The 72,089-nt window shown below is 32.8% G+C and overlaps 1 pseudogene; it reads right to left on the reverse strand.

The window, feature by feature from the left end:
* Positions 1 to 26,222: 26,222 nt before the first annotated feature.
* Positions 26,223 to 57,026, reverse strand: LOC101958620 (actin-related protein 2/3 complex subunit 1A pseudogene; annotated as a pseudogene).
* Between the last annotated feature and the right edge of the window lie 15,063 nt (positions 57,027 to 72,089).

Genomic DNA, 72,089 nt, shown 5'->3' on the forward strand with positions numbered 1-72,089 from the left:
TGATAAACCTTGGAAGGTAAAGAAAAAATGGAGAGGAGTGAAAGGGATGGACACTTCCACATGCTGCATTAAGGAGAAACCAAAAATAACCTGAAGCCTCAAATGCTAACCTACAGTGGAGTTTTTTTGAAGTTGTTCTCATTTCTAATTCTCCATGAGAGAACCAGAAACATACTATTAACTTCATGCCGAATGACATCATATACAATATACCATTGAGATTGTGTAGAGGAAATGCTGACATATTCCCACACAAAACCAAAAGATTTAACTGGGTAAAGTAGCAAATCAAGCTTTATTATCATCCATTTTTATTTAAGATCAAATGCATGTCTCCTCTTTAGTGGAAGGTTATTGTTACAAGACAAAACAACTGTTCTTCTATTCGCATTCCTATTTCACTTATGTAAGATTTATTACCATAATGGTTGACTGACTTTGGATAATAGGTTAGCAGTCGAAGTTTTTCTACTGTGCATTAGCAAACATGATCATGAGAAAGAGAGAGAGAGAGAAGAAGAAAGGAAAGAGGTAGGAGAGGAGGAGGATGGGGAGTAAGAGAAAAAGAGGCAGAGTGAGTGTGAGTTGAGAATCCACAAAGTACATGAGAAAAATAAATAAATGTATAGCATAAATAGCATCACTTAAGTCACTCTAAGCAAACATTTTACTTAAAAAATAATTGTTGAAAATCTTACCATGAAAATGATAGAATATGAAAAGTAAAAGTAAATTTTCTGCTTCTTCCCCAAGGCCTGGTTCATCCTCATCTCCCAGCATATAGATTACAGACTTGAAAAATAACGTAATAGTTAATTTAGGCTTGTGTGGTGGATGAGGATACAGAGTCAAAATAATTTTCTAGGAGGATCCAAGATGGTGGGCCAGAGGGAGGCAGTGTCCTGGTGTCACTCCATGACCCAGGTGTCAAATAATGTGAATACTGCTTCTCTCAGAGAACCCCTCCACAGGTGCTCCTGCACAGGAATCATGGCCGCTGTGCCAAGCAGGGCCCCAGCCTCAGCATTAGAACAGGACTCCCAGCTCCTGACTACTCACCCACGCAAATCTCACAGGTGTCTTAGTGGGACCACAGCATCAGTATCAACACAGAATTCCCAGATGCCACTGCCATGCAGGACACTCAGCAGCTACCCACGCTCAGGAACTCCAGCAACCACTCCTGTATGGACCAACATGGGGATACTCCAGTGGCTTCAATCTTGGGACTCAGGAGCTACTGCCACAGTCCCCACTGGTGGGGTAGCCTGCGAGCACCTGGGGACATCACACAGGAATTGAAGACAACCAACAGCCACAACACTGCATGACACAGAGCTCATCTGTGAAACACATTGCACAACCCCATGGCATGGCTCCCCCCACCTTACCCAATACCCCATCACTAAAAGCAGCCCTCCATCTTGGGTCACCTCTATCACCATCTTTGGTTGGGACAACAACCAGTTTGCAACCCTGGATAGCCAGGAAGGTACTGGAACCCAGCAAGGGCCCTATAAGTCTATAGGGTAAAATGGTAATGCCTTTGATCTGTGGTGCTAGAATGGAAGACACAGGATCAACATGAAAAGACAAGGGAAGAAAGTAACCAAAACAAATCAAGATATTACATTATTAAAATTGATGGCCATAACACCAAAAGAAATGACAGAGAAAGAGTTCAAGATATACAAAATTAAAATATTCTGTGAATTAAAGGATGACATAAGAGAGCAAATACAGGCAGCAAAATATTATTTTGATAAAGAGCTACATAAGCAAATACAGGAAGCAAAAGATTGCTTCAATAGGAAGATAGAGGTCCTAAAAAAATAAACCAAACGGAAATCTATGAAATGAAAGAATCAATAAACCAAATTAAAAGTTCAATTGAAAATATCACCAACAGATTAGATCACTTGGAAGACAGGACTTCAGACAATGAAGAAAAAATATATTATCTTGAAAAGAATGTAGATCACACAGTGAAGATGGTAAGGAACCATGAGCAGAACATTCAAGAATAAGGTTAGCATAAAAATACCAAATCTAAGAGTTATTAGGTAGAAGAAGGCATAGAGTTCCAAACCAAAGGAATGAACAATTATTCAATGAAATGATATTAGAAAATTTGCCAACCATGAAGAATGAATTGGAAAACCAAATACAAGAGGCTTATAGGACACCAAATGTACAAAATCACAACAGGTCCACACCAAGTCAAGGAATGAAAATTTCTAGATACAATATAAGGAGAGAATTTAAAAGCTATGAGAGAAAGAAATCAGATTACATATGGGGGAAACCAATTAGGTTCTGTGCAGATTATTCAACCCAGATCCCGAAAGTTAGGAGATCCTAGACCAACATATACCAAGTTTTAAAGAAAATGGATGCCAACCAAGAATCTTACATCCACCAAAATTAAGCTTTAGATTTGACTATGAAATAAAAACCTTCCATGATACACAAAAGTTAAAAGAACTTACAACTAGAAAGCCCACACAATAGAGCATCCTCAGCAAAACATTCCATGAAGAGGAAATGAAAAACAACAATGAAAATCAGCAGAGGGATGTATTACATTAAAGAAAAAATTTATCAAAGGAGAAACCAAGTTAAGTTAAATAACAAAAACAAAAATGGATGGGAATGAAAATCATGTTTCAATAATAACCTGAATATTAATGACCTAAACTCACCAATAAAAAGTCACAGAGTAGAAGACTGGATCAAAAACAAACAAACAAACAAACAAACAAACAATATGCTGCCTCCAAGAGATTCATCTCATACAAAAAACATCCACAGACTGGAAAAATCATACCACTCACATGTGTTGCAGAAATAAGCAGGTGATTCCATCCTCATATTAAATAGATTTTAAATTAAAATTAATCAAAAGGGATAAAGAAAGTCGATTCCTATTGCTTAAGGGAACAATACAACAGCAAGATAACAACTATAAATATATATGCCCAAACAATGGAGCATCTATGTTCATCAAACAAACTCTTCTCACGTTCAAGAGTCAAATTGACCACAACACAATAATTCTGGGTGATTTTAACACCTCTTTCACAACTGGTTAGATCTTCCAAACAAAAGCTGAACAAAGAAATTAAACTTTCACCATTGAACATCATGTTATCTCTTGGACTTTAATATGGTATTCTTTATGATGTTGGAGTAGTTTTCTTCTGTTCCTAAATTCTTCAGTGTTTTTATCACAAAACGTTAAATTTTTTCAAATGCTTTTACTGCATTGATTGGTGATCATGAGGTTTTTCTTTTATTCTGTTAATACGGCAAATTATGTCAATTGCTTATTGTATACTTAACTATACTTTCAATCAGGAAACAAATCTCACTTAATCATGAATATCCTCTTAACATGCTGCTGAATACAGTTTGTTAATATTTTCTGGATGATTTTCCCATCAATGTTAATGAGGCATATTGGTATATATTCTTTTCTCCTTACAGTTCTTTTTCTAACTTTAATATCAGGATATAAAATGAGTTAAGAAATTTCTCCCAACTCAATTTTTTGGAAGAAATTTTTTGGCAGATTGGTATTATTCTTCTTTAAATTTCGTAGAATTTACAGGTAAAATTCCTAATCATTCCAATGTTGTAACTTAAGATCTTTTCAGGCTTTTTCTGGGTAGGTATCATCCATGTGTATATGTGTATCTTTTTATCGAGTTCATTTGTATATAGGCCTGCTTTTAAATGTCTTCATTTCGTCGAATCTCACCCCTTATTCTTACTAATGCCTTTATTACTCTGTTGTATTCCTCAATCAGCAATATCTTGCCCCAGATTTATGTGGGATTTTGAACTTCTACATTCTTCATGAGTAGGCCCAGCTGGTTTCCATGACTTCCTTTAGTCTTGCCCTCTGGGCTCTGAGGTAGGCTTCACAAAGAACACTCTCAAGTAGTGTACATGCATTGCAACAATCCAAATCTGTTTCCATTCTGCTCTCTGCAGTTTGTAGGAGGAAACTGTGGCTTGGTTTCTGCATTCCCCAACCACACCACATCATAAAATTATTATTCATGTAGATTACTTGAACATACTATTTCTTAAATATTTATTTAACTAATATATATTTTTGAAATAGTTCTTGATAGCCTATTTGATTTTTTAAAAAAATCAATGTTAGAAAATGTAAAATTAGTTACAGTCCTCACTTTGTTTCTTTTAGGTATCACTTATGCAGATTTCCCAAAAACTTCCAGATATGATATGTCCCCTTAATAGAACATTATAGAGACTGATATTTTCTGTGCTTAATGTGCTTGAATTTTTAGCGAATTTCTAACCTACTAGATCAGAGTATGAAACCAGAAAGCTTTTAAAAGCAAGATGCTAATTGACAAGATGAGTTGGAGAAAAGGAGAGTTCATGTACAAACAACATAGAGATCATTTTCTAAGAAAAATAATCCCAAGGATCTTTATGCCTGATGGTGATGAATAACAATATTTTAAAGATTTAAACTTATGGTGATTAATAAGGAAGTTAAGTTAAGCAGAGGTCAAATATTACTATGTACTTAATTATATACTAAAATTTCTTTTAAAATCATACTACTGATTAATTATTCACTAGCACTGAAGGTTTTATTACTACTTTACATAAAATTGCTCTTGACATCTCATCTAAGATGAAATTAAAAGAAGTATATAAAATAATTTTTCAAGCAATTTAATTTTGATTTTTTTTTTACATGCTGTAGTTTAGATCTGGAATGTTCCCCTGAGGACCCATGCATCAAAAAAAAAAAAAAAATTGGTCTCCAGCTTGACACTATAGAGAGGTGGTGAAACCTTTAAGAGCAGGAACATATGGGATGTGACTCAGTGCAAGAGTACTTGCTGCATAGACATGAGACCCTGGTTTTGATCCCTAGCAGGGAAAGGAAAAAAAAAAATAAAAAGGAGATGGAACCTAGTGGGCTGGGTTTGGTCACTGGGAATGAGCCCTCAAAGGGGATTGTGAGGTATAGTTATATCATAGGTCTCACATTCCTCTCTGTTGTTTGTCTTCAGAGAGGTGAGCTCTTTGTGCCATGTGCCCACACTATGACGCACCGTCTCTCCTATGGGTCAACAGCAATGGGCCAAAAGACCATGATCTAAAAACTATGAGCCAAAATAATAAAGCTTTCTTCTTTTTAAATTTTTTTATATCAGGTACTGTTTTGCATCACAGGTGAATATCCTCTTAACATGTCAGAATACTTTTTAACGGTTTCATATAAAAACTTTTACAATATTTATTTAGGTACTTATGTCCCATAATATAAATCTAAGAAAGTAAACAGAAAATATTTTAAATTATGATTTGAAATACTCAGTTTTTCTAGATTAGTAAAAAACATTGATATTCAACTTTTTTTCAGTTAGGTATTGATATTTGGAAATGGGTTCTTTTAATCAGTTTTTTTTTTTCACTGCTGTGACTAAAGGATCTGACCAGAACAACTGTAAGGAGGAAAAGTTTACTTGAGGGTTCTTGGTTTCAGAGGTCTTGGTCCAAAGAAGGACAGCTCCATTTCTCAGGGCTCCAGGTAAGACTGAACTTCAGGGTGGGAGAGGGTGGCAGAGGGAAGCAGCTCACATTACAGTGATCAAGAAGCAGAGAGAGTAATTCCACTCTCCAGATAAAAATATACAGACCAAAGACATGCCCTAATTTCCACATCCTCCAGCCACACCCTAGCACTTCAGTTATCAGTCAGTTAATCCCTATAAGGGGATTAAATCACTGATTGGGTTAATACTCTTACAACCCAATCATTTTTATCCTTAAGCTTCTGGCATTGGCTTACATGTGAAAATTGGGGGACACCTCTCATCCAAACCATAACAATGGGTCACTGTGGATTTTCAAGATATTTGCTATCTCATCATATATTCAATATAATAACAGAATTCTCACACTTATTTTAAGCAAGAGTAGGAAATAAATGCAATGATTTTTTTTCCTTAGGAACTTATAATTAATTTATTATATTCACACAAACTCCTACTTTTCCCCCTGAAACAATTGAATCATTAAATTTTAACATTAAAACATATATGATAATTTTATCTAAACTAAATTATATTTAGATGAGTTTGTATTTATGCTTCTTTAATCCACTTGTATACTTATTATTTGACCAACAGAACATTAGCTAGTGATTTTCAAGGATAGGACTATATGACTGGGCTTTTTATGAAACTATTAACTTTCTTTTTAACTATCTTGATTATTTGAATGTTAATCACTTTAATCAATCTACCTTATTCAGTTGTCAAAGGAGCCATATTTTGGAAAGAGCTGAAATATATTTAAAGAAACCCTCAATATAAATGCAATATCATCCATAAGATTCTGGATATCTATGTAAACAATACAAAAAAATTCACATGCAATATATCCTGAAAAATAAATAAACTACATATAGAAAAAGAAATATTGTGATAAAGTAAATGATGAAAGATTGTCATTTCCATATTGTGCCTTAGATAACTTTCACCACTACACTTATGGGTACCAGTTCAGAATGGAGCCTTAAAAGGGATTTTTTTTTCATAATATCTCCATTTGAGCAAAATAAGATACATAAAAGGAGGAGATATTTATAATTCCTGTTATATAAAATTATAGAAAACATGAAGTTGGATGGGTGTGGCAGGAAGAGTACATTTCAAGGGATTCCATGAAAGTGATAGTTAAGTTCTTTTCTTGATTGTGGCAGTGATGTTCTCAAAAGTATGCATGGATATGTCACACTTAATCAACTGTAAATAGAATTATACCTCAAAAACAGTTACAATACAAAATCACTCATGAGGGATGGGTCCATTTTTGGTGTGATTACCAAATTAATTATTTTATTATTTTTATTCTAATTTGTTATACATGAGAGCAGAATGCATTACAATTCGTATTATACATATAGAGCACAATTTTTCACGTCTCTGGTTGTACACAAAGTAGAGTCACACCATTCATGTCTCAATACATATACTAGGGTAATGTTGTCCATCTCATTCCACAGACTTTCCTACCCCAATGCCCTCTCCCTCTCCCTCCTTCCCCTTTGCTCTTTCTAGAGTTCATCTAATCCTTCCTTGTCCCCCCAATCCCATTATGAATCTGTATCCTTATATCAGAGAAAACATTTGGCATTTATTTTTTGGGGATTGACTAACTTCAGTTAGCATTATATTCTCCAACTCCATGCCACAATTAAAATAGTCTCTCTTAATTCAGGCTAATGTTCCATTGTGTGTATGTACCAAAGTTTCCCTATCCATTCATCTACTGAACGGCATCTGGGTTGCTTCCACAATTTGGCTATTGTGAATTGTGCTGCTATAAACATTGATGTGGCAGTGTCCCTGTAGTATGCTGTTTTTAAGTCCTTTGGGTATAGACCAAGGAGTGGGATAGCTGGGTCAAATGGTGGTTCATTCCCAGCATTCCAAAGAATCTCCATACTGCTTTCCATATTGGCTGCACCAATTTGCAGTCCCACCAGCATGTATGAGTGTGGCTTTTTCCCCATATCCTAGCCAACACTTATTATTTGCATTCTTGATAGCTGCCTTTCTGACTGGAGTGAGATAAAATCTTAAGAGTAGTTTTAATTTGCATTTCTCTAATTGTTAGAAATGTTGAACATTTTTTCATATATTTGTTGATTGATTGTATGTCCTCTACTGAGAATTGTCTGCTCAGGTCCTTGGCTCATTTATTGATGGGGTTATTTTTTTTGTTTGTTTGTTTGTATGTTTGTTTGTTTGTTTTGGTGTTAAGATTTTTTAGTTCTTTATATATCTTAGATATTAATGCTCTATATGATGTGGATGTGGTAAAAATTCAGCAAAGTAGCAGGATATAAAATCAACACCCACAAATCAAAGGAATTTCTGTACATCAGTGACAAATCCTTTAAAAAGGAAAGGAAAGGAAGAAACTACCCCATTTATGATAGCCACAAAATAAAATAAAATACTTGGAAATCACCTTAATGAAAGAGGTGAAAGACCTCTACAATGAAAACTACAGAACGCTAAACAAAGAAATCAAAGAAGACCTTAGAAGATGGAAAGATCTAACTTTCTCTTGGATAGACATAATTAATATTGTCAAAATAACCATGCTACCAAAAGCTCTATACAGATTTAATGCAATTCCAATGACATTCCTCATAGAAATAGAAAAGGAAGTCATGGAATTCATCTGGAAAAATAAGAGAACCAGAATAGCTAAAGCAATACTAAGCAAGAAGAGTGAAGCAGGTGGAATCACTATACCAGACCTTAAACTATAGTACAGAGCAATAGTAACAAAAACAGCATGGTAATGGCACCAACGTAGATTTGTAGATCAATGGTACACAATAGAGGACACAGAGACAAACCTACATAAATACAGTTATCTTACATTAGACAAAGGTGCCAAAAATATACATTGGAGGAAAAAAAATAGCCTCTTCAACAAATGGTGCTGGGACAACTGGAAATTTCATATGCAACAAAATGAAATTAAACCCCTATCTCTCACCATGCACAAAATATAACTCAAAATGTATCAAGGACCTAGGAATTAAACCAGAGACCTTGCACCTAATGGAAGAAAAAATAGGCCCAAATCTCCATCATGTTGGATTAGGCCCCCAACTTCCTTAATAAGACTCCAATAGTGCAAAAAAATCAAGAATCAATAAATGGTATGGATTCAAACTAAAAAGTTTTTTGTTTTTTTTCTCAGCAAAAGAAACAATCAGTGTGAGGTGAAGAGAACGCCTACATCTTCAGAGCAAATTTTTACCACACAAACATCAGACAGAACACTAATCTCTAGCATATATAAAGAACCCAAATTAAATTTTGAGTGATCATTAGTCAGTCCTAGAATGCAGCAAATCTACCACATAGTAATCTTGAGAGCCAGTGTAGGCAGTTTTTTTTTATTTTTGAGAGAGAGAGAGAGAGAATATTTTTAATATTTAATATTATTATTTTTTAGTTTTCAGTGGACACAACATCTTTATTTTATTTTTATGTGGTGCTGAGGATCGAATCCAGCGCCCATGCATGCCAGGCGAGCGTGTTACCACTTGAGCCACATCCCCAGCCCCAAGTTTTTTAATTTATATATTTTTTTCTCTTGAAATTCATTAATATTTTTCCTACCATGTCTAAATTGCCATTAATTCCATTCAGTGTTTTTCATCCAGCAATTTAATTTTATTTTCTATATGTTCAAGGTTTTTTTCATTTTTATATCTCTCATGTCACTCTTTAACAAATTTAATCATTGTTCTGACATCCTCTATGGAATATGATTATTGCAGTTTAATTTATAATAATTCCAATTTAATATCCCAATTTCAATTTAATGTTTAATTTCTTATCTTCTAATTCTAACATCTGTCCATTTTGAGTTAGGCCTTGTTGGTGAATTGTTTTTATTGTTTTTTCCTGTTTCTGATTTTGTTTTCTTTTCTTCTTTTTTCTTTTCTTTTTATTTATTTATTTGTTTGTTTATTTATTTATTTTGGATGCCTGTGACTATTTAATGACATAGGGAAATGTAAATACTGTTAATTGATACCAGATTGTTATTTCTATCAATATTCTTTATCATTTGTTCTTGAATATGGTATGTTACTTTGAATTTGATTTTGCTTTTGTGATTTGCCAGGTGGGACCAGATAGCCTTTAGTGTTTAGTGAATTACAGCTGATCTCTGAGTTTTGTCCTTTCTGAGCACTCTACCCAAAGTCCCATTAATTATGTTTTTTTTTTTTTTCAGTCTGATCGGAACAAGACTTATTTTTGGCCATAGGGAAAATCTGGATAGAATACCTTTTTTATTTTTCAAATGGTAATTTCCTTAGCTACAAGAAATTTCTTCACCCGTGTGCACTGATAAATATTTACAGGAGTTTCTGAGGAGAACTCTGTATATCTGGAGCTGGCCCTTTGTACAGGGGTTTTCTCTCTTGTCCTGAGAGAGCTAATTACCCCTACTTCCATGTATTGTCAATTCTACTTCTCAAACTCTCAGAGAGTGCCAGAAGCTGACTTTTTCTGAGGATCTTAATGGTTTTGAAGCATCCTGCACAGCTACCTTGTGGACAATCTGTAGGAACTTATTGATGTCCTTTTCACAATTAGACTTATATTATGGGCCTGTAAGTAGATCACAGGAAAGTGCAATTTTCATCACATCACATCAAGGTTATATACTTTCAACAGGAGTTATAACTGTGGATGTTAACCTTGATTGCCTGGCTGAGGAAGCTTTTTCAGATTTTTTTTTTTTTTTTGTAAAGTTACTTTTTCTCTCTCTTCCCATATTGTGGTTTTTAAAGAAACCTGCATTTGCATCCCATAAAGAAGGAGTGGATTTCTATGTTCCACCTCTCAAGGGCAGAGTATCTGCATAAAATATTTGTAATTTCTTTGTTCTAGAGATTTGCCTGTTTTCCCATTTATTTATTTACATTGTGTGCTCTCATGGGCATTTATTTCATATTTCTTATCCAATAGTATATTATGTATGTTTTGCTCATATTGTTTCAGCTTGGACCACTGGGAACTCTTTCAATTGTTTTCTCTATCTCTTTTGTATAGAAGTTAATTAAAATAGAGCAACAATAACAACAAAAAAAGTTTCTTATTTTCTTTTACTATAAGATATTCCAAGTCCAGATTATATATTTTATGCCCAGCCTTAGAATCAGACATTTCTCCAAGGAGTCCTGGTTTCCTGTATTAAAGAGTGTTATTAGAAACCAATAAGTGGACACTCACTGTGGTAACTGGTATTTTGTTGAGATTGATTCTAGACCCTTTCAGCTGAAAAAGTGAGGAATTATATTTGTACGTACTCATCAGTATGTATACATATATCTACAAATATTTCTGTGTAATTATTGGAATCTATGTTAAGCTATGCATGAGTTCATACAGATGTTTCTAACTGTTGCATTTACAATGTGGATCATTCTAGTTTCCTTCTTTTAGTTATCTGTAATAGCTGAGAAAGCTAACAACCATTTTTTTTAACTGTTCTTAACTGTTCCAGTTAACTATGCATGCAAGAAAGTATCAAAATTGTTAACCCTTTGTGAAACAGCTTTAGATAGCATGCCATTACCATTCTACACACCACCTTTATTTTTAGTCTTGCAGATTCTATTCATGTCCAAAATTATTTAAGACAGCATATTTACTACTCACCTCCTTCACTGAGGTTATTACATCTATTTATATTGCAGTTAGATAGTATTCTCATATATTATATTTCATTAGGGGATCCTTCTGTCAAAATAAGTTTGATTAAAAATGTGCATACATTCAGGTTCACTTTTGTATCATCAGTGAAAACCAACTAGTTTTTTCAAGTGCAAAACTATGTCCACAATTACAGCATAATGTAAATAGCTACACAGTTCTAAAAATTTCCTTATACTCACCTGCTCAACCACTCTCATCCTCAAACCTCTGGAAATCACTGATTTTTTTCACTGTTTTTCATTATAGTTTTTAATTTTCTAGCTTACATATGTCATTTAAATATTTTATAACTTGTTCACATTGATTCTTTATCTTAGTCATATACCTTTAAGATTCAACATCCCAGTTTTTCATTGTTAACTAATATTCATTGCAAATAACCACCACCATTTATACCTATTGAAGAACAGTTTTATTCCTTCAGTTTGAGGCAATTATGAATAGACTATGAATACTCAATCACCAATTAATAATAAGAATGTCCATAATATTAATAATACTAATATAAATGTTCAAATTAGTGATGTTTATAAAATAAGAAAGCTTCTGCTAATGTTCTTATGTAAGGTTTCATGTGGACAAATTTTCACATTAGGTGAATAAATACCTAGGAGGTTTTTTTTTTTCATAAATGGAGTTAGTGTTTATTCTGGTTTATATATCAGGTGTCCCCCAAAAGCTCCAGTTTAATGCTGGAGTGTTTAGAGGTGAAATGATAATATTATGAGAGCCATAGCCCAATCAGTGGATTATCCATTGATGAGTTCATAATTTAAATGGACTAACTGGATGGTAACTAGGTAGGTGGGAAGTGGCTGGGTAAGTCACTTGGTGTGCCTTTGGGCTTGATAACTTGTCTCTGGTTCTTGTCACAGCCCATGCAACATTTACTCAGTTTCTCCCCAACCTGTGCTGATCAGGGGACTGGAAAATTGACAGGCACAAATATAGAGAAAGCAGGACTTGGTGGACCAGCCAAACTCCTGATGGGAGAAGACTGGCCTCGAGCCAGCTTCCCACTTATATTATATAGGTTTAAACATCTTTTTACTGTGAGGAAACTTCTTCAAGATAAACCAAAGGAAGTAGTGGTTAAAACAGCTCAATTAAAGCTTATCAGCTTGCACTCTCAATTCTCCACCTCTGAGCAGCTGGTGTTTGAATGCAAGGCCATGAATCAATAAATTCTGTGAGCTGTACAGAATCCCCTTTGAAAAAGGCATCACCATCAACTATGCCATCTCCATTGATGCCTTTCCACCAAGAGTTCTCAGAAGGGCATGTTCATGATAGTTCTTTCTTATCCATTTTTGTTCATAGTTTTTTTATATAATTTGAATATTAATTTCCTGCATGCAGATTTCTCTTAATGCATATATTTATCCTTCTTGGCTTCTCTGAGCTGTAGTTTAGTGTTTGTCAGCCATTGGAAAGTTCTCTGCTATTGTTACTTCAGATATTTCTTTTGCACTGTTCTTCAATTGCCTCCTTCGCGTATTTTGATAGCATGAATGTTATTACTCTTTTGAAATGGTCACAAATTTCTTTGATGACATGTCCTGAGGTGTCCTCATCACAATCATTCTTCTTGCAGTTAAGTTTCATAGTTTCTGTTGGGTAATCCTTAAATTCACTGATTCTTTCCTGGGATGCTTTCTGTTCATTGATTACCACATAAAAGAAAGTCTTGGTTTTACACTGTGGGTGATTTCTAGAATTTCCTTTTGATTCTTTCTTAGAGTTATTGTCTTGTGGTTTATATGGTCCATTTGTTCTTACATAGTATATATTTTTCCTTTAGAACACATAAAATAGACATCACAGTTGTTTTAAATTCCCTGTTTTATAATTCCTACCTCTGATTCATGTCAGTATCTTATTCTGATGGTGTTCCATTTTTACTTCAAACTGTATTTCTTGAGTATGACACATAATTTTTTTTTGTTGAAAACGGGGGTGCCAGGTAATGAGGGTGATAATAATTGAGACAATGAGAGTTTTAATGTGAGTTTTTATGTTAATCTGGCTAGGCTTTGGGCTCTGTTTAACATTTGCTGTAACCATTAGCATCAAAGGATTCTAAATTCTCTTATGTTCTTGTATTGTTCTCTTCTAGTTTCCTTAAGAACTTCCTAAAGAACTTTTCCTCAGATAAAATCTGCCTCTTGCTGTTATGTCAGCTATAATCCACTGCTACTATAGTAGAAGTCTGCTGGTTTGATGGGAAGTTGTGAAAAAGGAACTATTGTACAATCTGTCAAATTATTTTTCTTGCTCTAAGGACATGAATAATGACTTCCTATGTCTTTCCATGTTAGAGCTGAAACAGAAGTCTTGACTTGTTTCAATGGGAAAAGTAATGCTGGGTCTTGTTACTACATTTAAGAGGAAGAAACTAGGCTTGAGTGTATGCATGGATGCCTAAATATGTATGTAGTTTATTGTGTTTTTTTTCCTAAAACTAGGGATGCAACTATTAGTAGAGTAAAATAATTTCAGACAAATTATTAGACAATTACCAAACCCTGGCATTTTCAGGATAGATTCTACTAACCATCTCAGTTTTCTAGGTGGTTCCTCCTGTTGCACCTATTTTATCTACTTCTGCTTCTCCTTTATTCCTGAACCTCTCTCTTCTCAACACTGAAACTTATTTGTCCTCTGTACTCTCTTTCCCCTGACTCAGGTCCTTTAGTGACTAGCTTACACTTGCTAATTCTAAGTATTACTTCTTCTTGTATTTGGTTATTGATTCATTGAGAATTTTAAAGCACCCCTTTGGTCTTCTCAAATAAAACCCACTGTATATATTTGTCAAAGTAACAATCATAGCAGTTGTAATCACTGGTTTCATTTTCCATGCTTTCTATGACAACAGGGGTGTTTGGGGCATGATGTTTTACACTGTGTGGGTATTCTTCCAAGTACATGGTTCCAGGATTCCAATATGTGTTCTAGGTGGTGCTACTCAACATGTACTTCTTAGATGGACCATCTGTCCCAAAATATTTGTTCCTAATTAGTGAAAATGTAAGACAATTAGAGTGTGAATCTGTTTATTACATTTATTAGTTCAGCTAAAAACTATTTCAGGCAGAAGGTTCTTAAACAAGGATACAGTACCTTACATTTTATTCTCGGATAAACATTTTAGTTAGCACTAAAAGAAGAATAGCACTTTGAGTAGCTATTCTAGGTCTACAGACTCTATGGGAAGCCCTCAAGGTTACAAAACTAGACAATCCCTGAGAAGTATCTCCAGGTAGTGAAAGAAAAAGAAGTTACTACTTGCACAGTGGAACTTCCCCAAATTCTTTCCTGGATCTTCTGGAATACATTTGAGGAAGTGCATTCAACAATGATATATTTAAAAGAAAAAACAACAAAACATGAAATAAATTTACAGTAAACTAAAAAAAAAAAAGGATTTTGCTTTGGTACCATTAGTTATAAGGAAACAAAAATCCTTTTTCTATGTATCCTCTGCATTTCCCATAATCTCTCTTCCCTCTTAGTTTTGTGCTCTTTGAGAAATAAAACTTCAACTAGCAAGAAGAGAGAAGCAGTATATTTTTAAAGCACTTAGAAAGTTGCTGGATGTTTGTAATTTAATTTTTAGGAGCTGTAAAGTAAGGTAGAAAAATAGGTATTATAAAGTGTCATTATGGAAAAATTACATTCTGATTAGTTAACAGCTCTGATATTATTCGAGATTAGATCAAATTTAGGCAATTGAATCTCTTTTGTAATTCTAGAGCATTTTACTAGGTTTACTCAGAGAAATTTCACTAATCTATTGTCAAGGGATTTAAGTCGCCTCTTTGTAAACTTATGCAGCATGCTCAGCCTTCAGGAGCTCTGAGAGTAGAACCATTTCCCTCATCTGTCTCTCTTTCCTCTGTAACTTCCAGTCTCTCCCTCTGCATTTACCCTGATTCTAACATATCCTTGGTTAATAATTTGCTTATGAGAAATGTTTAAAATTACTCTCTATGTATATTACTTATCTAATCTTATTCTTTATTTGGTGAGCGATGAAAATAAACTTACCAGGTGATAAAAATACCTATATAATGTTGTTTTGAATTTTAAGGAAAAGGCACAATGCTTTGGATGTTGGTACTTATTGTGTTGAAGTTTTAACAGATTTCTGATTTTGAAAAGTAAACAGATTTAATGAGATCAAGAACAGGGATCTAAGACCAAGAATTTTATTCTGTGGAAGTTCATAGCTATTATAGTTTTAGAATAGTATTACCAAGACTTTAAATTATTTTATCCCCACATGGTAAGAATAGAAAATTTTATTCCACAACAACTTTAAAAGATTATGAGTCCCTTCATCGTTTCTTATAAACATATTTTTTTTCTTTTTAATTATAAAAGATTCTTAATTGTCTATAGTTAAAGAAGCTTAAAACTGAAAATTACTTATCTATGCTTGAGTTGAGTAACTGAGTCACATCTTGTTGAATTTTTCAAATAGTCAACTAATCTCTTGATTCTTTCACTTTTGTTAACTTGAGAACTTGAGAAAATATTAGACAGATTCATACTGTTTTATAATTTTCACATCATATTTATCCTAAGTAAAAATCAGAGATATCAAAGTAGTCAAAAATAAATTATAAATAAGCAAGCACATAAGCAGATAAAGCAAAATGAATATGAAGGAAGCATATATTTACTATATTTTTTGATAGTTGTTTGGAGTTATTTCTCTATTTGGAGAACTGTGTGGAAGATATATAGTCCATCTACTCCTTGAGATACTCAAGAGCCCATGTATCCTTAAGTTTTTACTAACAAAACTCTATAGGGTCAGCCAATATTCTTGACCTATTTGTTCACATTTCTGCTTGATAAGGTAAGTGTATATTAAAAGAAATTATTTAAAAATTATAACTAAATTAGTCATTATTAAGTTGACACTAATGGGAAACTGCCAAAATGTATTCCACAAATGCCAAAAATATTTGGTTTAGACTTTAACATTTTTTTATCCATACTTCCCTCATATTATAGTGTACTTCTTTATTTCCTTCTTATTTCTTTTCCAATTTAATTTACCATGAACTTAGCTCCTTACATCTTATAAAGTAAGAATATGACTTAGCATGAAATGAATAGAAGTTCTAATATTTCTGATTAAATCCTTATCCAAATGGAAAATAATGGTAGGAAAATGAGTGGATACTTTAGCAAATGTAAAATAGAACATAGCACCAGACCAAATGTACAAATTGTGTACATTTGCTACACATGGACACGTGTATATAAGGCAAAAGGTGTGGGGGGGTGCCAATGGACAGTCAGTGTAGGTTATGAATGATTGACTTGGGAAGATGGGGGTTGAGTCAGGAGGAAATAAAATGTTAATACCTTCAGGACATTTCCCTTCCTCCAACCTGTTGCCAAGGTCACATGTCTCCAGGGTATTGTTCCTCCCTGCAGGGAGTTGTGAATGAGTAGCCCTGGGTAGTTACCCTTCTTGCATGTACCCCTGGGCAGCTTCTTTTCACCCTCGGATCATGCCAAGTTTTGGGTCAGGTAGGCAGGTTGGGAGGTGAGAGTATGAGAACAAAGGAAACCTAAAATGTCTAAAACTGGGAGTGAAAAAGAAATTGAAGTTAAAGTGTAAAAGACTGGGCATTGTAAAGCTGCTTCTAAACTGCAAAACCTGGGTTAAAAAGTAAAGGATTAGGTATTGTAGAGTTTCTGAACTGCACATAGAACCTGAAATTCCTGTAGCTGTTAGGACAATACCCGAACTGCCTAGTAAATATTCCTCCTGATCCTCTGGTTGTTTAATAACTTAGGACCCTGTGTAACCTGGCACGTAGGCATTCAAGGCCCCAAACCAATCAGTTTGAATGTGTACCCCACTTAGGAGTGACCAATCACCCCTGCCCAAACTGTTCCCGCCAATGAATATACTAATCATGTTAAGAGTTGCTGTTCAATTTTCCCCGTGCCTCATGCTGATTTGTTCTGATGTATGCAAAGCCCCCGCCCTCCCCAAAAAGTGTACTTAAGCACTGCTCAACCCTTGCCCGGGACTCTGGGTTGCTCTCTTTTCCTGAGTGGGCACGGAGCCCCAGCATGCTGGATCAATAAATCCCCTTCTGCCAATTGCATGAGTGGTCTCTTGGTGGTCTCTTCCTCTGACGCTTCGCCGGTCCCTTACAGGAGTACACCTCCACTTCCTGAAGCACCAACTTGGATCCTCTCCTCTGCAGAGGAGCCTCTGTCCCTTTCTCTGTTCAATCCTTTAAATAAAACTTTTTGTTCTTGCCTCTGCATTTTTAGGGTGTTCGATCTTGAACAATGGGGGACAGGACTTGAACCTGATTCTCAACATTGGTAACATCTCATTTTCACTCAGCACCAAAGTGTCACCACCATGCATTAGCAGTCAGTCTTTTCCTCTATAATCTATAAAGAAAAAATTTTCAACAACTTTAATTTTAGAGAAAAATGTCGCAGTGTTCCTTGTAACACTTTTGGAGACATAGAAAAGAGCTGGGTTTAGCTAAGAGGCTAAGAGGATTAAATATATAGGGGTGAAAAAGCCTCTCTCACTCTCTGTCTCTCTCTCAATTTCTGTCTTCTTTCTCTCCTCCTCCTCCTCCTCCTCCCTAATTTGAAGGATTTCTCCTTGCCTGAAGCTAAAGAAAGAGAGGTAGTTGATGCGACAGTACCAGACAGATTATGGGCTCAGAAAGAGAAAATCAGATTGGAAGGGGCTAAAGGTTAAGTGGACAGAGCCTGTGGTGTTAGATTGCCTCACATTGCTAACAGCAGCCTGGACAGCGCCCCCACAGGTCCTAGCTCATTGCTCCTGTTTAGCAAGTACTTCCTTTAAGAGCCATCAGGACCCAAATTCTTCAGGGCACTTTGGTCCTAATTAGCCTGCAGGACTTCAGCCTTTGCTAGGGCTGGGTTAGTGTTACCTGTCTTCTGCCTCCAAGGTCCTCCTGAGCCCAGAAACACCCTGAAAATCTACAGCTGGCAATGATGGGGAAGATCACACTCTGCAAGCATATTTAAGTGTGGTCACATAGGATGTTTTCATTGAACCTAGTTCTTAGGAACAGCCTCCAAACTCTCTCTAAAACCCTCTATATACAAAACATTTAGACATAAGAAAAAAATGTGAGAATTAAGGAAAATAAAAGTTTATAATTTTTTTTTGTTCATACCAGTTTGGAAAATGTCAGGATATTTGCAATGAATATAAGTTTTAATATGCTGACACTTGCCATGAGTCTCAGGAAGTTTGAGGAAGGAATGGGATGCTAGACATGCAGAGTTACAAATGCATTTTACGATAAACCATTTTGACAGTTTGTGTAGAGCATTTCAAAAACTTGTTACAGGAATCATTAGAATATGTTGCCTATATACTGTGCTTTCCCTCCTTGGAGAAGACTCACAGAGACAATTTCTCTGTGATTGCAACACTAAAAGTGCTGACAACGATCCTGTTGTGTTTCACACACGCCCAGGAAAATGTACATCCAAATACGTATGCTTCTAGCAAATGCATAATTCATGAGGTCTAATGCTGGAATCCTAACCTTACCCTTTCCAAAATTGCATTGCCTTATTTTCCTTCAATTATCTTCCATTGAGGTAATTTGTATTACGTATTTTTAAATTTTATTTTTATTTTTATTTATTTTTTAATTATATGGCATTCTTGTGAGCTAACAGATAGTCCTGTGGGGAAAAGGCTTGAATAAATAAATAATAAAAAGAAACAATATATAAATAACACATAAACAAGAAGATAAATATTGATGCTGTCATGTATTTTGTCAGGGTTTTATTTAAGTTAAAAACTAACAATCATTCTTTGAATCCGGACTTTGAGATAAAAGCAGTGTTATTTGTTTTGCTTCATATAAATGAGAAGAATCATTTCTCTTTTCCAGAAAGTTTTATTATCAGAGCTATTTGATTTCTTTGCATTCCCCTTTGTGTTTTATTCTTCTTTATAGTTGCTATATATGTATGAGCATCAAATAATATTTTTAGCAATATGTTTGTGCCTTAACATTTTTGGTGAGCTGTATATTACTATATTTGATGTTACACAAATGTAATAACTTTATACTGATATTGAAACTCTTTTTCAAATCTGAGTCTATGTTATCAATAATAGTGACACCCATAAACCAAAAGAATTGTAGATATGTGAAAAAATGAGTTTATTTCCAGCTAATGCATACCATATTAAGAATATCATTTATACCTGGCATATGGCACATGTATTTAATCCCAAAAGCTGGGAAGGCTGAGGCAGGTGGACTATGAGTTCAAAGCCAAATTCAGCAATTTAGTGAGGCACTAAGCAACTCAATGAGACTCTGTCTCTAAATAAAATAATTTTAAAAAGAGCTGTGTGTGGAGTTCGATGCTTCTGCACCTCTGAGTTCAATCCCTGGTAACAAAACAAATATCATTGACAACTATAAAGTAGCCCTAATGAACTTGGAGGACATTATTTTTAAGCACAATGAGATAGGCACAGAAAGACAAATATCCTATGTTCTCTCTCATATATTAAAGCTAAAAATGCTGATCTTATAGATTTGGAATGGTGGTGGAAAAAGGACAGAAATGTGATGGGGGGATGGTCATTGGAAGGATTTCAAATAGAAAATTTCATTTAGACAGCCAGTTATATCTATAGCAAAATAAGGAATCCATAGTTAACCATAAGTCGTTGCTTATTTCAAAATTAGTCTAGAAGAAAGAACTTTAAAAATTCCTAACAAAGAAATAGTAAATATTTGAGGTGATGCTGATTTTATAATTACACATGGTATACAAATATCAAAACACTACTTTCTACCCTGTAAATATGTCTTATGATTATTTATCAATCAAAATAAACATTAATTTATTACTTTGAACTTTGCCCTAAAAAGTTGAATTTTACCCTTCAGATTAACTTTTTTCCTATTCTTTTTTTTCTGAATTGAACATCAGTATAGTGTATTCACTTCACCAAATAATAATAATAATAATAATAAGAAGAAGAAGAAGAAGAAGAAGAAGAAGAAGAAGAAGCTGGAAAATTTATTTACAAAACATTTAAGAAAATAGTATATTTCCTAGCATTTATTTTATTTTCCTCAAAGAGGGTCTAGTTGTATTTCCCATGAATTCAGATGTACATCTATTCTGAGTTCTCATTAGCACAAGATTATCTGCATACCATAATCTAAAGCACCTTGGAGAAATTCATTTAGGTTTTTGTGTATACTATTATCTAACTGATATTTCACTTTCTGTTATTTATGGTCTATCTCTGTTTAAATACATGAATGATAGATGATAAAGTTAAATTTTGAACCACATGCATTGTTTTTCTGATACACCTCCTTAAAGAGCATATTTTTGTTCTGTATGAATATAGGTAAATATATTTGAAACTGATAGCTTTAGTAATGTAATAACTTTCTCATTTGGTATTTAAAGGTCAGGATTCCTGAAAGCATCAAGGTAAATATAAGATGCAATATTGATTGATTCTTCTCAACATTTTCTCAGTAAAAACACTAAATGTGAAATACTTTATCAGTCCCTTCTGATAGGGTCCCTTTTTATCTTATACTATAATATAGCTGTATAAATCTAGATCAATCTGGTCATCACAATGGTTTGCACAGAATATTATATTTCAATAACTCTATCTGACATCACAGTACTTTTGAATGGCTTAAAGGATTTTACTCTGAAACCATTGCTGTCATCATAAAAATGTGAATGGTTTGAAAATATTTCTGCCAGCAAATCTGAAGACTGGGGAATAATTTACTAATGTAGTAAGTGCTTTCAGCCTTCAAATGCTTTGAAATATATGGTTATAATTTCAGTATGATGTTTAATGTTATATATGTGAATGATAAAATGTATCTGACATTTATTTAAGCCTAAATAGGTACAAGGCAAGTTTATCAGCATGTAACATTTACAGGTCATTTAGAAACCTGTATAAGGTTGAAAATATTCTTTTTTTTTAATATTATAAATGAAAGAAACTGAAATCCTTAGTGTTGAAACATTTGCCATATCCTTACAATTCTATGTACAGGAATTGAGATTTGTTCTCAGGAAAGCTGATGCCTGAATCCAAATTCTTAATTCCTCTGTTTTCTCATATACAAATATGTATTATAAGATAGAACCAAAATAACATGGGCTCAGAGAAATGATTTATTAAAATAGTATTAGTGTTAAGAATATTAACACCGATATAAAATTATGTCACCAGTAACTATATTCCATTCATATGTGTATGTATTCAAAATATTTTACATATGTCTTCTTACAAAAATCTAATGGATATTAAAAATCATGCATTTATTTAAAATAAACATAGAACTAGAAAGGTGTTAATGCCAGTACTCATACTCATTAAAATTATTCTAAATTAATGACATCTAGTATTGTTGTTTATGAATAAATGGAGTTGCATCTCAAATAATTGCTGAGCCAATTGAACATGGAAATATCCAAGAAATATAAATAAACATGAAATTAAGTATTTTCAATTAAGTTTAAAATTGTTTTCAGATGATATCTCAAATTTTATCTCAAAGACAATGATAAATGTGAATAGGATGGTCACTGGAACCTGTGATACCACAGATACAATTACAACAATATTTATGATGAGATGTTGATTTTAAGTAAAACCTTTGTTCCCCTATTATTTTTATAGTTGTTAAATATATATAACATAAAATTTACTATTTTAACAATTTTTAAAATTACAGTTCCATGACATAACAGATAGTCATGTTGTATAACTACCTTTACCATCCATTTCCAGAACTTTTTCCTTACCCAAATGAAACTCTATTTAGTGAAGACTACAAACCATCCTTCTCCACCTTTACTTCTGCAACCACTATTCTACCTTTCTGTCTTTGTTAATTGATTTCTTTAGGTATCTATTAAACGTGTAAGCATACATCATTCTTATTTCACTTAATGTGTCTTTAAGTTTGGTTCATTTTTTAGCATAACAGCAGTTCTTTTGTTTTTCAAGGCTGAATGTGTGTGCATGAGTGTGTGTGTGTGTTTGTGTGTGTGTGTGTGTGCCACATTATATCTTATCTGCCTATCATTGTTAAGTCAAATTAAACTCTAAATGTAGAATAGAAATATTTCCCCTAATTGGCAAATACTTAGAGAATGTCACAATTTTGGTTAGACAATAAATATATTTCTGATTTTTGTTTTTATGTTAACATTTAATCATGATATACAGCAATGAGTTTCTGATTAAAGGCACCCAAAAGACTCTAGAAAACATACAGTAAACCATTCCTAAGTATCACATCCATAAATTAAACTGTGGATTAAAAAAATTTCTGTAAAAAGTTGTATCTAGACAGAACAAGTATAAACTTTCAATCTTTTTCCCCCTAAATAAATGATGTATAGAAACTATTAATATAGCTTTCTCATCGCCTTAGATATTACAAATAATATAAATATGATTTAATGTACATAGGAAGATTTCTGTAGATTTTTTTGCAAATTTTTTATTATCTATGGGGGTCTCAGAAACAATTTCCCATGGATTCTGGAAGATGATAGAATTTGAAAGTTACATTCCCAATAGAATGTTGCTTTTAGGAAATGATTTGCAGATTTGAGAAGTGTGTTAAGTTATAAAACATAGTGAAAGATCATGAGTGCCCACATTAAAATGTTAACTTTTTAAAAATTTCTTACATACATGACAATAGTGGAATGCATTAGAATCATAATTATCTATTCACAGCACAATTTTTCGTAACTCTGTATATAAAGTATATTCACACCAAATTACGTCATTATACATGAGCTCTCTTATTATTTTTTTTTCATTATAATTCTTAATACACCTTTATACCACAATTTATAATATCTCTGTTTGTATATAAGATATGTTGACACCAAATTCACATCTTCATACATGCATTTTGTATAATGATGAGGGTCACCTTCCACCATCCGTGCTATTCCCCTTCTTCTTCCCTTTCCCTCCCACCCCTATTCCCTATCTAGAGGTAATCTTCCTCCCATACTCTCTCTCCTTATGCCATTTTGAGTCACTCCTCTTATATCAGAGAAGACATTCAGCATTTGTTTTTTGGGGTTTGGCTAACTTCACTCAGCATAATCTGCTCTAATGCCATCTATTTCCCTGCAAATGCCATGATCTTATTCATTTTTAGTGCTGAGTAGAGCTCAATAACACAATTAATAACTTAGACTTAATTGACATATATAGAATATATCAACCAACATCAAGCAGATGTACTTTTTTCTCAGCATCACGTGGATCCTTTTCAAAAATAGACCATATATTATACAACAGGGCATCTCTTAGCAAATACAAAGGAGTAGAGATACTACCATGCATTTTATCCGATCATAATGGAATGAAATTGAAAATCAATGACAAAATAAGCAAGAAAAATTCTTGCATCACATGGAGAATGAACAATATGCTACTGAATGAACAATGGGTTACAGAAGACATCACAATTAAAAAATTCTTAGAGGTAAATGAACTTTGTTTTTTAAGAAAGAAGCTTATTTTGAAAAATTTTTATAATTGTTTGTGATTAGATTCTATTTGGATTTAAATACAATTCATTTGAAAAAAATTAATTAATACTTGTAATATGTAAAACATTGTGTTCACATTGCAATAGAACTAGCAGATGACTATGTATTAATATACCCATATTTTTAATAAATATTTATAATTTTGCATAATGCTATGAAGCCAAATCCAGAGTCCTGTGAGGATTTGAAAAGAAAGACATATCCTGGGGTGCTTGGAGACAGGTTTGAGTACTTTTGTCACTCAGACTTCTCTTTTACCTACAGCTCCCCCTCCTGACCATATTCTCAGAATTTGCCTCCAAGTTGATGATAGTATTTGTATAATATTGACACAGTTGTCCACTTTTATTTTTTTGTGGGGGGAGTTGGTATTAAGGATTGAACTCAGGGGCCTCAGGGGCCACTCAAATGAACCATGGAGCCACATCCCCAGCCCTATTTTGTATTTTATTTAGAGTCAGGGTCTCACTGAGTTGCTTAGCATTTCACCTTTGCTGGTGCTGGCTTTGAACTCGATATCCTCCTGCCTGAACCTCCTGAGCCACTGTGATTATAGGAGGCCAACTAGTTCTCTACTTTTGATGTTCCTATTTTTGAAAATTAGACTAAATTGTCTCCATTTTGGCATCACATGTAGGAGTTGCAAAATATTATGTCCAACTTTGCTTTATTAAAGGGGTCATGACAGGCTCTAAGAGTATGGGCTTCCTGTGTTTAAATTCTAGATTAGTTATGTACTACCTGGGTGCATCATCACTGTATGCTTGTTATCTATCCTTAGATCATTTTCAACCCTGGACTGGAACAATTAAGCTATAAGTGAAAAGGGCAAGACAGTCTTTCATGATAAAAAATATTTTGCTTGTATTTGAGATTATTATTTATTCCTCTTACTATTTGCAGCAAGTGAATATCACTTTGTCCTTTGTTATTCAACATATTCAAAAGGAAAGAAATGCAACTTCTTTTTCCTTTTCTTTGAAATGATGTTTCCTTCTCTACTCATTGCAGCCAGTTTTTCACGGCTGCTTATATCATGTTAAATAAGTTCCTCTGTAGCTCAGAAAAGCATCAGCTTTTCCAGGAGCAAAACAACTGACTGGTGTGCCAAACCCAGGAGAGTCACCTTTGTGTGATTTCCTAGGGATACTTACTGAAGGTGTTTAGCTTGTCCATCTGTGAACTGGGAGGAAATCCAGACGTCTGTCAGTACACTATAGTCTCCTATGATATTGATTTTAAGAATCAAAGGATTTGAGCATTAAAATGACAAAAAAAAAGATTAATGGATATAATTTGGTCAAAAGCCAAAGTGGAGTAAATTGACATCATAGACATACTATCTTCAGAAGTAAATATCTTGAAGCTGGAAAATTGAATATCTCTTTCTAAACAAGCTATGCCAGGAATCTTATCTGTCATTTTTAATAACTGTAACTTAATTAATTGTAATTGTAATTACTGAGAGAATTTGAAAATTCATTTTAAGATAAATTTACTTAATTTAAGATTCCACATTGTATCAAAATAAAATATTTTTAAAAGACCTGTCTTCCTTGTGGTTATTCAGGAATAGAATGTACCTGATACTCTCTTGAACATCTGATTGCTTTTAATTTTACCTGAGAATAAGTCATGGGTTTCTGTGCATTATCTCATAGTTGCGATGTGCTTAGAAGTAATTTCACACCAAGTCTTAAAGATTTTGTTACTATAATGTACAATAGTGGACTCCCACAGGCACATTCTGCTAACCATCTGAGGTCTTCCCATCTAAGCACAATAATACAACATGTATCTTGCCATTTCATATTGGGAGCTAACAGCTTCCTCTAGGACTTACTGTCGTGAGCAAACAGCATATTGTGCTCTAGTAGAATCTATTAGTTTATGTGATAAGGGAATGAGACTTTTACTGCTTCTTACACTTTAGAAAAGATACATTTAAATAACCTGTACAAACCAGTCTTAGTAAAAGATTGGTTCATCATATATTGAAAGCAATGTTTAACTCTATGGTAGTAAAGAATCATTTCTATTTATTTTCCACATTTAGGATTTTTATTTAATTTTCTAAAAGACAATGCACATACCTCCCTTACCTATTCCTTTTAGTGTGACAATTTTCCATAATAAAGTACTTAAAGAGAAGCTTTCATCAAGAATGAGATGAAATATCAAAAGCAAACAAACAAAAACACTGCTGCTTTTAGAAAAGCAACACTTGCACCAATTTAAACAAAAGCACACAGTGTTTACTGGATATGTTTAAAGTGTTTTCTTGGGACTCACTTTCCTCACCAACAGGCAAGTGGTGGCCATGTTTCTCATGCTGGATGGTGGAGGCTCATTGGTTTCACATTCAGAAGACACTGGATGTAATAAAAGGTTCTTGAAATTCCAACTTTTCTTGATGCCATCAATGCCAATAGTACAAAATCTGTGGCCATCTTGCTTGTTCACCTTATAAATAGACACTTGAGTGATGCTAGACTTGTGCAGTGTCTACTAGTCTGCATTAGGTCTTGGGTGGTGGCCCTCTTGTCCATGTTGCAAAAACGGTCCATGGCAGACATGTTGGGCATGATGCTCTGTTTTGGAATGTCTAGGTTGAAGACAAAGGTCAAGCAGCTATGATCATCATAGTTAAAGAGTATTGTACAGTAGTCAGGGCCAGCAGCCACAACACTATTCTCTGAGACAATCAGGAGTAGTAGGACTTCATTTTCAGAGTGGAGACCTTTTTGAGTCATTGGCAACAAGGCAGGGTGCAGTTGTGACTGAACCAGGAGGAGTTGCTCCCACTGGCAAAGACGTTGATTCTGTGGACCCAGTCACCAGTGTCATTGTCAACAAACTCAGATGGACATCAGCTGACCCAAAGGGATTTTGCTGCCCCTGGAAGTATTGGTTGGCTTTTCATCTACTTCTTTACTGGACCCAGAAGATCCTCTACATCTGAAATCACGTGATTCTGCAGCTAGCAAAATGTTGGGATGCCCATACAAGCTGAGGACATTGGAGCTATGAGATTTTTAAAGTCTTTGCTTACCCACTAGTCATTTCCAGAATTGAAGGAACAAACAAAAATGAATCCTGCTCTCCTTCCCTCAGCAAAATTGTTCGCCAGAGGAGATGAATCAGTTCACAAAGTTGGCTGCACAATTAAACCTCAAGATCACCTGTGGTTTCCAGACACAATCTTTCTGACTCCATATATAGGCATTGCTATCTGCCCTACAAGTGGCCATGCCACCCTTCTATGAAAACAGTCAATAATTCCAGGGGATCCATGGGCCCCTTGGGTTCATTAGCTTTCACCCACTTTCTCCCATTCTTCTTACAGATATGCACTTCATTATTATTGGGGTTAAGGGTCATCTGGGTAACGTCCCTCTTCCAGGTATGGCAGGTGATTCACTCTAGTAAAACCTGATGCAGGGGGACTGGAGATGTGGCTCAAGCGGTAGTGCGATCGCCTGGCATGTGTGCAGCCCGGTTTTGATCCTCAGCACCACATACAAAAAACAAAGATGTTGTATTCACCGAAAACTAAAAAATAAATATTAAAAAACCCTCTCTCTTGGTCTCTCTCTAAAAAAAAAAAAAAAAAAACCTGATGCAGGGACATTGCTCTTTGCATTTTCAAAGGTTAAAAATCTGGGAGTCACAATGGTCAGGAACAGATTGGAGCCAAGAATTCCTGGGGTCAATTTGGAAGATCAGGCTTCAGCTGGCACAGGTGAAGGCAGAAAATCACTTCAGTAAACTTACATCTGTATAGCAATGATTCGGCTGAGTGCTCTAAAAGATGGTGAGATGCTTTTCTTTTAGAAAAATGAAGAATCCATTGTATTTACACTGATGTATAAAACAGCATGCTATGTAAATTTAATCAGATTATGTTCTAGTTATAATTTTAATCCTTAGGGAGGTCTATGACTTTATCGTTCAGCCTTAGAAGTTATATGTTATAAAAATCATTTTTTTTAACTTAGTGGCCATGATAATGTGAAGTTATGAATGTACAGAAACCATCAGTCAGCTTGAACATTAGGATTGTGAAAAATGATGAAAAACATGTCAGGTTGGGATGGTGCTGAGCCAGCTAACTTAAGTTCAGCTTGGTTAGTAAGCAGAACTAGAGATCTCTGAAGCATCTACTTCCTGTGATCATTTGCATAGTATTAAAAAAGAATTCAAGAAGTCACCCAGCAATAAACCATACAGAATATGCCAAGAAGTTCAGGATCATAAATGACAGACATCATTGAAAAAAGCTGAAAACTACACCTCTAGTTATTTTCACATGGACAAGTGTGGAAATAATTTTAAAATCCAGTATGTGTTAGCTTAAACAATAAATAAAACATATAGACTTATTATATATTTTTATATACTTTATTTTTTGTAAACATCAATGCCTTAATCTTAAAAAATCATCTCAAATTATAGTTTCTTGTTTTTAACAGTTCAGCAGGAATACAGCATCTTTCTGAAGACTTGTACTCAGTAAATAATCAACAAATTTTAAGATGATAGAGAAATAAAAGGAATCTCAGAGTGTGATTGCAAAAAATTAAGTCAACTGTATGCAACAAAACATTTTAAGTATTAGATTTTATGCAGAAATTATATTTATCAATCTATTTTCAACAATGAGTAAACAGTTATTCATGTAACAGTGACTTAGTCAATTCTAGCTAGTACAATAGTATATAATCTACCAAAATTTAAAAATCATCCACTTATCCATTTAAAAATTTTATTAACAAGGATTAAAATGATCACAATGAACTGGATTATATATTTAAATATATATCAATGATATATATTCAATTTTATATTTAAATATGTGAGTAAATATGTAATGATACAAGTTATATAAATAATTAATATAATATTAACAAATAATGACAATATCAATAGGAAATAATGCTAACATATAGGCTGATGTTCAGGAAGTTATATCAACACAGTTTACAACCTAAATAGCTGGCCTAACCAGAGAGATTCATTTAACTATTCAGGCCTATTCAACTGTGAAACATTGAAAATGACTAATAATAGTGCCTATATTGACTTATAGCTTGGAGTTAATATTAGTCTGTCTCTGATTTTTTGTTCATCTAGACTCTAATACTCATACTGCCACTATCACATAGGTACCTCAATCAAGTTATTTAATATCCATCTCAGTTTATTCACTGGCAAATAAAGATAATAATAGTATTGTCCTCATAAGGTTATTGGGGATTAATGTGCTGTACAAAGCACAGTGGTTGATGATAAGCAACCCAGTGCTACTGTGTTGGAATTTGCTGGTAGAATCAAGTTTAATTCTTGAATAAAGGAATGTCTGTGAGCTACCATCAGTACCATTTATTCTGGACTTGGCTTATTCATGTAAAACCCAATTGTGCTTAATTGCTTATTCTTCTTACATACATCTGAAAATAAAGTATTCTATGTATATCAATTTATTATTTCCTGGTCTCATATTTATACCCTGATATCTTATTAATGATATTTCATGATATTGGGATTGAACCCAGGGGTGCTTAGCACTGAAATGCCTTTTTTTTTTTTTTTTTTGACACAGTGTCTTGCTAAGTTGCTGAGACTGGCCTCAAACTTGTGATCCTCCTGCTTCAGCTTCCCTAGTGGCTTGGATTACAAGCATGCACCACCCTACCAGGCAAATGCTAATTTCTTTTTCAAGACCCAAGATTTCGCTCTGATCTACAAGTTCTGCTTGATTACTGGCATTGCCTGTTTGATAATTACAGTTACTGATATGACTAAAAATAAAACAATAAAGTATACACAAAAACAAAATAAAATGAAAGAAGTTTCAACTAATGTTGCTATAGTTTGGATGTGAGGTGTCACCCAAAAGCTCACATGTGAGACAATGCAAGAAGGTTCAAAGGAGAAATGATTGGGTTGTGAGAGTCTTAACTCAATCAATGAATTATTTCCCTGATAGGGATCAGCTGAGTATTAACTCAAGTGGTAGGGTTGGCTGGGGCAGGTGGGAATTAGGGCATGACTTTGGGAGATATATAATGAAGCCAGCCTTCTCTGAGCCCTCAATAAACTTTTCCTCCTCTATAGTTGCTCTAGTCAGACCCTTTAGTCACAAGACAGAAAAAGCTGACTAAGACATCTGTTTTAAAATTCTTCTGCCCAAAGAAAGTTGAGTGTTTTTAGTACTGCTTGGGTCAATAACACTATGAAATAATGTGTTCTTTATTGTTTTCTTCTTTATATGTTTATTTAAGTATGCCTACTTTTTTGAAATGCACATTTCACCTTTTTAGAATTTCTAGTAATCTGGAGAACAGCAACTTAATTGCTCCCAAGAACAAGACTTTCAGAAAATAAGTCTTTTGTTTTTTACCCCTATTAAATTAAAAATCAGAGCCACTACTGCTAAACTTTAAGATCACTCACACCTCTTAAGAAGAAGACTCACAATAAAAATCATGAAAAAGCAATAAAAATAAAATTTCAAATAAGTAAATAATTATTTTCCATGAGTATACTTTACAGAATCTCTCCCACCTTCTCCTTCATCTCTTGCAACTTTGTTTCCACCTCCTTCATTCCTTCTTCTTCTTCTTTTTATTTTGATTTTTTACTCCAGAAGCTATAGATATCAGAGAAGTTACCTGATCCCCTCAGACTTCAACTTTCTATAAAATAAAAATTTCTTTAAAATAAAACTCATTAAAACAGTGATGGCACAGTAAAAAAACTATAGTGCAGTGCAAAACAGACTCCCACTGTAAGAACCATTAAAATAACATATTTGAACAGATGGAATAAAGATCACATAGAAATTTTGATTTATACAAATGAGTGAAAAGCAACCGTGATGAGAAATAGTAGACAAAGCTGAAACATATTTACCTCTAAAATAATCAGGTTTATAGTAGCAGAGTAGAATGGTGGTTTGCAGCCAATGGAGGACAGTGGGGATGGAAAAGTAATGGTGAAGGGCATAATGTTATGTTTCAGCCATGCAAGACAAATGGATTCTTCATCTATCATACAGGATAGTGACCACAGCACACATTACTGTATTTTACATGTATAGCTTTGTAAGAGGGTAGATCTTCTATTGTACTCTTACCACACACAAAAATAATATAATAATAATAATAAAATAAAAGGATGGTAAGAAATTTTAGAAGCTGAGAATTATGGGAATAGATTTAGAAGTGCTCTTCTACTGTTGCATACCTATTCCTATACTCCTCAAGTTGTATGCATTAAATATGCACAGTTTTTTATATATCAATTAAAGTAGTTTAATAAACTCCCTCATTTGAAAACCTCATTGAGTGTAATAGACTACTTACAGCAAAGATAATTAGACCCCAATAACTCTCAGAGAAGATAATAATAGCACAAATATCTTAGGAAAGAAACGAGAGTGTCCTGTTTTAAGACTTTTAATCTAAATGTGAAGTGGTTGAAAATTATTTGAAGGTAGGTGGTGATATGTTAGAGATTCATATTGAAAAACCTCAAGAAATCACTAAAACTTAATAATATAATGTCTGTAGAGGATACAAAGTAGAATTGCAAAAAAATTAATTATCTAAGAAAATATAAGCAAATACTATTGAAAAAAGAGCTATTCCACAAGTAAAAAATTATAAAATTATCTGTTTAAACCCAAATGTATCAAAATTTATATTTGATATAATCTAGCTACTCTACACACCATAATTAAAAGAAAGGGTTTTCCGGATTTGGATAAAAATATAAATAATAACCTATTATGAATTCTCTAAAAGGAAATTATATATTAATTAAATTAGATATTAAATTAAATATAGATAAGTTAGAAGTAAACCAATGGAAAATGGTATATAATTCAAATCAAAAACTTTAGCTTAAATATATTAGTCAAACAATGCATTAGATGGAAAACTGGCAAAGGTCAAATGAAGAGTAGCTAATTCTATGGTAGCAATGATAATTTCCTGATTTTTACAGCTAAGCTATGATTATGTACGATATTAACCTGAGGATACTGAGTGAATAGGATATAGTAATTCTCTGTGCTATATTTGCAAATGTTTATTATTCTAGATTTATTTCAAAATAAAATGTTTAAATAAAACATATCTAATAACAAATATTCTCTGAATATTTCAAGAACTCATCAATAAATTTAAAAAAATAATAATCTATTTTACAGGTTCCACCCTCCCCCTCAAATAGTGCCATCTCTGAATCATGCCTTTAAGGAAGAGAACTTTTCAAAATACTTAAGATAGAAAGTATAGCAAATGCTCAACAAAACTAGCCAGTAAATCGGAATTGGAAATTAACATGATTGTGCCACCATTAAAAATCTACTATAATGGCTAAAAGCAAAATTGTATGTTAGAGGAACATCACTTTGTCATTAATATCTAAAGTGCATGGAAAAATAATAATTGAAACTTTCTTATGAAGGTGATCATACACTTACCCACACAAAGCTATAAAGCAGTAATCCCATTCCTAGATATTGACCCTTCAGAAATAAAATGTATGTTGTTCTTTATTATTTATAGAAACTTGAATTATCATTGCCAATATCTGGAATAAATTCAGAATTTCATCTATTAGTCAATAATAGTTTTAAATCTTGCATATATAAAAAGAATATTAGAATTAGAAAGAAACTACTGACAGGTGCAATAGCATGAGACATATTTAAAAACAATACAGTCTATTTTTGTGAGGCCTTTTTGAGTAAGATAATTTTCCTGACTTCTTTCTCAGTAGATTCATGATTGGAATATAGGAAACTATTGATTTATGAATGTTCATCTTCTGTCCTTCTACACTGATGAATTTGTTTGATCAGCTCTAGAAGTCTTCTGGTAGAATTTTTGAGTATTCTAGACATAGGATTATATCATCAGCAAAAAGAGACAATTTGACATCTTATTTTCTTGTTTGTATTCTTTAATTTCCTTCTCTTGCCTGATTGCTCTGGCTAGAGTTTCAAAACTATATTGAACAGGATTGTGAGAGTAAACATCCTTGTCTTCTTTCGAATTTTAGGTTAAATTCTTTCAGTTTTTCAATGACCAGTACTATGTTGGCTTTGGATTTGTCATGTGTAATCTTTATAATTTTGAGAAAAGTTCCTTTTATTCCTATTTTCTTCAGTATTTTTAACATGAACTGCTGATAAAGTTTGTCAAAGTCTTGATCTGTACCTATTGGTGTAATCATGTAATTTTGTCTATAAGTCTATTTATTTGGTGAATTACATTTATCAATTGGTGAATGTTGAAAGAACCCTGCATCCCTATGACAAAACCAATTTGATCATGGTGTGCAATTTCCTCAATGCATTTTTGAATGCATATTGCTGATATTTTATGTAGAATTTTTCATGTAAATTTTCACTGGGAATATTGGTTTGTAGTTTTCTTTCCTTGATGTGTCTTTAACTGCTATTGGTATCAGTGTCATACTGGCTTCATAGATCAATATCAGAACTAAAGAACTAAACAGATATTTCTCAAAAGAATAAATGCAGCTTGGTGCAGGTGTAATTCTAGCAGGAGGATTGAGGCAGAAGTTTGAAAGTTCAAAATCACTCTTAGCATTTTTTTTAAGGGCATAAGCAATGTAGTCTGTCTCAAAATAAAGAAATAAATTTAACCCTTTAAATTGCCCATTTAAGGAAGGGGCAGGGACATGGTTCAGTGGTTAAGCGAAGCTGGGTTTAATCTTTGGTACCAAAAGAAAAAGAAAGAGAAGGCGAAGGGGGAAGTAGAAGGAAAATAAGGAGAAGAAGAAGAAGCAATATAAATGGCTAACAAATATATGAAAAAATGAACAATATCCTTAGCAATCATGGAAATACAAATGCAAAAACCCACTGAGATTTTATCTCACTCTAGTGGAAATGATAATAATCAAGGATACAAATAACAATAAATGCTGATGAGGATGTGAGGAAAAAGGCAGACTCATGAATTCTATATAGGTCTGAAAATTAGTACAACTTCTTTGAAAAGCAATATGGAGATTCCTGGGAAAATTAGGAATGGACTCACCATATGAACCAGCTCTCCAACTCTTTGATATTCTCCCAAAAGAACTAAAAGCCACCTCTTATAACTTTGCATTCATTCCAATGTTTATAGCAGTTCAGTTTACAATAACCAAACTGTGGAACCATCCTAATCACCTATTAGCAGATGAATAGATAAGGAAAATATGGCATATATACATTGTGTTAGCCAGTTTTTTTGTCACTGTAACCAAACAAAAACAATTTAGGGGAAAAAATTTATTTTGGACTCATGGTTTCAGAGTTTCAGTCCATGGTCAGACATCTCCATTGCTCTGAGCTCAAGGTAAGACAGAACTCATGGCAGAAGAGCATGGTGAAGGAAAGTTTCTAGATCATGGCAGCTAGGAAGGAGGCAAGGGGAGAGAGGGAGAGAGGGAGAGAGGGAGGGAGGGAGGGATAATGAGAGGGAGGAATAGAGAGACAGGGAGAGGGGAGAGCTAGGAGCCAGGGGCAATATATAAACCCCAAAAGCACATCCCCAAAGACTTATTTCCTCCAGCCATATCTTACTTGCCTAGAGTTATCATCCAGTGCAGAAGTCCTGTCAAATTATCTCTCTGCTGTGACCCGCACAGTCATTAATTCAGGTTCCTGGACTGGGTGGTACATTATATGGGGATGCAGGAAAGATAAACAGACACACAAATAGAGAAAAAGCTAGATGTCAGTGGTAGACTATCACCCTGTTAGGGAGGTGGTGACACAGAAAAGCTCAGCACATTTATCATATTGGTATAAAATCAAAAGAATTTATTGTGAGAAAGCTTCTTCAAAGCAAGCAGAAGCAAGGTTAGGAGTATGAGCAGCTTGATTATGGTTATCAGCTTGCACCCATAACTTTCTACCCCTGAGCAGCTGGTGTCTGAACCTCAAGGTCAAGAATGGAATAGCTCTTTAGCTGACACAGAACATCCTATTGAACAGAATGTCACATACCAACCAAGCAGTCTCAAATCAATGCCTCTGCACAGACAGTTCCCAAGAGAGGCATTGACTCTGTCATAGGCATTTCAAGAACCATAATTCAATCACTGCTCCTGATGTTACTCTATCAAATAGATTGATTCATTGATTAGGTCATACCTCTCAGGATCTAATCATTTCACCTCTGAGCATTCCTTCATGGTCTCACACATGAGCCTTCATGAGACCCCTCATATCCTAACCACATTATATACAATGAGGTTTTACACAGCTATAAAAAGAAAAATGAAATTATGTCATTTTATTTTAAATTATGTTGTTATATGTTATGGGCAAATATAAAATTGGCAAAATTGGAGAACATTTTGCTAAGCGAAATAAGCCTGCATCAAAAAATCAGTGGTCAAATGTTTTCCTCTCATGTAGAAGGTGGAGAGTAAACCGATATTTTAAAAGAGTTCTGGGGGGAGCCTCATAAAAATACAAGGAAGAACAGTGTAGGAGGGAGGAAGGAGGGATGGGTATGCTGAGTGAAACTGACCAAAACATGTCATGTGCATAATAAATATATTACAATAAATTCCACCTTTATGCATAACATTAATGCATTCATTAAAAAACACTAAATTAATACAAGGAAGTCTAATGGAGTGGAGGAAGCGGATCAGTGGGAGAGAGGAGGAAAGGGAAAGTATGAAAGTTCATGGAACAAATTATGTTATATACATTTATGACTATAAAAAATAAACCCAATATTATGTATAACTATAATGTACTAAAACACACAAATAAATAAATAAATAAATAAATATTCTGTTAAGTGAGAAACAAACTAATGAAAGTAGCCAGAAAGAAACCTAAATGCTTTATTCACCCATTTGTATAAAAATCTGGAAAAAAAAGACAAAGATTTAGAGATATAAAGATTTGGAGCCTGGATTTTGGGTTGTTGGAGTTAAGGATGGGCATATGAAACTGACTGAAAAAAAAATCATGAAAAAAAAATTTCAAGGTGATACCAAAGTTTCTAAATAATTATTGTAGAAATACTTGTGTGATTGCAAGTATGGGTAGAGTGAAGGAAAGCACAAATATCTTATTTTAAGCTAATTGCAATGTATTTGTTTATTAAGATAGTTGACTTATATTGTATCTCATCAAAAGTGCAAAAGAGTTTATGCTGAACTAAAAATTAACAGAATTATGAACAGCACATAAAGAAATAGAAAAATCAACAAGAAAGAAGGAAATATGAGTGAAGTGTTGTAAGAATTTTGGCAAAATTAATCACTCTTCATACTGTACACCATACAGTGAAATAAATGTAATATAGATATAAAAGTTCTGCATGTAATTGTTATAGATTATGAAAAATGAAGTGAAATTTACTGTTATTTTCATGTATCTATGTTCCTTCTTAAATATTCAAAGATAATGAAAGTAAGGTAGTAAGGTAGGATCACCTGATAAATTTTACCTTCCAATAATAATTTGTTAGTGAGATGTTTCTCCATTTGTACACTTTTTCCAAGTATTTCTGTTATTCTTTGAAAAAAGAGAAAGGCCTTCCCATAGTGCTCCGATTAATAGGATTTCAAAATAGTCCAGTCTGTCTGAAGACATGATCATTAAAATCTATCCATAAGATCTTAAAACCATTGCATTCATTTACAGTTTCTCACTAGGATGAATTCAACGGAAAGTAATTCTTGAATTATAACAGAATTTTTTTCTACCAGATTGTTAAAAATCTCCCTTACATTCATGGTAATGCTCACATTTGAAATATTTCTCTGCAGTATAGCCCATGGGACATACAGTAGGGCATATCCCAAATTCTTCTCCATATTTCTTATATTTATAAATTTTCTTGCCATTGTTACAACCATAATGCTAAGTTCTGAGTCATTTGGAAATACCTTGTGACATTTCTTATATTGTTACATTATTCACCTTCATGGATTCTTAGATACTTGGAAAAAATGGTCTGCTATTAAGGGTTTCATACATTCCTTAAATATTGGAGTTTGTCACCCTTATGTATTATCTAATGATAAATAAAATATTTGTGGGACTAAACACATGTCTAAACTCCAACACATGTCTAAACTCCATTTATATTGTTTCTCACCATAATGAATCTAAATTTGAATAAATCTGAGCTAAAAATAAAGTTATTTCTGAAATAACTAACATTCAGAGAATTCCTTTCATTATAAAAAGTTGAGTACTCAGTAAAAAAAATAGGTGGTGAAAGTGAACATATCTTGCATGAGTGCAATGCCCTCCTAAGACTCATTATGTTTTTCAAAATGGATATTTTATTTTTAATAATCTTTTCAGCATGGAAATTCATACTCCTTCATTATAATTTTTCTATTCTTCAGGAATTTTCCATTTGAATGATTTTTTTGTAGTCTATGTCAGTTTTGTAAGGAAATTTCTTGGCCTTATCTCTTGATTTCTAGTCTAATGATGGACCTCTTGTTAGCTTTCTGTCAACCACCCAAGTTCCTTCATTTACTCCAATAAGGAGATTAATGATGAATTAGAAATGCAAAGTCCCATTAACGCCAAGTGTCTGAAATTCTTCCGTATAAATCTTCTAATTAAAGTGATTATCAGTGCCCCGGAGTGAAGTCTGTGGTCCCATCAATGAAAATAACTGGTCTATGGCACACGTTGTTAAATTTTCAAGAAATGATTACTCTCTTTTAGACTTTAAAAAAAAATTCTGAGAATTTGGGACCTCATGGAACCCTGTGCGGTATGCAACTCTTGTAGCTAAACTATAATACCTTTTTTAAAATTGGATTTGATTTGACTTGATTTGATTTGATGTGGTACTGAGTATTGAATGCTAGGTGAGAGCCACTGAGCTACATCCTCAGTCCCTATAATATCTTTTTCAATGATAGGAAACTGAGGTTATGAGACCATATTTAAATTTAGAGAAAGGAGTATTATTCTAAAATAATCCCTGCCTAATTTATTCTTGACTTCCCTGAATAATCATTAGGGACTAAATAGATACAATATTTCTTCTTTCTGGGTAACTCTAATAAGTTTTTATTTTTCTTTAACCTTTTTATTTAATCTCTGAATTTTCGATAAAACCTAAAACACAGTTTGGTGTTTTCTGTGGTTGGTTTTAATCATGCATTTTGCAAAAGTTAATGTTATTGTCTTCATTTCATTTCTTAAATTTATTTTTATATGTATATACTCTCCCGTGTTCTATTGATGTGTTGAAAATAGAAACACAAAAACATAAAAAAGGTTTGATTTTAAAGTCACATAAATACATATGGTAATAGTTACTTGTACCACTAGTAATTAATTTCACTTATTGAAGAATAATTGTATTACTTTAAAAGAACACAATATATTTAGCTAGGGACCACCAGCAGATTTGTTTCAGAATGATCATTATACAGTATGCAGCCCAACAGTCCCCACAGAACCTCAAATTCTCTTCCCTTAATTTTATCAGATTGTTTGGGCAACAGGAGACTTCAACACTCGACCATTTCATCCAAATTAATTAGCCTTTGAATTCATAGCTTGAAAATCTAGATTGAAAACATACATTGCTTGTCAGGTATGCCTCTGCTTTTGTACACATGACTAAATCAGAATTAAACATATTGACAACTCTTAATGTCCTGAAAATGACGAAGTCCCTCAGAAAGAAGAATTACATCATCTTTAAAATAACACTGTGACTGAAATGCTAGTTTCAAATAACCCCCAAAATAAATACTGTGGAAAGCAGTTGCCTGCTATATCAAAATGAGAAAGATACTTTCCATCTTCTGCGTTGTCTTTGCAGATCAAACTTTCCCTTAAACTGTAACATTCTACTAAATAACACCTTCCATCCACAATTTTTTTTCTCTTAAATAGAAATTTTAATGAATTCATCCTCTGTGACATTTGCATTTATCTTTAAATGCCACAAGATAACAGGGTTTTAATCATTCCAAATAGGTTTTTAATTATAGACCTAATTACTTTTGCAGAAGGTTAAGCTCCACAAACAGGAATAAAGCTGTTTGCTTGCACTTTGTGTGAAGAATGATGTTTTGCTCTTGATTTAGGTATTCGGTAAATTTATTCGGTCAGTTTTAGCTGAATTTTTAGTATTAGAAGAGCTGAGTTTTTAGAGAATTTGACATTATGCAGTGTGAATCAAATAATGTTATTCTAATTAATTACAGAACCAGAGAAGGAATAAGAGATGCTTTGCACAAGAGATGGCAGATTAGTAGCTGCTAATTCTGGCCTCCAAGGCAGTATCAGCAACAGACAGTTCAGTTACCAAGATTCGCAAGGTTGATGTCTGTAGAGTTCATGAAGAAATTTACTGCTCAACAGTTTTTGATAAAGATAGAAGATTACAATTTTAAAACTGAGTTCTGAGTGAGGACTCAACTAATGATTTGTAGAGAAAAAAATCTACTAAATTATTTATTTGGGTAGTTAAACATTTGTTTCTTTTTTTGCTTCTCATAGCCTCCTATGGGTGATCTTTGAAGGTATGTAGCAGTTCATAAGAAATTTTTTGATTTCAGCTGTCATGTTTAACATATATGTGGACTCTGAAGATGAGCCCCAGAAAGGATAATCATAAATTATGCATCCTCTTCTATGATGAACTGTCTCAATTGTTTATATAACCCTATTTACTATAGGGAAAAGTGGTCAATTCATGCCAACGTATTATGATTGTTCCAATGTGTTTCAACATTTCTTTCACCCATTACAGCTGCAATAGAGAGAAGAAAATGATATTGTACTGAGACTGAAATTCTCTGAAAAACAATCATGAGTCCCTTAATTGGGCAACTTGTTCAGCAGTGCTTGTTCATCTAGAGGAGATCACTACTTATTCACATTATACTAGAAACAAGACATACTCTTGATCTATGAGGTATATGAAACTGGTCATAGAAGAAACCTACACTATGTCCATTATGTATAGCCACCCAGATTTTCTGGTTGGATAAGAAATTGTTTTCCTTTGCTGAGGATCACACTTAACATAAGGAGAATGAGACTATTTAAAAAGGGGGTTACATAAAGAATGTTTGTAAACACTAGTAATTGTAACATTTTCATAATGATTCATCCTATGCCTTATACTATAAGGATTCCTCAGTTAAGCTTTGTTGAGTGAGCTTTCAGTGAATGCCAACTGTTATCAGATCCTGTGCTTAGAATACAAAAGGGATAGTTACATTTTTGCTTGAGGTGCTTGTACTCTATTCTGAAAGAAAAAAAAATATTATGAAAGAAAAAAAATATTATGAGGTGGCAAAAGTTTTACAGATGATGTATAAAATAGAGAGAGCACATTTGGTTCAGATTGAGGGATTAGGATACTCTTTCTGAAAAAAAAAATGGATTCCAGAGCTCTCATGAGAGATAACTATGAGTTGTCTAGCTAGCAACATTAGTCAATTTTTCCTGTCAGAGAGGAAATATTAGTTATCAATGAAAAACTGAGACTATACAAGAAACTGAGATAGTGCTACATGGGGCACACAATAAAGTGGAGATAGGATGACAAAGCAGATAAACTTGTATATCTTCAGGACAAGATATGGGTCAGGACTAGGTGAGGGAAATCCTCTAAACCATGACAAAGTTTGTGTGCTTTCTCCTTCATAGATGCAGAGACTGAAGAAGTAATAATGGAGAAGTATATCATGGGACTCAAAGACTTTTGTTTTAAAATACTGCATTATGTTTACCTGTAGAATAGAGTGGATTGTGCTTATTTATTTGAAAATGATATAATGCTAATTCTTACCTCCACTAATTATTAGCTGTGTGACTTTGAGTGAAACAATTATGTTCTCAAGAGACATCACTTATTCATCACCAAAATGAACAATAACAGCAAGAACAACCCAATATTTCCCACTTCACAATTTTGTGTAAGAATCAAATGATGCAATCTTTGTGAAGGACTTGACACATGATAGGAATAACAGCTAATGGTTAATCTCTTTGCATATCCATATGATTGAACTGGCATCACTGATTTGTGAAAATTTGATTTCTAAATTGAAGAAAATTTAATTGGCTATTTGAAAAAGAACAGGGCTTGTTTCACACAGGACTAATAGTTTATCAGCTGTGTTAAGATTTCATGTAAAAGTAAAAGCCTCCAAAAAAATCTAGAAAAAGAGCTGTATGAATCTGTGTTAAAAAATTATTTAAATATGATGATCAAAAAAATGGAGAGATTATTTAAGACATCAAAAATAAAGAAACGTGAGTGAAACTTAACAAAGAAATGAACATCGGGTAAAAATACTTGTAGCATAAATAAACATCAAATGATTATTGTCTAATGTATACGGAACTCTAAGCCACATCCCCAGCCTTCAGAAATTCCTTTTTTAATTAAAAATATTTGAGTACAAATATTCAAACAAATATGGATAAGAAATTACATGATTATAAAATTTTCATAGCATAGTAATGGAAATGACCCAAAACCCATAAAATAAATAAATACAATGTGTTAGATGCCATAAAAGCTATGTACCAGTTATAAAGTAGAGACTAGAAAAAACTATGTCAATATTGAATTATTCAAAATATTCAATATTCTTTAAAAGAGTATAATATGGAGGATGCCATTCATGTAATTTTTTTTTTCGACCAAGGATCGAACTTAGGGTCACTTAACCACCATCGAGCCACTTTCCAATCCCTTTTTTTTTTTAATTTTATTTAGGGGTAGGGTCTCACTGAGTTGCTTAGGGCCTCACTAAATTGCTGAGGCTGGCTTTGAACTTGAGGTCCTCCTACCTCAGCATTTGGGATTACAGGTGTGCACCACCAAGCTTGGCTTTATTCATGCAAATTTCATACAAAGAAGTTAGTGCCTTAATACACAGGATGAGATTTTTGATAAAAGATGAATGAACAATAAAATAAAAACAATCCAGACATCATATTGAACAAGGATAGAAGAATGCCACTAAGCTAATGTCACACTGTGATTTTATGAATCCATGGTTGAAAATAAAGGGGAAAATGTATGATTGCATAAAACATTTATTTATAAAATACATATGAATAGTCCAGAAAAGCATTGCGAATAATACATATTTTATACACATGTAAACTCTCCAAATTCTGGTCATGGGATGCATCGTTCAACACCTACTTGCCCCAATGGCAGGCAAATAAATTAACCATCTTTTCATCATCACAGTTTACAATTCCTCTGGCTAGAACACCAATATATGAAGAAACAATTCTTCAGATATAAATAAATACATCTGGGCAGGCCAAAGGGACAGGCATATTTGTGGGCATAGGAAAGTAAATAGTGTGTTTCTGAATAACAGAAGATGGTTATTCATCTTGGTAGCCTTTATCTCCTGTGTGTGTGTGTGTGTGTGTGTGTGTGTGTGTGTGTGTGTGTAGATACATCCTGCAAAATTATCAACAATGGAATGATAATTTGGTTGCAGACAAATACAGAATTTCTTCTGAATTTATATTATTAATTATAATAACATATTGGATATAGCACAGGTAGCATGATCAGAGTCTGTGATTCAAATCATAGTCATTGCTTTCCAAATTGCACAAAATCAATATTTATAAAAAGGCAGGAGAGGCAGATGGAGCAAACTTATTGCACCATAATCTAAAGCCAAATAGATATGGCTGTGCTCAGGTCATCCAGACTGACTGTAGGAATGCAAGAGATCCATTGCCATAAAGTATTAAATTAGTCATTTCAAACCATTGAATGAATAAAGTCAAATGTCCTGTGGGCATTTAATAAATATTTTACCAAAATGTTTGATTTGATAGGCTAGCAATTGTAATCTCGTAATCACCACAACGGGAATAAGAGAATGGAAATTTTGTTTGCTAATGGATATTTGAGTGCCTTGTAAATAATAAGCAATTTTGCATGAGCATAGAACACATGGCCACTTTAAATTACAGTCCAATTAAATTCACATACTTTTAAAACCATTAAAATGAGGAAAAATTAAAAAAGAACATCTATGATTGCACATTTAGAGTTCGAAGCATAGTTAGAGATCAAGTATTTCATACAGAGAAAGAGTAGACAATTTTAGTAATCTTCTGGGTTTGGCAGCATAAGTTTAATAAAAATATCACCTTAAAATTGAAGCACTTTAGACATAATATTATGGCATTGCTTTTTGCATTGCACACTTCAGAATAAACTAATTACTCCAACTCAATTTTAAAGTGATCTGTCCTTTTCCATAAACAGCATGTGCCAACGTTTATTTTTCATATACAATTTTATTAAGACTAAGTTACCAGAAAGGTTTTGAAACTAAGATTTCTGGGACTTAGATCTTGAGAAATAATTATATGTATTCAAATATAATAAATCTAGCTTTAAAAACCTGCATGAAAGTTGGATTTTATAATTTGTATAAAACATAGATCTATAGCCAGATTTCTGTTAACAGTGTCATTTTTTGCATTTACTTCTGATGGGTAATTGAAACTAATCCAACACATTTATGTGTATATACTTTGCTTACTTGAAGAAAGTATTTATAGCTTATGTTTAAATGCACAGACACTTCAAAATAATGTTCTGACCATGTTGCTGTATTTAGAAAACAGTTTACCTTTTCCATATGTTGACATATCATACATACACTTTAATGTATGATATTATAAAAACTTATCTTCACATAGACAGCATTTTGATCTGTTTTGTAGTTTAATATATATATATATTTATCTTTAAATGTATATTGTATATATATGTATTATCTATATATTTTTTTCAATCACTTAGCAAACATTTTTTTCTGAAGCAATGGAAATCCAAGTAAATTCAAATTAGGTAAAAATAAATTAATCTAAATATTCTCCATACTTATTATTATTTTACAATTTAAGTATAGGAACTACAATAATTTTTTCTTGTATTTAATAGAAAAATACTTTAATATTTTTGATTGATAGATTCATTTATTTATTTATATACATATGAAAACTCATTAAATCTATTCTATCACCATTTAATTTTTAAATCTAGCATCATGTAGTCCATTTATCAGAATATTTTTAATTAAGAATGATATTATCACAAGTAGTGCCTGAAATGTGTTTGTGAAAAAGCAGTATACCAGAGTGTACAATTCAGATGTCTTGATTATCTTTCTATAGAGGATTACCTAAGGGCAAGCTACCCAGAAATATAAGCAGGCAGCATGCAAGACTCACATCCATTGAAAAGAGGGCAAAACAAATTAACAGAGTTTTGCCAAGTAAATTTTCTGGAAGTGGACAGCAATTCTTAGAGTTGTTTATGATCTCCATTATAATCTTAGATAAAATAAAAGACAGTATGATAGAATCAAAGGCTTCAAGTTTTAAACTCTCTCCTGACAATGGCTATCCAAACTACTAGGGAGCTTGAGATAAAAGGATCCCAAATTCAAGGTTGATTTCAGCAAGCTAGTGAGGAAGTAAGCAACTTAGGGAGACTCTGTTTCAAAATAAATAAATAAAGAGAGCTGTGGATGTAGCTGTGTCTTAGTGTCTCTGGGCTTCCTATCTAGTACAAAAAAAAAAAAAAGTTATCATCCAAAAGTCCAAAAGTAATAAAACTGGAGAAGATGTGGAAAAAGAAGTCTTATACACTGTTGGTGGGAATTTAAATTAGTTCAACTATTAGGGTAAACAGTAATAAGTCTCCTCAAAACCCGAAATACAAAACTACTATGTGGTCTATCAATCCCACTGCTATACATATATCTATACATATATAGTAGTGGGATTGAGATATATATATATATGAAATCAGAATATCAGAAAGACATTTGCACTCCCAAGTTTATTGCAGCCTTATCACAATAGTGAAAATAGGGAACCAAGCTGGAGTCCACTGACTAATGAATTAATTATGAAAATGTGGTATGTATACTCTAACTTGCTTTGTCTATATAAGTGATGATGAAATACTATTCAGGAAACCTTATTTACCCTAAAAATCATTAAAAATTCTATCCTTTGTAGCAACATGGCTGGAATTAAAGGACATTGTGTTAAGTAAAATAAACCTGGAAAAAAGATAAATACTGCATGAATTTGCTCATATGTGCAAGTTAAAACAGGTTCATAGACATAGAGCAGAACAGTCGTGACTAGAGTCTGGGGAAGGTATGGAGGGAGACAGGAAGAGAATGGTTTCAGATACAGTGATGGGGAATAATTTCCAGTGTTCTGTAGAACAAGAGGGTGAGTATAGTTAACAATAATTTATTTTATTTTTCAAAATAACTAGAAGAAACAAATCTGAACATTCCCAGCCTAAATAAATACTAAATATCTTTGGTTATTGATGTATTAATTGCCCTGGTTTGACATTAAACATTGTATTATATACTGAAATGCCACATTGTGCCTCATATATATGTACATTCACTATATTAATTTAAAATAATAAAATAGTATGAATATAAAAAGGCTTATTCTATCATATGTTTATGTGTGCATTAGAAATTTCAACAAAAACAGTTTTGAGTAAAGATACTATCCTATAATCATTTGAATCTTTGTTCTTAGTTTTCCACTTCACTCATGGACACCAGATAATATCATTTTAAACATTTGAAAAAGCACCAATTAAATCTTTTAGTATTCTTTAAAATAAATAATATGCCAACTATGAACTTTTTGATTATTTTCTCTGTATGCTTTCATTAATATGTCATATGAGAGTAGAGAGCTTGAAACTGGCTCTTAACAGTAGGGTGCCACCTTATACAGCGGCCAAAGCTTCTATGTATGTACAGTTGCAAAGTTTTGATGAAGAATAGCTTCTGAGGTATTCTTACTCTTATCACAAATTTAGCATTAAAATGCATAATTCAAAACACATGAGTCGTTTTAGTTCTTTATTTCTCAAATGTATTTACCTCCAGGCTATTTTATGAAGGGAAAGTTTGCACCCCAAAAGGGAAAGACAGTAAAATTAAAAACTAGATATAATCAAGGATATTATTATTTATTAATTACTTTATTTTAAACAAAGGGACAAATATTATTTGATAATTTGTAAAAAGCCATTCTCTGGCAAAGGGACACTTTTTTTTTAATCAGCAGGAAGCAAACTATTTGTCTGAAAAATCCACTCAAATCTGTGTCACCTTGAGATAACATCAGAGTAATGTGATCCCTTGCAGTGCTACAGTGGGTCTCTGGGATCCCTTCACCTTCCTCCCAGGGTCACTCTCTGGCTGGCAGTGACCTTTTTCACTTAAAGAAGAAAGGAGGCTGCCAGTAATTTTACCTGGACAGAACTGCCCTTACAGATTGGCCCCTTTCCCACCTCCAAAAAGGAGTTAATAAAGACTCTTTCTCAGAAATAGACTCTTTATGAATTTAATTTGCCATCCATTAAGTCGCCTGAAATCAAGGCTGTACTGATTTAATATGATGTTGTGGTAATGGCTGTTTTTCTCTCCCTACTCAGATCCTCACCATCAAGAAGATTTTTAGGCCAGTTCTTTCTCTCCTTTAGGGATCAAGGGGTGGAGACTCACTCTCCATCTCAGACCTGGAGACTCTTCTGAGGAAGGAGATTTTCAAGGCTTTAATTATAATGGCATTACTGAAAACTCTATAAGATCATTATATTTCTCTAGCACTCAAATTCAATTAGATTTCCTTCATTGCTGGTGAGATGCCAAGCCACAACTCTATTTTAGAATATATGAAAATGACAAATATGTAAGTAAACTCACATATTCTGTGATAAAAATTTTACCCCTTAAAATGTTTCATATTTATTAATATAATATTCTCATAATAATCCAAACTGAGACACTAATATCATCAGGATTCTAGTTACTATCTTGCTGAATACATAATTATGTAATATCAAAACTTTGAACAATAAAGTTTCATTACTAATAAAATTACTGTGGATTTGCTTGACTTTCAATCTTAAATCCATATTATAAATGTGTATTGTGCACAGAATCTATTTGTTTCACAAATGTTAATATGTTAATATTAATTATCTCAAAGGCTGGAGGCATTTTTTCCCAATGACCACATGAAGTTCTTTCTCCCATATTTTTGATTTACAGCATGTCTCTGCAGACAATATGGCTGCAGTTTTCAATAGACAAAAGGAACAGATTTCTCTCCTTTTTTTTTCAATCTCTAAATGAACTAGGCTTCACAGTATAAAACATAATTTTTAACAACACAATATATACCTGAAGACCTCAGTGTGTGTTTTATTTTTTCCTAAACATCCTTGTCCAGGTCAACACAAGATAACTATTATTGGGACAATATGGCTACTTGGCTATGTGTCCTTATTATATAGTTTACTATTTTTCCCCACTCCTGATTATAATATTAAATAACTTTTATAAACCCTACTATCTTTGGAAGTTACTTGGGGAAGTTTTAAAAAATAAAAAGACTTTTCTCTATCATATTAGCATATGAGATTTTCTACAATAGCAGCACTTTAGTTATTTAACATTTCAAAAGTTTTGCAAGGATCTAAATGAAAATAATATTCCTCATCAAAGATTGAGCAGTTTGAGTTAAAATTTTAATAACAAGTGAAAGTTTAGAATTAATCTCTAGAAAAATAAACAATAGCACTAAAAGTGCTATTGTCTTTTCTTAAATCTGCTGTCTTCCTCAATTTGATTGGAATTATGATTTCATCTTTACAATCTAATTATTTCATGTGATTATTAGTACTTCATGTTAGTTTTAATTTAATATCTAGAAAAATTGATCTTCCATGGTAATTATAGGAGGACCTCCTTAAATTTGACTCTTACTAAAAGTAGGAATACTTTTCCATATTACATTTTGTTAAGCTACTGCTGCAACCTTACTTGAGCTTATGCAGAAATGACAACAACAAAACCATGGGATGAGCTAGATTTAACCAAGTTTATTGGGGCAAGAAAAGGTACTAGAAACAGTTAGCATTTGAAACCAAAGTTGTAGTAAACTAGGTCCATGATCCTAATACATCACTCATCAGAGCTCTGCAACTCAGAGCAGTGTGAAAGCAGGAAAACCCATGGCTTAATGCACAGCTGAGCACATTGTCTCACAGAAGTTCCAATTCTGTTTTTTAAATTTTATGATCAACATACATTTCCTATAAGCATCTAAACAGTCATGAGAACTTTATTCTCTAGTATAAGGAAACTCAACTTATATTTCACATTCTTTTTTTCTACAAAAATTGTTTATTACTGGGCTTACAAGATTCTAGAAAGCACATTATAAATAAATGAACAAGCAAAGCCCAAGAGGATCTTACCTATATCTTTTCCAGTAGAGTTAAACTTCTTGAAGGCAAGACCCTCTCTTTCTCTTTTGTAACCAACACAGAAACATTGGTTCCTTAGAAACTAAAGATAAGAAGCATGTCCTCTTGATTGACCTATTAATCAATTCAACTCTCAGCATAATAACTAGCTCATTAATTACTTTAAAATTTAAAGATTAGGATTTGATTTAATTACTAAGAACTGGATCAGCTCCATCAGGACAGAATTTTTATCCTAAGAAGGATAGAAATTTAGAGATCAACTGACTGTACAACTTTGTTGTTCATATCGCTCAAAAACTGCAGAGTATTTGCAAGACTGGGAATTTCTGATTATCTATAAAAAGCAAGGGCATGATAGCCTAGATGTGATACATTTGTATAATACCATGTTCTACAAGATCTTGTGCATAGGTCATCTACAAAATGTCACTTGGTGATGTTTTCTAAAAGGCAGATTTCTGGGCTCCATAGGCACAATGGATAAGGATCTCTAGGTGTGAGAATTTGCAATCTGAAATTGTATTAGCTAAGGTGTGTTGTTTAAGTGTCATTCCAAATTGAGATACTTTTCTCTGGTCTAAAATACATTTATTTTATTATAGGTCATTTCCCTGAAAAACTGAGGGCTATATAGTAATTAAGAATTTTTCTCTTTGATGTGACTTATGGAAAACCTGTCATTGACAGAAGTTCGATTTCATTTTTAGGTATGCATCATAAGATTTCTGAGACTCATCTCACCCTTAGATGTGTGTGCTAAGACTGAGACAGGATTGGATTAATCAGAGCTTCCAGCATGTGGCAACTAGTGCCTGCCTTGCAGTCATTTCTGTTGGATGCACCTAATGGGTTAGACTATCCTGCAATCAGGATTCATGTCACTAGCAATTCTGCAGAGGGTATAGGAATAACTGGGAAGAAAAGAAAGGACACATAGAGCTTTTCTTTACATAAAGAGATACAGACTTTTGTGTTTTAGACTTTAAGGTCAAATCAATTGATATATATTCTTCATGTCATGTTTATGTCTGATATTCTGGGACTGTGAAGCAGGCCTTATGTGTCTTCAGTCAGAACTTGGCATGCTCCAATATTGATTAATCAGTGATTCTGCAGCTAGGTCACTACTGAACAAAATGAAGATCTCATCATTCTCTAAAGAGGTTTAGGGCTTATAAAACAGGAAAAGCAGAAAAATCAGTCCCTCACAAGGGTCTTCACATGGTCATGCCCACTGTACAAGTTGCCAGGCCACATTCATTAATGAGGAGAAATTAACAAAGAAACAGGATGCAGGATGAATTTATTTATTTATTTTTTATTTTTCACCAGAAACAAGAAAGAGGATCAACAACTGAAAATGCGACTTTACTCAGGGCCTTTGAGAAGGACTTCATTAGATTTCAATTTTTCCTTAGCATATCAGAAATGGCATGAAAGTTTCTCACCTAGTAAGTCAGTATATTTTATTGGATTCAAGAAGAAATTTAAACTATAAAGAAAACCATTTTATAATTTATTATACTTTACAAAACTGAGACAGAGTAAGTTAATCTAAGAATACAAAAATTGGAAGTGGAATTTTTAAAAAATGTGCTCTCCTGTCCTCTAGGAATCATTTGAATGTCTTCTGTTGCTTTCTTGTCTTCCAGAATCTGGAACAGTAGAAATATAGAAAAAAATTATAACTTTTTTTCTCATTCATTTAATGTATTTTGGAAACTGAAAAATCAAAATACAGATGGAGTGAATGGGGCATACTTGGAAAAATTATTTCTGTGAAACCAGAAACCCAGATCTACAACTTTGTAGAGAGAAAAATATCATCTCTGTAGTGCAGTGAATAGGAAAGAAAAACCTTGGCCTCTGATGACTTGGGAAGGACCATTGGATGTGCATTCAAAGTTTCAGTTCCAAACAAAATGTTAGCAAGTGAAAGGAGAAATAAGTCTATTTTAGGTAGCTTGCACCTGGCATTGTCAGAATCACAGAGGTTATTTTTGTTCTGCAGTCTGTCCTCTAGCTTTCTACGGACAGTAAATTATATTCTTATTTCATCACCACGGATATTTTTCATTTTCTTCTTTCTCCTAGTATGTACAAAAAATTTACTTCACTAACTCATGACAAAATTTTTATCTTAATTGTGGAAAGTTGGATAAATGCAAGACTGATACCTCTATATAACTTATCATCAGCAGTACACTTAAATTTTTTAACTATAAGTACATGCAATTCATTACCCTGTAGAATGTAACAAATAGATAAATTTCAATACTTAAAAATATAAATATAACAACAAATCCTATTTCTGTTATGCCTTGTGAGAAGAAATAAATCATTATCTTTATTCAGCAACTCAACTGTTTACCTCTTCTTTTTCCCTGAACACTTTTGGGAAAGAAAAAGAAGAAAAGAAAACATCAGATAAATGTTTAGTCTTATTTGTAATTTTTATTTTTTTAAAATTTTTACTGAATACTTCAACCTTTGGTCTGTAAGCTTAAGAGAAAATGAGAAGCATTTTAGGCATATATTAGTTTTCTCATTCATATTGCTTATTGACATGAAATTCAGATAATTCCAAATGCAAAACAAATACAATTGACAATATCTGAGGAAAAGAAAATTTTCTATCTATATGTAACTTTGATTAGAAACATGCTAGAAGAGCATTCCTGGAAAACAGTCTAAAGATGAAGAGGTATCAATGCTAGAACTCTAAACTGTTTGCATTTGTGCTTAGTAAAAAGATTTAAATATATTTTTGAATTTTATTTCATTAAGAATATCTTGAAGTAGTTGGGGGAGAATATATACAATACTTAAATGTATGAGATGAGCATCCTAATTTAGTTTAATAGCTCTTGAAATATGATGTGGGGTTATTATAGGTAAGATTTTAAACATCCAATGTTGTGCTCCGATAAGATTGAGTTGATAGAATACAAAATTAAGCTCCACAGGAAACTGAGAAACCAAAATCAAGATATATTAAATGAATGAGAAAAATGTTATTTTTTTCTCTATAATCTAAAATAACTTTGACAGGCAAAAATGCTATCAACTGTCACAGAAAGAGCTTAAAAAGTTGGTTCTAAAAAAATCAATGAGCAATTATTTTTGTAAATATTTACATGGATATTTTTAAAACTTAAAGAGTATAAAGAGTTTTATTTTTACTATCATAACTTACATGCTAAGGATGCATTTTGCAGCTCATAATCAAATGTATACTTCATTTATTAAATGAGTATTATGAGAGACAGTTTTTTCCTGCAATTAAATATACTTGGTACATGTGTGTTTGGAGGGACATGGTGCTCCATTTATTTTAAAAGAACACCACTCTAAAATACAAAATTAGTTTGCTATCAACTTATCTTCATAAAAATCAATTAAAAGTGTATCAATCCAAAGCCCCTGAATGAAATCCTGTAGAAATGGAGGTGTTGCTACCAAGTTGTATATGTCTCATAGATCCTGACAGGAAACCTCAAAAGACTGGTTTCAATGATATGCAAATATTGGTGTTGTCTTCAATAAATTGGGTTAAAATTGTGCTTAAATTGAAGAAATCACAATTTTAACTCTAAGAAGTCCAAATTCCATAAATTTAATTATAATTTTACACTAGCTGGGAATGGTGGTGCACACCTGTCATTCCAGTGACTCTAGAGGCTGAAACAGGAGTATTGCAAGTTCAAGCTCAACCTAGGCAACTTTAAGAAACCCTTTCTCACAACTTAAAACAAGGGAACCTGGAGACATGGTGGTTTGATTGTGAGGCTTTCATCTACAAGAAAATGGTGCCCAAAATTTACTGGAAACTCTTTCTCGCCCTGCCCCAATGCTTACTATCTTTTCTGAAAATAGCACTACCTCTTTCATTTTCTTTCAGAAAATTTGTATTTTCCCCTCCTCATGCTTTTGTTTATAATGAAAACTGCTGTGTTTTCTCCTGATTCCATATGATTGATTAGTTCAGGAAAAGGGCTTAAGCCATATAGAGAATTTCCCTGGGAGTTTTTGACATATTCAAGCTTTAAGGGAGCAGCTATTATTAGAGGAGGGTTTGAGATGTATGAACCTTCAAGTGTTGTCTCCTGAGAAATCAGCTGGAAGTGAGAGAGACAGAGAATGAAGCACACAGGTGGAGAAAAAGCACAGGTGTAGATGTGATGGCTTTCAAGTCCTTGCTTCCGGTGAGGTTTTTGTTATTGAAGTTTATATTACTCTTTATACTTTGGTCATTCAATTTTTCTGTGGAATCTTCTCTTTTTCTAAGTGAGTTCATGTTCAATTTCTGTAAGTGCTAAACCAATTAAATGGGCCTAAATGAGGTTTTATGTTTATAAATATTTTAGCAGGATGGATCCAAACAAACATTTCTATAAACTGTTTATTTTTATCACACTAATTTTATCACACTGTCAAAAATATTTTTGCATGTAGTTATCATTTATTGCTTGTATAGAAATTGACTTCCAGGATACTGCTCTCTCAGCTCACTTTTCCGTGTGACCTCTAAATTTTCAGGAATTCAAATTTCAGTCCTGGAGACTCTAGTCTTTACGTGTCCAAGTAATCTTAGGGCTTAGATATTATCCATAATGCTAACTATCACAAGTTTAAATCTATAACCCAGGCCAGACATATGCTCTGAACGCAAATCATGCATAACAAACAGACTAATTGACATCTTCCTCTTCGATGTCTACTAGTCATTTCAAAATTAACATCCAAAATCAGCAAACTTCCACATACTACACTATTGCTGCAATTATCTACATCTTAATAAATATCATATCATTGCTAATTAGGGCAGCAAATGAAACAAAGCTACAACAACAAGAAAAACCTTGGAACAAGTTTTCTGTTTTTTTAAATGTGCTTGATATTTTCTATCTTCAAGCAAATTCTATGGGTTATAACTTCAATATTTATTCAAAGCATGACCATCAGTTATGATTTAATTGGCAAATGCTTTCATCAAAACCCATTGTCTCTTATACCTTTCACAATACCCTCCTTATATTGATGAGCTTATATAAAAGCCTGTGAACAACTTATATAAGAGCCCATGAACAACTCCTTTCACACTCTCTTTAGAAAGGGGACAACTTGGAATATATATCATTGCTCTATTAACACCCCTAAGTTTACTGTCTTTCTCTAAATGATCTGGCCCCAAACCAGAGTGACTTCATCTCCTTTTTTCTCCCTCTCTAACAAGACGACTCCTTCTCTTTCTTGAACATAGCAAATAGAAGCCCACTTTTGCCACCTTGACTTTTCTATTTCTTCTGTCTGGAAAAAAACAAAACTATTTGCATGACTTGTTCCACCAATTCCTTTAAGTGTTATGTTTTTCTTTTAATACAATATTCTCTAATGTTTCTTATCCTTGATATTTTATAGATTCTTATATAGACAGCTTATATTTTATTACATTTGAAAATGTCTCAATTTAATTGTCATTATTTTGATCCTTGGATATCATTTACAATTTATTTAGAATGTATAAGCCGGATGTGGCAGTGCACACCTATAATCCCAGAGACTCAGGGACTGAGGCAGGAGAATCACAAGTTATAAGCCAGACTCAGCATGTTAGGAACACCCTGTTTCAAAGTTTAATATATATATATATATATATATATATATATATATATATATATATATATGGATGGGAATGTGGCTCAGTGGTTAAATGCCACTGGATTCAATCCCCAGTACCAGAAAAATAATTAATTAATTACAAATAATAAAATTAGTATGTGTATCTTTTAATCACTCATTAGGTTCAATGAATTATTTGCTTTACTATTTTACTTTTCCATTATTCAGAACTAGAAATATAGATTTCTAAATAGTTGATAAATTACTCATTTTTGTCAAGTTTTGTTACTCAGTAGAGGAGGTTTTAATTTTCTAATTCACAGGAATCCAAGACTTACAGTTTTATCCATAACTGAAAGTCTGCAAATAAATGTTTGAGAAACTGAATCCAAATACACATCTTTTGCCTCTTAGGCCAATAGGCTCTCTAATTAGACCACAAGTCTACATTTTTCATTGGAGCTACAGAATTTGTCAGCTGTCAAATTAAATAATTCCATAAACTTGAATCTTTTTAATATCATAGCTGTGTGTGCAACCTGATAAATCCTCTGACCACTTACAATTAAGTTTCATTAGAATTGTAGTATATATAAAATGATATGATGTCCACTGCATACCTGGAAAATCAAATAGCATTTTTTAAAAATCTTTGTATTTCATTGCAAGCTTTATAAAGAAACAAGTAAAATTTTATAACCAATCAGATTGTAATTGAAGAAAGAGCTGAATTTTTTCCTTTACTATAATCTTCTTCCAAGCAAGATTCTTGTCTTTATAATTGATTCAAATTATTGCTCTTTATTTAGTATAAATAAAATGGATGACAATGTCATACAATAATGTCTGACACGTAATGCAATCTGGTTTTAGTAGTTTAAAATGTTACAACTTGAAAATGGCAGAGTATATTTACCATAAATTAGGAGATATTTTTAAAATTTGGTGATTATTTAAAGAAAATTTTTAGATTGGAGCATTCCTTACTGCAAATAATTTAATTTATCCATTTACCATTAATAAAATATTTACCCTGGTCATAACTAATATTTTTCATTTTAGTAAAAATGTCAAATTGTTATAATTTTAGAATTTTACAGTGTTCTATCTCATTTGATTTATTCTCATAATTATGAAACTTAGGAAGGCAAAATGAATATTAGCATCATTTTATAAATTAATAAAAAATATCCCATATGAATTAAGATGTACTCAAGAGCAAACATCTTGTGCTTGAACAACCCAAATTGGAACAAATTTACTTGGAATCTACTGTATTTGGATATAATAGTACATGGTAAGTTACTGAATGGCTAAGTGGCTCTTTTCATTAGCAAAAATTTAGTTTCTATTTCTACTTATTTTTTTCCATGACAAATAATTATATAAATTATTTAGTCCCTAATCATATTGATTATATTTTCAACTTTTTCAAATTAAGATAATATTGTCTAATGGCTTTTGAATGGATAAAATAATCAACTAACACTAGTGTTAAGAAATGACTAATGTATTAAACATTTTAAATATTTATACAGTTTTTTTTTGGAGAACTTTAAAAATATTATTGATGGCTTTATTTTAACTATTTCTTTGGGCCCAGACACTGTTTCTTCAAATAGTATGAGAAGATATAAAGAGCAGAAAGTAATCATAATTTTCTCTTTTAAGACATGATTAAAAGGGCAATTTAGAATGTAATAATTAATGTCAGTGATAATTGCATTACTGTATGCCATGCTGAGACATTCTGTGTCATTTAATAGGTTTGGATTTTCAAATCAAACTTCTAAAATCTGGTTAATTCCTCCTAGGGAATATAACTATAATTTAGACAGAAACCATGAAATATAATATTATTTTGGATGCAATGTGCTAGCCATAAAAGAGTAATTTATACTTTTTTTTAGTACATTATCTATGTCATTCAGTAAATATTTCTTTTTCTATAGAATTAGGATTCTGATTAAAATATTATTTTAACACAATTATGAATTTAGAGTTATAAAAGTTTTCAAATTCATTAACTAAGCATTAAAACACAGATATACATATACTATATGCAAACATGTTGGTAAAATGCATATTTATATTTATTCATTGACTTACATATTACTTTTCACATCTAATAACTAAGGTTATTTTCATATCAACACTAAACCACAATATGCTACTATGACACTATCAAAAGGTTTTCTTTGGGAATAAGAGTTGTTGATGAGAAATCTAATGTAAGGATTCAGAAAAGACTTTCAGAAATATATTGCATTTATGTTACAGATAAATTATTTACAGATAAATAATAAACATATTGACTAGTTAGAAATTGTATATATGAGAAAACAAAGAAAATATGATGTTTTGCAAAAACATTATGTATAGCTGAGTCATAAATCATCAAAGGATGAATGGAGTGAGACAGAAACTAGACCATGAGAGGCTTGATGAAACACAAACAGATTGAACTTTATTCTGTGGGTGCTAAGAATGATTGACAGCGTTAGTAGTAATTGATATTCAGATTTGTCTCTTCTTATGACAGTGGTTTCCTCAGTGTGGAAAATGAATTAAAGTGAAGTGACTGAAAGTAAAGAGGAACTGCTTATAAGTTTATTGTTACTATCCAAAAAAATATAATGAATCATAACAAGTTAAAAAAAAGTATGAGAAAACTAGATTTGCAAGAAAAGGAGATAGTTCCCCAAAATCATATAATGAGGAAAATGTATCAGTTTCCTATTACTGCCATGATAAATTACCAGAAACTTAGTCACTTAATACAATAGAAAACATTACTTTGCAATTAGGAGGGTGAAAATTTGACATAATTCTTACTGAACAAAAATCAAAGTGTTATCAAGGTTCTATTCTTTTCTAAACAGATCTATGGGTAAATTTATTTTCTTCCATCTTCCAGTTTCTGTAGACACATGGTCTTCATTCCTTGACTCTAGACCTCTTTCTCCATCTTGAAAGCCAGTAGTACTGCATCTTTCTGAACATTACCCATGTTCCTCTTATCACAGTTGGGAGGTGTATAGAACTTTAAGGACTGAGTTAGATTGGGTCCACCCATACTGCCTAGGAAAATCTCCTCCTTTCAGAGTCATTCACTTAAATACATTTTTGTGGTCTCTTTGGCCAGGTAAAGAAACATATTCACCAATTCTGTAGATAAGGACATGGGAACATTTGAAGGCCATTATTAGATGTACCAAAAGAAAAAAAAAATGAGGCACTCATTTCTCAACTGAGAAATTTGGGGTAAGGATAGTATAAATTTTACTCACTGAGATCAACAAGAAGAACTGGGCACAAAGTACATTATGACTAATGTAATGTGACAGGGAAAACAAAAAGAAAATGCAAATTATGAGAAAGGAGAAGGATTGATGGAACTACCAGTAATTGGAAAAGTAGAAAAATAAGATCAAATTTGAAAAGAATATATTGAAATAATAGCCTTATATAATTGAACTGGAAGCCATACATCTGTGAATAATAATAATAATTATTTTGAAAATTTTGGGCATGGAGTCCTATAATACAGCTTTTGAGGCGGGGGCCGAGTAAATAGAGAATAGAAGTTGTTCAATGAAGTAAACTAAAGGGAATGAAAGGAAGAGGGAGGGCTGGGGTAAGGACAGACAGTAGAATTAATCTGACATAACATACCTATGTACACATATAAATACACCATAGTGAACCTCACCATCCTGTACATGCACAAGAAATTAATTAAAATGTAGCTGTGGGTAAATGGCAGAAAGATCAGTGGAGTACAGGGAAGAGAGCAGGGAGCAGGGGAAGAGAAGTTACTGGGGACTGAATTAGAACAAGATATACTCTATGCTTTTACAATTATGTCAAGATGGATTTCACTGTTCTGTATAACTAAAAATAACAAAAAAAGAAAAAAGAAAATTTTATTTAGGCAAAATTCACATGACATAATATAAACCATTTTAATAACGGCTCAGTGACATTGAATACATTCATAGTATTCTGTAATCACCACATATATGTAGATCAAAAATGTCTCATCACACTATATCTATATGTAACCACTCCTAATTTCTCTCTATTTCCTACCCCTGCCAACCACTAATTTGTTTTCTGTCTTGTTGGTTCATCATACTTTTCTAAACCTTGAGGTTATACTTTGGATATGAAATGTCCCCCAAAGGCTCATGTGTTGAAGACTTGGTCCCTAATTAGCGGCAATGTTCAGAGATGGAACTTTATGGAAGTGATTGAATCATGAGCAGTCCGACTTGATCAATAGATTAATCCATTGTGAGTTGAATGGACTTCTAGGAGGTGATGGAAACTGTAGAAAGTAGGAACTATTTGGGAAGCAGATCACCGGGCATTTGCCATGGAAAGGTATTTCTTGTGCCTCACCCACTCATGCTTCCTGACTGCCTTGAGTTGAACAGTATTCCTCTGTCAGGCCCTTCCACCATGATGTCCTGCCGTATCTCAGGCCCAAAGCAACCAAAATAGCAGTAATAAACTGAAACTTCTGAAACCATGAACCAAAATAAATATTTATTCCTCTAAGTTATTTTTCTCAGGTGTTTGTCCCAGCAGTGAAAATCACACACACACACACACACACACACACACACACACACACACACACACAATTAATGAACCATACCAAGTGCTTTAAAGCTTGATCAACAAATTAATTGATGTGGCAATCTGATTTGTATGTAAAGAGAATACAGTTTATGTTAAAAAGAATTATCTGCTACTTATCTCAACCATGGATTTACAATTTACATTTCATTATTTAAGGGATGAAAATTCTTTTAATTTTATTCAATATTTAAATTAAAACTCATAATTATGGACACTAAATTATAAGCTTCTTTATTAATTTTCTCACTATTCAGATTCATAAAAATATTTGGGATTTAAGATTATAGTGTTAAAGGGAATGCAAAGAAAACCCTCTATGTAGTCAGATTGAAATAATGGTCTTTAAAATTGTTGCCAAAATTTAGACTCAACACCTTCAGTATTCATATTACACAAAAATTTTTCTCCTTTCCTCTGGATTATAGTTACCAAAATTTTATTCTTACTTTTTGTATCACACTTTGCTTTCAGATTTGTTACTGGCAATGTCTCAAGAGCTAATAAGAGTTCAAAGTGAAATTAATTACAATTTAATGTGGATTAAAATCAGAAACTAAATGGATAAACTGCTAATTGTGAAATTGCTCAGGGGAAAGAGGAGACATATTGAGAGTCTCACAGAAAAGTACAGAGGCATCTGGTCTATGTATTATAGTCTGCTGGCCTACAGATAAAGTGTGATCATGGTCTATCTCAGTTCTTAAAGGAGCGGATAAAGAAATGAGACACGCCATAACTTGATTATTAACATTATTTAATAGTGGGGAAAGTAAATCATGATTGTAGTTCCATGAACATTTACTGAATAACTGATACATGTAAGAAAATATGTTAGGGAAAATACATAGTTGATAAAATATGTCCTAACACTTAACATTTCTAATGAGCTAAAATATTTTGATGAAGTGCTATATCAGAGGAAGTATATATCACATACTGCCGGGGTCCTGCCCTAGTGGGATCCAGGGAGTCCTGAAGGATGAGTGGCGTCAGCGAAAAGATGAGACAGGAGTCGTTCTGTTGGAGCAATCTCCAGAGAGAGAGCTCTAATTTTTCTCATCAATATAGATTCAGAATACGTCATTGATTATATAATTTAAAACTTTGCCAAGACATGACATTTCCTTAACCATGATTGGTGGTACAAAAAATGTAACATTAATTTACATTTTTCCAGGATATGTCCTTCAGTTATGTAATTATTAAAAGTACAGAATCATTAATAAAATACGTCACTAATTTACATTTTTCAGATTTTCCCAAGATTTACTATTTTTCCCAAGATATGTTATTTTCTCATTAACTAATGCCAAACTATGTAACCAGACTCTAAGTCTCCTAACCAATCATTAACCTAAAGTACACTTGTACTTTATTTCTAATCTAAAATTCCCATCTTAAAAAGTCCCTTTAAATCTTATATTTAAAATATCCTAAAGTTTATGAATCATTCTTAAAACATATCAGAAACCTATACAACTAAAAACTTAAGAATTTCTAAACTTAAGAATCTAAATAAAATAATATTTCTAACATTATTCTAAAACTGTGTCTTATAAAGCTATTTTAATTAATTCTTAAATTTATTCTCATAAAACTGGTTGAGCTGCTTTCTCAAAGAGTTTCTTTGTTTCTCAGTCAAGGTGCACTAGTTCTCATATCTTTATAATCTTTCTCAATAGAAAGTAAGTTCTAAACATCAATCCACTTTCCACCAATATTAACTATGCTCATCATATATCCCTATGTAAAATAAGAAAGGGTTTATAAAAAGGGAAGAATATATCTTTATATGTTTTAACTTTCCTAAGTGTATAATATAACTTTCCTTAATAAAAAATGAGACTGCATGTGGTGAACTTTGTAAAATAAGCATACTGATTAGGTTTTCTAAGAGGCCCGGAAATATGGGCTTGGGTTCTAGTTGATATAATCAATGTGGTGCCTAAAATTCTCATGACCTTTCAAAGGATGATTGTTGTCCGTTATCAGGTTTGTCCACAATGTACTGAGAGAGAAGAACAGCCTTCTACTTTGTCCTTGATATGCTGAGGGGTAGTAGAACAGCTTCCAAGGCATGAACTACCTGTTCTGTTCTAGCCATCTGAAATTTAATTTGTTTGGCATTTAACATACTCATGCCTCCTGTCAGAAACATAAGCATGAAAATGCAAAGTCCCAATTACATAAAAAAGGGTCTCATGGTTTCGGTTTCCCACCAACCAGTGTGGCTTTGCCAGCATTCATCCTCACTGTGACCCTGTCAAGACAGTGGGAGAGCAGCTTTGCCAACACTTTTTCTCACCGTGACCCTGTCAAGACAGTGAGTGGGGGATCGCCTTCACCAACATACCATAAATGTGATACAAGAAAGTTACTGGAATTCATAACAGAAAAAGTTAGCATTTGATTATTGAGAGAGCCCGAACAAAGGCAGTAAGTAGAAACTGGGAGTAGAAGAAAGTGTCATCTCTAAACAGCATTAACACTAATCACACTTGTGTAACCTGACCAAAAAAACAAATTACAAACAACTCTGCATACTGTATTTGTTATGATTTGATCTAAAATGTTTCCCAATATCTCATCTGTTGAAAGAGTGGCCTCCAAGGTAACAATGTTCAGAGGTGGTGTTTTGGGAAGGGAATTGGATCATGAGGATTTTACCCTTATCAATAGATTAATCCATAGATGGATTCATAATATAATTAAGTATTAGGAGATGGTAGAAAACTTAGTAGCCAGGGGTCTAATTGGAGGAAGTAGGTTCTTGGGGGATGCTCTTAAAGACTGTTTTATCCCTGGTCCCCTCATCTTTCTCTCTCCTTCCTGGCAGATAAGAGGTAAGCAGCCTTCTCTGCTACACACTTCCACTGCCATGTACCTCAGAATGAAAGCAGGAACCCCTCAACCATGGACTAAAACCTTTGCTACACTAGGAAGAATTGCATTTGTGTTTATTATCAAGAAAGCCCAGTAATCACTTTGAGAACATCATTGGAGGCAAAATTCATGGGTACAACATCCGTGAATGAGGTAGCATCATGGATAGAGATGTAATCTGAATTAAATAAATGATATTAGGAAACTGTGAAGGCCAGAAGAACTATATTGTTTCAATATAAACATGTTCGAAATACTCATGGCTTTGAAATGTCAGTGTTGCTATTTTTTTCTCCTGTTGAGACAGGATCAGGAACAATTAACCAGAAATAGCACATTTGAAAATAAAGAAAAAAGAGATTTTCTGAACACCTCAGAGAATCTTCACATGTATTGATCAGACAATAAGCAAATACAAAACTGTCTATTTTACACCCATTGTATTCAGTCTGCATCAATAAATTACTAGAGCCCACACAGTCTTATACATTTTATAATGGTTTTTTAATCTATATCTATCTCTATCTATCTATCTATCTATCTATCTATCTATCTATATATATCTATATATAAAACATTTTGGTGAAGTTTAAGCATTTTCACAGGTCTAAGTTCAATAAAAAATAACAACAGGATAAAATACTATTAGACTTTTACTGAGTGGATACAATTTGCCTGACACTCCTTTAAGCATTTTATCTAGAATGCTCTATTTTAATACTTAGCAAAACACTAAAAACAAAGTGTTATGATTATCATTATACCCTTTCAACAGAAGGGAATTGAGGGCACTGAGATGTCCAGAATTCAATACAAAAGTGTTCTGTATTTCAGTGCCAGAACATTTTAATTCAAAATACAGACATTAGCAGATTTGTCTCCTCACCAACTGCCACATCCTTCTATCTGACAAAAAACCTGCTCTCAGTGTAGTCTCTCAAAATATCTCACAAAAATAAATGGCTTTCTTGGCTCCTGACCTTTGTGCTTCTAAAAAGAAGAGTTCAAACCCACGTGGGGAGAACATACTTTTAAAACTCACACTCTTTGTTTCTGGGCCAGTGACCCATTCACCAGCATTTCTCTCTTCTTTCCTCCAGCAGAATAAAATGTAACAGGAAAAAAAAATCCCCCATGCATACTAGCAATGAAAATGGTGGGGTGTCATTTATAGCAAGCACACCTGATGTCTTGTCCAGTCAGGAAGCAAGTATGACATCTGTGTCTAATCTACGTCTCTTGGATATTTACACATATTTTGGCAGGTGTTAAGCATTTCTATACTGTTTTTACATAGGAAAGAATGACTGTATTAGAAATGCCTCTACATATTTATTTTTGCACTTACTGGTATTTTTACCCTTAATTTACCAGTAAATTATTTATTGTTTTGCAGCTTCAGTGAGCAAAAGACTTCTCACATAACTAAAAACAAGTATAATGATATACTTCTAGTTATCATTTTATTATATTGAAAGCATTCAAGTAAGAATTAAATGATACTTCAGGATAAAGTTCACAGCTCATTATAAACTTGTCTAAATAGAATTCATCAAATGATATGTAGACAACAAAGGCTAGTATGGAGAGAACATTAACTTATGTGTCAACCACTGAATGGTTTAGAAGCATTTTGCCAATAAAATCCACTGTATAAATTATCCACTATTAAAATATATTTTAATACTGTATACCAGAGGTGCAGTTTCCTAGCATTTGCCTTTCAGTTTACGATAGAATTCCAAAGCAACTATTTTTGCACCTTTGAAAAATAATTTGCCATTATAAGTGTGAAAACGGGGTGAAATATGTAACTATCCATGGGTTTTAAAAAATCTAATAGATTCTTATAATTTTTAGAGTTTTGTTTGTTTTGCAAATATAATTTTCTCAGAAAAAAATCATCTGAATAGAAACTTTGTTGCTCAACATTACACTTAAATTCACAACCTTAAATTTCACAATGGTTATCGTATCACAAGCTACACTAAACATTAATACCATTCTTCCTTTGGTTTCAAAACTTTTTACTAATACATCATGAAAAATAAAAATAAATATATTGAGAAACATCTACTCCAGAGAAAATAGCTCCAGGTTACAAAATGAATAAAACCATGACAACATGATGCATCAGTACATTTTTTTACCTGTAATATAAATTGTTATAGGAGTAACTTCAAGCCTCCATATTATTGTCAGCGTTTGCAAATGTAATTAATGTATACATAAGAATGATACATTTAAGTACATATAACTTCTATTATTTAACTATTCTTCTTGGTCTAATACAGATTCATAATTTTTCAACTACTGTTTAGCAAATGTTATTTTACAAAATGGAAAACAAAATCTCACCTTTCTGTGAATTTCACTCTTCCAGTCGTATTAATTCCATTGCAAGTCCTGTTTTTCTTAGTGCTACTATTATTGTTGTTACCAATATTTCCACCACTACCATCACCATCACCATTACTGTTTTGCTTGATTATTACTGTCCATTTATAATGTACACCACACGAATTGTAACATTTAATTCTCACAACCACTCAAACAAGCAAATAATTATGAGCAACATTTTTTTAAGGTGACTAAAACTTGAGGTACAAGAGAGGAGGCAATTTTCTTACTGAAGAAAAAAAAGAAGTATATAATTCAACTAAAATATGTTTCAGCAACTATACTAATCACTGAGTAGGAAAGAATTTCTGTGACCTGGGAAAAAGCAGAGTAGAAAAATGTGCAAGGCACTAGAAGAAGAATTTATACTGTGAAAAAAACATGTTTTTTCTTTTCTTATTTCCATTTCCTTCTTATTTATGCCATTGAGTTTCTCCATCTAGAAATTTCTTTAAGGATATAGAGCATTTGTCAGTGTTATATTTTCAGGATCAGAAAGTTTGGAGATCTAGAGTCAGCTGATCTAGAGTCAGATCTAGAGTCAGAGCATTAGTGAGTTCAGGCAGACTGTTTCATGTATTTCTTTAGACTTGTTCCTCTATCTGTGGTGCAAAGGCTGTATTTGAAGAAAGTTCCTTGCAGTCATTATATTGAGTCATTCAACTTCTACAATTGATTATTATAACAGGGATTCATTTAAAAAATTTTCAGTTCATCCCTTCCTATGTTAACCCCCCAAATTAGTATAGGGATGCAAAAGACTCTGTAGTAACCCTTCATGTATGCAGAAATGAACAGAAAAAAAATACAAATTGATTCCTTCTCTAGATATAAATTCACCATTTCTGACCCATGCACAATAACATGTTAAATGAAATAAGCCAGACCCAGAAAGCCAAAAGTCAAATGTTTTGTCTTAAAAGTGGATGGCTACAGAGAGATAAAAAGAAAAAGAATATTTTTCAAAAAAAGGATCTAATTGAAAGAGAAGGGAGACCAATAGAACATAAAAAGGAATTGACAGGGAAGGAGGAGGACAGGGTAAGAGAAATTGCTACCTTACCAAAGTATGCTGTTTATATATGAATACCACAGTTAATCCCTACACATATATTATTTATTATATAATAATTATTATTTTAATCAGCAATATATATGTGTATCAATATATATCTGCTTAAAATAATAATAATAATAATAATAATAATGGAGATTATTAGAATAGAATAAGCAGAGGGAGAGGAAAAGGGAAGATACTGGGGAATGAGATTGATCAAAGTATTTGCATGTTTGAATATGGCATAATGAATCCCACTGTTATATATAATTAAAATATACCAATAAAATTTATTTACAAAAATTAATTAAAATATTAGGGTGAATTCATGTGAGTATTTCCTCTAGCTTCAGCAATCTGGAAATTCATCCAGTATAAATGCATTCCTTATATTATATAAAAGCTGAAGTTATGCTGTGTAGACAGTGATGCTTACTTTATATTTCCTTCTAGACAGTCATTCACTTTACTTACTTTTCATGCTTTTATTACTACGTATTTTGGCTTGGTGCTGGGCTTCAGCCTATTGATACTTGCTCACATTCATTTTATTTTTTTTTCCTCTTTATGTTTTTCTCCCCTTGGGTCCAGCTTAAGGAAAAAAAAAAAGAAGAAAGAAAGAAACTCAATTTATAGGCTTTCTTCAAATCATCTAACATTTTTGCTTCATCTTATAAAACATAGCTGTTATTACCCCTCTGCCCCGTGTTTTGTTTTTGCTTTAAAATTGGATTGGTGAGAGCATGCCCCAGGCAATGAAAGACAATTATTTCTTAGATGTTCTTTTCATGGTGATTTTTTTTTCAGAAATGCCTCTTACAAAGACATGAACTTCTAGCATTTTAACTGCTACAACAGCCATTGTGAAATTGTCACCATTGTGATTTCAACATAGAGACCTCTGAACATCTCTGTAAGAAATGCTGACAAGGTCGTAGCCAAGGACCAGAATGTGGCACTAGGGTATATGTTCCTAATGTTACAACCACGGGAAGCAGGTGTTAGCCCAAATATCTGAAGTGACGGCAAGAATGAAATGTCAAATTTCTGCACTTGTAATTCTTACTTTTCTAAGTACGAATTTTAGAATTATTAAACCAGATAATACATGAAAATACACATTACAACGTCTAGCATATATTCATTTAACAAACATAAAATTTTATGTTTGCCACACACAATTCTATGTTTTCCATCTATATTATAATATTGTTCTCATTTTATAAATAAGAGCAATTAGGGAAGATGGTTTATGTAACTGAGGTCTCAAACTCACGAATGGGGATGTTATAATTCAAATCCAGACTGCAGAACTGTAGAAGCAATGCTTTCAAATGCTACTCTTAATAATATTTAATCCTGTCTAGTTCTTTGAATTGCATTTTCCTTTTGAAAAAAATCCAAGGCTGCCCAAAACAGTGGTGTTCACCTATAATCCCAGCAGCTCAGGCTCTGGAGGCTAAGGTAGGAGGATCAAGAATTCAAAGCCAGCCTCAGCAGAAATGAGGAACTAACCAACTTAATGAGACCCTGCCTCTAAATAAAATACAAAATAGGGCTGGGGATGTTGCTCAGTTGTTGAGTGCTCCTAAATTCAATCCCTGGTACCACGTGCTCCCCCCCCATAAAAAAACCCACAAACCTCAAAGCTTCTATAGACCTCATTAAAAAAATAATATCTGTCCTGAAAACTTTGTTATTACTACCCCAAACTCATTTAAGAAAATTCATTACCACCAGTGGATTTCTAGAACACAGATTTCCTCATTTTTCTTTCGAACAAACTAAGCAGTTCAATAACTCTCTAACTACCTCTAAGACTTCTCTTTTTCCTCTGGCTCTAAAAATGGCTTCAATTTGACACCTGGTACCTATGAACCATTGGTGCTATTTCAGAACAACCACAAAGGACCTTGGAAAAACTCATTAGGTTAAATCCCATTATCCTGTCTTTGAATGGGTTTTGTTGGTTCATAGAATTTGCTTGTAAGGCTCAGAAGTCTAATAGGTTTTACTTGTATCTCTGAATGAGTTCCATTATTCAGTGAGGGTCTATTTATGCTTTTTTTGTTGTTTTATTTTGTTTTCTCTCCAAGAAAAATGTAAAGGTTATAGAGGAGTACAGGAAAGGGATAGGTTGGTTCATTAACATTTAGGGATAGAAGGAGAGAGCTGGGGATGGATAGGTGTAACACCTTAATTTTGAATTTATATAAGCTGATATTTGTAGAAACCTTAGAAGTATTAGATTTGCCTTCTTCTTTTTTTAAAAATAAAATAGTTGTCAATGGATCTTTTATTTTATTTATTTATATGCACTGCTGAGGATGGAACCCAAGGCCTCATACATGCCAGGTAAGCACTCTCCCACTGAGCCACAACCCCAGTCCCTGCTTTCTTTGTTTTGATTAATACTAACGCAAATCCCTTGGCATTTTAACTTTTTATTACATAGTTACAGTGATTATCAGAAAATTGTAATCTTGAACATATATTGTCACTTGATATCTATCAAGTATGACACAAAGAGGAAAAATTGGTTTATTCATTCTTTCGAATATGCTATGGAAATTGTGTGGGATTATTCAATCTGTTGATTGAATATTAGTAAAATTCTCCTTTTTAAAAAATAATTCCCTTCATATCCACTCCCATTCTCATTTATAAAGTTGTAATCTGTCTAATAACCATCAGCCTTTAGCTAGGGATATCGTAATAAATCTTCTGAAACATGTCACTAGTGTTATTTGTGAGAACATATAAGAGAGAGTTGTTTTATTGAATAGAATTTTGTTTCACCAAATGTATGGTTACATTTAATATCACAAAAAGAAAAAATCATAAAACTATTATTTAGGTGTTTGCCACAATAAAACTTAAAGCCAAATTCTCTATGTTATTATCTTTATGATCATAGTGTTCACTGAACATTTACTGTATTTCAAGAACAGTTTTAAATGCTTCAAGGCATTTTATAATTTGATTTTTACACCATCTCTATGAAACGAGTGTCAATATACCAATTTATATTTGAGACTATTAAATCTTAGAGAGGTAAAGTAATCTCTCTAAATTCAGGTTAATTTGCAATCATGGAGTCAAAACTAATTTAGTCTAATTCAAAATTTGTGCTCCTACCCATAATGTTATATTATCCTGATTTCATAATTTTTTTCTAGTAAATTTACTTTTATTTTCCTACTTCCATTTTTCACTTATTCCTTTTATTACCTAATTCAAATATTTTATCGTGCTGAATTATATTCATTTGTCTATTCACATGGGCATAAATCTATATGTGTACATACTTAGGTAACACTAAACCTACATAGACTGAAGACAGAATGTAAATCAATAGTATATAGGGCGCTGGGGATGTGGCTCAAGCAATAGTGCACTCGCTTGGCATGTGCAGGCCGCTGGGTTCGATCCTCAGCACCACATAAAAATTAAAAAAAATAAATAAATAAAGATGTTGTGTCCACCGAAAACTAAAAAATAAATATTAAAAAATTCTCTCTCTCTCTCTCTCTCTCTCTCTCTCTCTCTCTCTCTCTCTCTCTCTGTTTCACTTCCTGTCTTTCCCTCTTAAAAAAAAAATAGGAAGGAGACCTTGTGGTTAATGGGAAAAAGGAGTTATGAATAAGCAATCATTCAAGATGGAAAAAAATAAAAAACCAAGAGCCAAATATATGTACACTATCAAAATGCATTTAATATCCAGAACAATTAGAATACAATATAAATTGAAGAATTCTATTTCTAAATAACCTTAGTAAACTTTTTAAACATGTACAAAACTAATCAAGAATTTCAGTGTTCCAGGATATTTTCTATAGTCATTAGGATATTTTTGTGGTCAATGAGATCATGATTTTAAATCAGTCACAGGGTATTCATTTATATAATTCATATTGTCTGTTTCTAGTTTCCTTCCCATTTTTTGTAGAAATGCTTCATTTTCATAATTAGAGTTAATGTGTAATTAATTAGAAGAAACTATGTTAAATGTTTAACAAACTGTCTTTTCAGAAAAATAACAATCCTAAAATAAAACCCTCAGTATTAAGACAACAGATTATACTTTATTTCTTTTTAAACTGTTGAAATTAAAATATGTTTATTTAGCAAAGCCTTTAAATTCATGTTTTTTTTTGAATAATGCTGAGCAAGAAGTCTTAACTCATCTTAAAAGTCCACTATTTTTTTTTCTGTAATTTCATAGGCTGCTCATAAAATTAAATAGAATTTTGTAGGGTCATTCCTAAATCTGTATTGTTTTCCCCTAAACATATTTCATTCCTGAGCATCATAAAACATGAGATACTAGGACTCAATTTATTTATAGCTGAGGTGACAAGTTTTATCTAATTAAGAATAAGAGAGTTTTGCATTGTTTTAAATAATTATGGTATATTTGATATTCAGGCTCACATTCCATCTTTAAAATTATTACTAAAGCTTCATATTATCAGAATAATTTGAATTCAGTGTAATATATGGAAAATAGTGATGCACAAAAGGATAAGACCTCAAGTTTAACCGACATATTAAAGGTCACTAATAGGTATTGTCATCAGAGAAACGGTTAACTGAAGGAAAGAGAGAGAAAGAGAGAGACAGAGGAATGGTGGGAGGAAGAATTATACGCTTTTATATTTATTTGAAAAAAATGGTAAGCTGTATAATGAATGCTATTTGACTGTGGGACTATGGATACATGGAACCATTCATGTACTTATCAGGAATGTCAACCATCATAGTCATTATAAGAAATGTAGCAATAGTCAAGATAATAATAAAATAATCTCATACCCTATGAATAAGCAGCTTATACATATACATATTCACATGTTTATATCCATATATACATATATTTTACCTCTGATACAGATTTATTAAGGAATATACTCAAGGACTTTTCTTGCATTGATGTTTGTAGTAGAAATTTATAGTGTGGTAAAATCTGGATTGAGTATTCATCATAGGAAAGAACATTTGGTAAAAACCATAGGGTTTGAACACCATGGTATAAAATGAATTTTAGTAGTAGCCCTGTGGATTAACTTCAGAATTGTTAAGTTTCAGAGAAATAAAAAGAAACTAAAATTACCCTTAAGTGTGTTATTATTCCAATATAGCTTTTATGTTAACACATGTGAATAGTCTTCAGTGAGATAGGAAATGAGTGGAAAGGTTATAGACAATTACACCAAATTAATATTTAAGAGGATCCAGTAGATGCTTAGGCTCATGTTACATCAGGAATTGAGGATATGATGACAAAATCCGTGTTTTGTGGTCTAAATGGACTGGGAAATATGCATAGAAAAGAGGTAATATTTATTTCTTATTTAGCAAACTCATTAATATGCATGTGCTCTACGATGTTATAGTGGCCATGTTCTTTTTTTTTTCTTTTTATTTATTTCTTACATACATGAAAATAGTGGAGTGCATTACATTCATAATTATCCATTCACAGCACAATTATTTGTAACTCTGTATATAAAGTATGTTCACACCAAATTATACCATTATACATGAGCTCTCTTATTTTTTTGCATACAATTCTTAATACACCTTTATACCACCATTTATTGTTTCTCTGTTTGTATATAAGGTATGTTGACACCAAATTCACATCTTCATACATGAATTTTGTATAATGATGACCCTCTCCTTCCACCATCCTAGCTATTCCTTTTTCCCTCTCTTTCCCTCCCACTCCTATTCCCTCCCATGCTCTCCCTCCCTACCCCACTTTGAGTCACCCCACTTATATCAGAGAAAACATTCAGCATTTGTTTTTTGGGGGATTGGCTAACTTCACTTAGCATAATCTGCTCTAATGCCATCATTTCCCTGCAATAGTGGACATGTTCTAACATGCTATATTAGTCCCTAGACTCTAGGAAGGTGTGCATTACTTGGAACCAATTGATCCAAGGAAAATGGCTTTTACTTTCCTTAGAGTTAGTAAGAGATTGCTTCTCACCCTTTAAGGTAAGTTCAGAAGGAGAGTTAGCAAGACATATTCAGTCACATTCTCATTAATGTGCATTGTGATAGTGTACGTTATTTGAAACTAAAAATGTGTTTTGTTTCACTGGACAGATGGCATCTTTGTATGGCACTTCCTATTGGACAAATGAGTTTCTGAGCCAATATACATAAATACTTCATCTCCTTAGGGGATCTGTCATTCTCTTTCTCTGTTTATACTGATTGTTAGTGATTGGCCCTCTAGTTGGTTTGGCATGAACATAATTCTTCATGCAGGCAACCATATTGTTTCATAACAGATTGTCTGACATTTTCAAGATAAACTCCAACTGGGCACTTTTGGATCCTTGGAATTTATCATTGTATCTAAATGGAAGTTATTATAATTTTATGTTACTTATAATGAGTTTTGAAAAGAGTTTCCCCCCACCTCATCTGCTCTTTTACATAAGAGTCCATTAAAAATAACAACTGTTGGTTAAAATAATTTAACTTCTTACTTTTAGTACATGGCCATAATTCTAGGTAACCACATGTTTTTCAGTAAAAGTAGAAAACACTTAAACATTAACACATATAAACCTGTATACTCCAATTCATTTGTCCTTGTTACTCTAACTCTCCCATCCATTGAAAGTAATATGAGTCTAAAAAGAATGGAAGCAATATGAGTCTAAAAAGAATGGAAGCAATATATTCTAAAATTAAAACTGATTTATAGACAAACTCAAAACTATATGAAAAAAGCAACATTTTTTACCTGATTTACATACTTTTTTTTTCAATCTACTTTGATTTCAGTTGCTAACCGCTGTATTTACTTATGACTGATAATCTATCTAAACTGGGTTAGCATTCCCTTGCTTTCAATTTCTTTACTCTTTTTCAACTAGACTTCAACTACTGACCAGAATAGCTTTCCTCTGGTCATCATTCTTGCATTTCTCCTCTTTCCCTTCAATATTTTAAGCAGGTATTTTCCTCCTAAGTAAAATACTTCTTACCTTTATCCTCTTCTGCTCCCCCACACATATTTAAATGATTGTTGAATCAAACTACATTATTCTGCCCATTAGCCCATTTTTACTACATTTCTCATTTCAGATTAAAGTCATATTATTGTACTTTATAACAATTTAAACCTTG

Source organism: Ictidomys tridecemlineatus, chromosome 13 (assembly GCF_052094955.1).
Source record: "Ictidomys tridecemlineatus isolate mIctTri1 chromosome 13, mIctTri1.hap1, whole genome shotgun sequence".
Classification (NCBI taxonomy): domain Eukaryota; kingdom Metazoa; phylum Chordata; class Mammalia; order Rodentia; family Sciuridae; genus Ictidomys; species Ictidomys tridecemlineatus.